The sequence below is a fragment of the Coregonus clupeaformis genome, chromosome 16 (genome assembly GCF_020615455.1).
Source record: "Coregonus clupeaformis isolate EN_2021a chromosome 16, ASM2061545v1, whole genome shotgun sequence".
NCBI lineage: Eukaryota > Metazoa > Chordata > Actinopteri > Salmoniformes > Salmonidae > Coregonus > Coregonus clupeaformis.
The window spans coordinates 13,910,495-13,982,583 of NC_059207.1; the positions used below are offsets into that span (position 1 = coordinate 13,910,495).

At 43.7% G+C, this 72,089-nt stretch overlaps 1 protein-coding gene across 2 annotated transcripts; it reads right to left on the minus strand.

The window, feature by feature from the left end:
- Nucleotides 1-6,551: 6,551 nt before the first annotated feature.
- Nucleotides 6,552-35,712, minus strand: LOC121585228 (hyaluronan and proteoglycan link protein 1). 2 transcript variants are annotated; one of them, XM_041901672.1, is made up of 4 exons: nt 35,386-35,712; nt 18,155-18,505; nt 7,857-8,159; nt 6,552-7,650 (listed from the first exon to the last, which is right to left on the minus strand). In XM_041901672.1, the coding sequence occupies exons 1-4, from the start codon at nt 35,483-35,485 to the stop codon at nt 7,361-7,363; spliced, it is 1,044 nt and encodes a 347-aa protein (XP_041757606.1). In that variant the 5' UTR covers nt 35,486-35,712; the 3' UTR covers nt 6,552-7,360. The 2 variants fall into 2 exon arrangements, with proteins under 2 accessions (XP_041757606.1, XP_041757605.1); XM_041901671.1 differs by having other exon boundaries at nt 18,134-18,505.
- Between the last annotated feature and the right edge of the window lie 36,377 nt (nt 35,713-72,089).

Below are 72,089 nucleotides of genomic sequence, written 5' to 3' on the forward strand. Positions count from 1 at the left end.
GAGAAGTATATAAACAGCTGGTAGGTCTCCTATAGAGAAGTACTGTATTAACAGCTGGTAGGTCTCCTATAGAGAAGTACTGTATTAACAGCTCGTATGTCTCCTATAGAGAAGTACTGTATTAACAGCTGGTATGTCTCCTATAGAGAAGTACTGTATTAACAGTTGGTAGGTCTTCTTTAGAGAAGTACTGTATTAACAGCTGGCAGGTCTCCTATAGAGAAGTACTGTATTAACAGCTGGTAGGTCTCCTATAGAAAAGTACTGTATTAACATCTGGTAGGTCTCCTATAGAGAAGTACTGTATTAACAGCTCGTATGTCTCCTATAGAGAAGTACTGTATTAACAGCCAGTAGGTCTCCTATAGAGAAGTAATGTATTAACAGTTGGTAGGTCTTCTATAGAGAAGTACTGTATTAACAGCTGGCAGGTCTCCTATAGAGAAGTACTGTATTAACAGCTGGCAGGTCTCCTATAGATAAGTATTAACAGCTGGTAGGTCTCCTATAGAGAAGAATTAACAGCTGGCAGGTCTCCTATAGATAAGTATTAACAGCTGGTAGCTCTCCTATAGAGAAGAATTAACAGCTGGCAGGTCTCCTATAGATAAGTATTAACAGCTGGTAGGTCTCCTATAGACAAGTATTAACAGCTGGTAGCTCTCCTATAGAGAAGTATTAACAGCTGGCAGGTCTCCTATAGACAAGTATTAACAGCTGATAGGTCTCCTATAGACAGGTATTAACAGCTGGTAGGTCTCCTATAGACAAGTATTAACAGCTGGCAGGTCTCCTATAGACAAGTATTAATAGCTGGCAGGTCTCCTATTGACAAGTATTAACAGCTGGTAGGTCTCCTATATACAAGTATTAACAGCTGGTAGGTCTCCTAAAGACAAGTATTAACAGCTGGTAGGTCTCCTATAGACAAGTATTAACAGCTGGTAGGTCTCCTATAGACAAGTATTAACAGCTGGCAGGTCTCCTATAGACAAGTATTAATAGCTGGCAGGTCTCCTATTGACAAGTATTAACAGCTGGTAGGTCTCCTATAGACAAGTATTAACAGCTGGTAGGTCTCCTATAGACAAGTATTAACAGCTGGTAGGTCTCCTATAGACAAGTATTAACAGCTGGTAGGTCTCCTATAGACAAGTATTAATAGCTGGCAGGTCTCCTATAGACATGTATTAACTGCTGGCATGTCTCCTATAGACATGTATTAACAGCTGGTAGGTCTCCTATAGAGAAGTATTAACAGGATGTAGGTCTCCTATAGAGAAGTATATAAACAGCTGGTAGGTCTCCTATAGAGAAGTACTGTATTAACAGCTGGTAGGTCTCCTATAGAGAAGTACTGTATTAACAGCTCGTATGTCTCCTATAGAGAAGTACTGTATTAACAGCTGGTATGTCTCCTATAGAGAAGTACTGTATTAACAGTTGGTAGGTCTTCTTTAGAGAAGTACTGTATTAACAGCTGGCAGGTCTCCTATAGAGAAGTACTGTATTAACAGCTGGTAGGTCTCCTATAGAGAAGTACTGTATTAACATCTGGTAGGTCTCCTATAGAGAAGTACTGTATTAACAGCTCGTATGTCTCCTATAGAGAAGTACTGTATTAACAGCCAGTAGGTCTCCTATAGAGAAGTAATGTATTAACAGTTGGTAGGTCTTCTATAGAGAAGTACTGTATTAACAGCTGGCAGGTCTCCTATAGAGAAGTACTGTATTAACAGCTGGCAGGTCTCCTATAGATAAGTATTAACAGCTGGTAGGTCTCCTATAGACAAGTATTAACAGCTGGCAGGTCTCCTATAGACAAGTATTAACAGCTGGCAGGTCTCCTATAGACAGGTTTTAACAGCTGGTAGGTCTCCTATAGACAAGTATAAACAGCTGGCAGGTCTCCTATAGACAAGTATTAACAGCTGGCAGGTCTCCTATAGACAAGTATTAACAGCTGGTAGGTCTCCTATAGACAAGTATTAATAGCTGGCAGGTCTCCTATAGAAAAGTATTAACTGCTGGCAGGTCTCCTATAGACATGTATTAACAGCTGGTAGGTCTCCTATAGAGTATTAACAGCTGGTAGGTCTCCTATAGACAAGTATTAACAGCTGGTAGGTCTCCTATAGACAAGTATTACCAGCTGGCAGGTCTCCTATAGACAAGTATTAACAGCTGGCAGGTCTCCTATAGACAAGTATTAACAGCTGGTAGGTCTCCTATAGAGAAGTATGAACAGCTGGCAGGTCTCCTATAGACAAGAATTAACAGCTGGCAGGTCTCCTATAGACAAGTATTAACAGCTGGCAGGTCTCCTATAGACAAGTATTAACAGCTGGTAGGTCTCCTATAGAGAAGTACTGTATTAACAGCTGGTAGGTCTCCTATAAAGAAGTCATGTATTAACAGCTGTTAGGTCTCCTATAGAGAAGTATTGTATTAACAGCTGGTATGTCTCGTATAAAGAAGTACTGTATTAATAGCTGTTGGTCTCCTATAGAGAAGTATTAACAGCTGGTAGGCCTCCTATAGAGAAGTACTGTATTAACAGCTGGTAGGTCTCCTATAGAGAAGTACTGTATTAACAGCTGGTAGGTCTCCTATAGAGAATTACTGTATTAACAGCTGGTAGGTCTCCTATAGAGATGTACTGTATTAACAGTTGGCAGGTCTCCTATAGAGAAGTATATAAACAGCTGGTAGGTCTCCTATAGAGAAGTACTGCATTAACAGCTGGTAGGTCTCCTATAGAGAAGTACTGTATTAACAGCTGGTAGGTCTCCTATAGAGAATTACTGTATTAACAGCTGGTAGGTCTCCTATAGAGATGTACTGTATTAACAGTTGGTAGGTCTTCTATAGAGAAGTACTGTATTAACAGTTGGCAGGTCTCCTATAGAGAAGTACTGTATTTTTCAGCTGGCAGGTCTCCTATAGAGAAGTATATAAACAGACAAGGAAGCTAAAGGGGAAATACATGTATTTTCTATAAATCAAATCAAATTGTATTTGTCACATGCTTCGTAACAAACAGGTGTAGACTAACAGTGAAATGCTTACTTACGGTCCCTTCCCAACAATGCAGAGAGAAAAAAGGATAAATAATAGAAAAATAAAAACACAATGAGTAACAGTAACTTGGCTATATACACGGGGTACCAGAACCGAGTCGATGTGAGTCAACATGATAGATAATAAACAGTAACAGCAGCGTATGTGACGAGTCAAAAGAGCAAAAAAGGGTCCATGCAGATTGTCCAGGTAGCTATTGGTTGACTATTTAACAGTCTTATGGCTTGTGGGTAGAAGCTGTTCAGGGTCCTGTTGGTTCCAGACTTGGTGCATCGTTACCTCTTGCCGTGTGGTAGCAGAGAGGACAGTCTATGACTTGGGTGGGTGGAGTCTTTGACAATTTTTAGGGCCTTCCTCTGACACCGCCTGGTATAGAGGTCCTGGATGGCAGGGAGCTTGGCCCCAGTGATGTACTGGGCCATGCGCACTACCCTCTGTACCGCCTTGCGGTCGAATGCCAAGCAGTTGCCATACCAAACAGTGAAGCAGCCAGTCAAGATGCTCTCAATGGTGCAGTTGTATAACTTTTTCAAGATCTGAGGGCCCAAGCCAAATCTTTTCAGCCTCCTGAGTGGGAAGAGGCGTTGTCGTGCCCTCTTTACGACTGTGTTGTTGTGTGTGGACCATGATAATTCCTTAGTGATGTGGACATAGAGGAACTTGAAGCTCTCGACCTGCTCCACTACAGCCCCGTTGATGTGGATGGGGTCGTGCTTGGCCCTCCGTATCCTGTAGTTCATGATCAGCTCATTTGTCTTGCTGACGTTGAGGGAGAGGTTGTTGTCCTGGCACCACACTGCCATGTCTCTGACCTCCTCCCTATAGGCTGTCTCATCTTCTTTGGTGATCAGGCCTATCAACGTTGTGTCATCAGCAAACTTAATGACGGAGTTGGAGTCGTGCGCGGCCACGCAGTCCTGGGTGAACAGGGGGTACAGGAGGGGACTAAGCATGCACCCCTGAGGGGACCCCGCATTGAGGGTCAGCATGGCGGATGTGTTGTTGCCTACCCTCACCACCTGGGGGCGACTCGTCAGGGTCCTTAGTTTAGTGATGAGCTTGGAGGGCACCATGGTGTTGAACGCTGAGCTGTAGTCAATGAACACCATTCTCACGTAAGTGTTCCTTTGTCCAGAAAGAGCAGTGTGGAGTGCAATTGAGATTGCGTCATCTGTGGATCTGTTGGGGTGGTACGCGAATTGGAGTGGGTCCAGGTTGTCTGGGATGATGGTGTTGATGTGAGCCATCACCAGCATTTTGAAAGCATTTCATTGCTACAGATGTGAGTGCTACGGGGCGATAGTCATTTAGACAGGTTACCTATAGGCCTGGTCTTGAATGTCTTATGGATCACACAAACCTCCTCCACACTTTATAGACTATCATTAAATCAATACCAGGGTTGCACATTTTCATATCACAAAATATTGATTTGAAACTGGTTTCTGAATGAGTCTTTGCAAGTGGAATCTTTTTTATATCGATCCCTACATCTGTATCCTAGTTTTTGGTACACATGCAGTATTAAAGCCTTATATAGGCAATTTACTTTCAACAAAAAACTCCATTGTACACTGAAAATGGAGACAGGAGAGAGTGCCCTTCATTTGCCAACTCCTATGCTCCTGCCAGCAGCTTTCTACTGCACCAAGGGCAACCTCCGAAATTTATAGAAAGTAGAAACATAATCCATTTATGTTGGTCCAGATCAAACAATAACAGAAATACACAGAACTACCCTTAAATGGAGGGGAGAAAGTCACAGAGTCAAAAGTTTTTTACCAAGTTTTTATTTTCAGTTCGGTCTTTTGTTCAAAAAGGTAAATGGCATTAGAATACAAAAAATATCTCCACCGAAGGTTGTGCGCATACAAAGGTGAAAAACACCAATTATGTGTATCATGCTTTAGAAAAGTCAGTCTATTTAAGAGTATTTTATGTAACTGCAGTTACTAAACCAGGTTCAACCAAATAACCACATGCTACCTGTGTCAATGCCATCTAGGAGAGAGAGAGAAAGGTAAGCCTAAATACAACACAAAAAGAAAAGAAAGTTGACCTCCATCATTTGTATGTTCAGTTTTACTGGCCAACATTGGCTCCAATAGGCTAGTGGTTGTGGCTATAGTCAACACAGCTCTCAATTGTCAACCTCCTACATGTCCAATGGGCCCATTTTAGTGTTCTAATGCTGAGAGAACACTGTAAAACATTTAACATATAGAGACATATAGAAGTCAAGTGGTATTTCTAGTCGCTCTCTTTTTTACCACTTTATATTTGCAATGCATATAAAATAACTCTGGTTACTGCCCTTGGACCATGATAATATTGTTATCATGCCAGAATAAACTTCACAGGAGGCTAATCTCAAGTGTTAGTTAAAATTGGTTGCAAATACTTTGTGATTTTTTGCTCTTTGAGTCTGGACTGGACCAACCTCTTCAAGTCAGGATTTAAGTCAGACCCTGTGTTTCATTGATTTGCGTGTGAAGACAAAAACTGCTCAACATTGTTTTTCCAAAATGATCCAATTGGAAATTCTTAAAGCGGATCTTGGGGGGCCTGGATGGATCAACCAAATCGGTCACCTGGCTTTAGGCACAGTTGCGCACTAGCAACGGGGGCTTAAAGGAAGTCGGATGCCCTGAGAAGTGCAATGTAAGCCCTGTGTTTTCAGCTCATAACTTAAGTGATGCCGTACAATCAAATCTATAGTACGTTGAGATTTTTCCTTCACTGACATTTAGCTGAAATTATACCTAGGAATTGTTGCGATTTCAATCTGAGAATTTTGTCCAATATGATACGGTACACTAAGTAAGGTTTTGGTGAGGGGCAAGTGTGGGGAGTACATATTAAGATTATCTCAAAAGAGTTACAAAAAAAACCAATTCAAAACAATTTGACCAAGCAATATGCCACACACTGACATAAAAAGAACATTAGAAAAAGGCAATGCAAACACTTTGTAAAAAATAACAAAAAGGGTTATATTAGTTACAATAATTGCTCAGAATGACTTTTGATTATCTATTGATCTAAACTATCTATGAAGAGGGGTGACAGTCCGGGACACATACATTCATGGTATGCCTTAAACAGACATTTTAAAAGATCGGATCACAGTTCATAAAGTTGAAAAGCACCCCAAAGGATTCTTAGTAAGAGGGGGAAGGAAGTATTTAGATGTAGAGGAGAGAAAGGTATTATTAAAGTATCACTTGCAAAAACAAGGTTTTTTTCAGAGAGAAGGGTCTATAAGTTAGTAGATAAACTTTTCTGAAACTTTCTGAAACTTTGGAACAATATCATATACTCTTAGAAAACAAGGTGCTATCTAGAACCTAACACGGTTCTTCGGCTGCCCCATAGGAAAACACTTTGAAGAACCCTTTTTGGGTTCCATGTAAAACCCTTTCCCCAGAGAGTCCTATATGGAACCCAAAAGAGTTCTACCTGGAACCAAAAAGGGTTCTACCTGGAACCAAAAAGGGTTCTCCTATGGGGACAGCCAAATAACCCTTTTGGAACCCTTTTTTCTATGGGTGTAGTTCACCGTTTCAGGACATACAGGAAAGTTAGCTAGCTAACTTGAATGTGCTTTGTGAAATGTCAGATGGAGATTCACTTGAAATGGGGATTAAAACGTGATTTTGTTGTTGTTGTTGTTATTTGTCTGTCGTAGTTTGTTGTAGCATTACTGTGCAAGTGTTACTGAAAACAGAACTGCCATAGTCAAACAGTGGTTATTATGTTAATGCCATTTAGCCCATAAATTGCTTGATATGCATGTTAGTTAGACGTGATGCATTTTGTCACAGACAATTTTTTAAAACTTAAAAACCATTCCCTCGTCAAATGGAGCATAAACACTCGAATAATTATTTCTTCACACACTCAATCTGTGGAGGACAAAACAAACGAGGATGATGTAACTCATCCAGTCCTTGTCTCTGTCACAATTTCAACCATAGTGCTGTGTTATTATATGACCAACATATTACATGACTGAAAATGTTAAGGAATATCTCTTGTTTCAGCTTACAAAATACATTTTGATAATTGCAGTATGAAAATGAGTTTTTACAATAATCATGGTTGGTAAGAATAAAAAAAAAAGGTTATCACAGTTTTGGTAAGGTAATGAGCTCATGCTAGTTCATGCAAATTAATTCCCGGCATGCATTGGTGTAATTGTTGTTGTTGTTGTCGTTGTTGTTTTTCTTTGGTGGTTATGTTGATTTTGTGCTCAGGGCTAAGTCCTGGCATTCCCTCTTCACTGCTGGCCCTTGAAGCAGTAGACACCAAAGAGCTTTTGCTTCTTGTCGGGGAATCCCACGAAGCGCACGGCCGCCTCTGTCGGGCTGCAGTTCCTGCGGGGTCTGGAGATGGGGTAGCGGACGCTGCCGTCAGCCAGCCAGCCAGAGTCGCAGCGGTCATAACTGTTCAGCTTCCAGGCAGCGTACATCTGGGCCACATTGGCGATCTCAGCCCCGTCATCCTGGCATGCCTGAACAGCCTCTGCGAACGTCAGCTTGTCAGGTTGCACCAGCCAGTAGAAACGACCTGGGGTCAGAGAGGAGAAGACGGCCAAAAGTCAACAGAAGATTTGGGTTGGGTTGGGGGCCTTCTGCCTCACTTTACAAAAAGGTCAATTAGAAATGTTGATGAACTCTGGCCTACTGTAATGTATGTCCATCTATTTCTGCTACTTGAATAATTGTGTCTTAATGACACATAACACACTGCACACGAAGGAGACACCAACTCACCCTTGAGGCCAGAGGTGAAGCAGAAGACATCGTAGTGGCTCTTGGACTTTTCACGCTGGCCGTAGTTCCTCAGGCCCGCCCCGGCATTGGCACCTCCACAGGGCCCTCTGGGTTTGGTGATGGGGTACTGCACGGACCCGTCGTTCAGCCAGCCAGCATTGCACCAGTCCATGCCACTCCTCCAGGCCTTATAGAGCTGGTCGAAGGAGGCCACCACAGAGTCCTGGTCCAGGCAAGCCTGCTCGGCATCGTGGAAGTTGAGGTTGTATCGGCCCAGCCGTGGGGAGTAAGGGAACACCACACCTGGGAATGAGAAAGGAGCTGGGGTTAATGTTAGACAGTAGTGCATTTGGCTCTTACGCTGAATGGAGCTCCCACTCAGGAAAATGCCAACGTAACTCACTATTCTATTTAAGTGAAAATGCCAGAGAAGCCAGTGTTTGGAGGATATATTGGCAAGGGTGTTGTTTCGTCGAGGGCCCGGCAAACCGTGCCAATATATCCTCCAAACAACTGACTTTGAGGGCATTATCACGTTTATATAACGGGTTAACAACATATTCAAATAATGATTGACATATTTTCATTAAAAACGTTATTTTGTTTAATTTATTTGTTCGTTCTATCGGTTCGGTTGCCAGAGATGCGACCCAGTCATTAAGTATTTTTGTTCTAAATCTATGGACGAGACCCAGTCGTTTGTTCTAAATGTTCCGTTGCCATGATGGCTGGCAACGTTCTTATGCCTTGCTTGCTAGCTAGCCAACTTCGGCTAACACAGTCACGTCAAACAGTGCACCCAGAATAACAGCAAAGTAGCTGCATTTGCGTTTGTTTAAGCTGTTTTCTAGTACTTTTTTGGGGGATGCATCCATAACAATGAACTAATGATGCACGATTTCGCCTGGCATAGAACATTTGCTTTCTTGCCAGGCCACTGTTCAGAGGAGCTAGCCAACTACACAGCTAACACAATCATTTCAAACTGAAGCTGGAATGACAGCAAACTAGTTGTGTTTCGTGTTTTTTTATTGACATTCTTTGTACATATCCATGTAAATAATTTTGATTCATGATTTCAACTGGCTTGTCCCAACTCCTGACATGTTCATTACTATAGGACAGCTGGAGATCGAATTTCAATATTGAAACAATGTTGCAAATTTCGGAGAGACAGGTTAATACAAATCTCCGCTGTTGAAAACCAAATGTTAGTCCAAAAGAAATGGGAGATAACGTCTAAATACTTTTTATAGTGGAGATTAAGTTTATGAATTGCCTAGCTGGGCTGATGAGACAGAGGATTGCGCAGTCAGATAGAACAGTGAATAGGCATTTCAACGTCATAGCTTTAGCCGGGCAGTAACTTGTGGAATAGACACCGGTTGGGATGCGGTTTTAACCAATCAGCATTCAGGAGTAGACCCACCCATTGTATAATGTAAGATGAATTGTTCTCTTTTAACAAGTCAGAAAATTGTTTTTATCCTTTTTATGACATGTGCTATTTTGAATGTATCCTTACATTAATGTTTATTTTATGTCTTTAATGTAATCACCACAGTGGATAGAAACCCATTGCATAGTTACGCATGTTATATACAGTGAGGGAAAAAAGTATTTGATCCCCGGGTGATTTTGTACGTTTGCCCACTGACAAAGAAATGATCAGTCTATAATTTTAATGGTAGGTTTATTTGAACAGTGAGAGACAGAATAACAACAAAAAAATCCAGAAAAACTCATGTCAAAAATGTTATAAATTGATTTGCATTTTAATGAGGGAAATAAGTATTTGACCCCCTCTCAATCAGAAAGATTTCTGGCTCCCAGGTGTCTTTTTATACAGGTAACGAGCTGAGATTAGGAGCACACTGTTAAAGGGAGTGCTCCTAATCTAAGTATGTTACCTGTGTCAACGACACCTGTCCACAGAAGCAATCAGTCAATCAGATTCCAAACTCTCCACCATGGCCAAGACCAAAGAGCTCTCCAAGGATGTCAGGGACAAGATTGTAGATTTACACAAGGCTGGAAAGGGCTACAAGACCATCGCCAAGCAGCTTGGTGAGAAGGTGACAACAGTTGGTGCGATTATTCGCAAATGGAAGAAACATAAAAGAACTGTCAATCTCCCTCGGCCTGGGGCTCCATGCAAGATCTCACCTCGTGGAGTTGCAATGATCATGAGAACGGTGAGGAATCAGCCCAGAACTACATGGGAGGATCTTGTCCATGATCTCAAGGCAGCTGGGACCATAGTCACCAAGAAAACAATTGGTAACACACTACGCCGTGAAGGACTGAAATCCTGCAGCGCCCGCAAGGTCCCCATGCTCAAGAAAGCACATTTACATGCCCGTCTGAAGTTTGCCAATGAACATCTGAATGATTCAGAGGAGAACTGGGTGAAAGTGTTGTGGTCAGATGAGACCAAAATCGAGCTCTTTGGCATCAACTCAACTCGCCGTGTTTGGAGGAGGAGGAATGCTGCCCCACACCATCCCCACTGTCAAACATGGAGGTGGAAACATTATGCTTTGGGGGTGTTTTTCTGCTAAGGGGACAGGACAACTTCACCGCATCAAAGGGACGATGGACGGGGCCATGTATCGTCAAATCTTGGGTGAGAACCTCCTTCCCTCAGCCAGGGCATTGAAAATGGGTTGTGGATGGGTATTCCAGCAGGACAATGACCCAAAACACACGGCCAAGGCAACAAAGGAGTGGCTCAAGAATAAGCACATTAAGGTCCTGGAGTGACCTAGCCAGTCTCCAAACCTTAATCCAATAGAAAATCTGTGGAGGAAGCTGAAGGTTTGAGTTGCCAAACGTCAGCCTCGAAACCTTAATGACTTGGAGAAGATCTGCAAAGAGGAGTGGGACAAAATCCCTCCTGAGATGTGTGCAAACCTGGTGGCCAACTACAAGAAACATCTGACCTCTGTGATTACCAACAAGGGTTTTGCCACCAAGTACTAAGTCATGTTTTGCAGAGGGGTCAAATACTTATTTCCCTCATTAAAATGCAAATAAATGTATAACATTTTACATTTTACATTTTCGACATTTAGCAGACGCTCTTATCCAGAGCGACTTACAAATTGGTGCATTCACCTTATGATAGCCAGTGGGACAACCACTTTACAATATTTTTTATTTTATTTTTCGCTTTGGGGTGGGGTAAGGGGGGGGGGTAGAATGATTACTTTATCATATCCCAGGTATTCCTTAAAAGGGTGGGGTTTCAAGTGTCTCCGGAAGGTGGTGAGTGACTCCGCTGTCCTGGCGTCGTGAAGGAGCTTGTTCCACTATTGGGGTGCCAGAGCAGCAAACAGTTTTGACTGGGCTGAGCGGGAACTGTGCTTCCGCAGAGGTAGGGGGGCCAGCAGGCCAGAGGTGGATGAACGCAATGCCCTCGTTTGGGTGTAGGGACTGATCAGAGCCTGAAGGTACGGAGGTGCCGTTCCCCTCACAGCTCCGTAGGCAAGCACCATGGTCTTGTAGCAGATGCGAGCTTCAACTGGAAGCCAGTGGAGTGTGCGGAGGAGCGGGGTGACTTGAGAGAACATGGGAAGTTTGAACACCAGACGGGCTGCGGCGTTCTGGATGAGTTGTAGGGGTTTAATGGCACAGGCAGGGAGCCCAGACAACAGCGAGTTGCAGTAATCCAGACGGGAGATGACAAGTGCCTGGATTAGGACCTGTGCCACTTCCTGTGTAAGGCAGGGTCGTACTCTGCGAATGTTGTAGAGCATGAACCTACAGGATCGCGTCACCGCCTTGATGTTAGCGGAGAACGACAGGGTGTTGTCCAGGATCACGCCAAGGCTCTTTGCACTCTGGGAGGAGGACACAATGGAGTTGTCAACCGTGATGGCGAGATCATGGAACGGGCAGTCCTTCCCCGGGAGGAAGAGCAGCTCCGTCTTGCTGAGGTTCAGCTTGAGGTGGTGATCCGTCATCCACACTGATATGTCTGCCAGACATGCAGAGATGCGATTCGCCACCTGGTTATCAGAAGGGGGAAAGGAGAAGATGAATTGTGCGTCGTCTGCGTAGCAATGATAGGAGAGGCCATGTGAGGATATGACAGAACCAAGTGACTTGGTGTATAGCGAGAATAGGAGAGGGCCTAGAACTGAGCCCTGGGGGACACCAGTGGTGAGAGCACGTGGTGCGGAGACAGATTCTCGCCACGCCACCTGGTAGGAGCGACCTGTCAGGTAGAACGCAATCCAAGAGTGAGCCGCACTGGAGATGCCCAACTCGGAGAGGGTGGAGAGGAGGATCTGGTGGTTCACAGTATCAAAGGCAGCAGATAGGTCTAGAAGGACGAGAGCAGAGGAGAGAGAGTTAGCTTTAGCAGGGAGGAGAGCCTCCGTGACACAGAGAAGAGCAGTCTCAGTTGAATGACCAGTCTTGAAACCTGACTGGTTTGGATCAAGAAGGTCATTCTAAAAGAGATAGCAAGACTCAAGAGTTTTTTAGAGAAAAGAAAGAAGGGATACTGGTCTGTAGTTGTTGACATCGGAGGGATCGAGTGTAGGTTTTTTGAGAAGGGGTGCAACTCTTGCTCTCTTGAAGACGGAAGGGACATAGCCAGCGGTCAAGGATGAGTTGATGAGCGAGGTGAGGTAAGGGAGAAGGTCTCCGGAAATGGTCTGGAGAAGAGAAGAGGAGATAGGGTCAAGCGGGCAGGTTGTTGGGCGGCCGGCCGTCACAAGTCGCAAGATTTCATCTGGAGAGAGAGGGGAGAAAGAAGTCAAAGCATAGGATGTTGTCAACCTTCTTTTCAAAATGGTTGATGAAGTCATCCACAGAGAGGGGGGAGGATTCAGCAGGGAGGAGAAAGTGGCAAAGAGCTTCCTAGGGTTAGAGGCAGATGCTTGGAATTTAGAGTGGTAGAAAGTGGCTTTAGCAGCAGAAACAGAGGCAGAAAATGTAGAGAGGAGGGAGTGAAAAGATGCCAGGTCCGCAGGGAGTCTAGTTTTCCTCCATTTCCTGTTCTGTGAGCTCGCAATGATTCGTCAAGCCACGGAGCAGGAGGGGAGGACCGAGCCGGCCGGGAGGATAGGAGACATAGAGAGTCAAATGATGCAGAAAGGGAGGAGAGGAGGGTTGAGGAGGCAGAATCAGGAGATTGGAGGGAGAAGAATTGAGCAGAGGGAAGAGATGATAGGATGGAAGAGGAGAGAGTAGCGGGATAGAGAGAGCGAAGGTTGCGACGGCGCATTACCATCTGAGTAGTGGCAGAGTGAGTAGTGTTGGAGGAGAGCGAAAGAGAAAATGATACAAAGTAGTGGTCGGAGACTTGGAGGGGAGTTGCAGTGAGATTAGTAGAAGAACAGCATCTAGTAAAGATGAGGTCAAGCGTATTGCCTGCCTTGTGAGTAGGGGGGGACGGTGAGAGGGTGCGGTCAAAAGAGGAGAGGAGTGGAAAGAAGGAGGCAGAGAGAAATTAGTCAAAGGTAGACGTAGGGAGGTTCAAGTCACCCAAAACTGTGAGGGGTGAGCCATCCTCAGGAAAGGAACTTATCAAGGCGTCAAGCTCATTGATGAACTCTCGAAGGGAACCTGGAGGGCGATAAATGATAAGGATGTTAAGCTTGAATGGGCTAGTGACTGTGACAGCATGGAATTCAAATAAGGAGATAGACAGATGGGTCAGGGGAGAAAGAGAGAATGTCCACTAGGGAGAGATGAGGATTCCTGTGCCACCACCCCGCTGACCAGATGCTCTCGGGGTATGCGAGAACACATGGTCAGACGAGGAGAGAGCAGTAGGAGTAGCAGTGTTTTCTGTGGTAATCCATGTTTCTGTCAGCGCCAAGAAGTCGAGGGACTGGAGGGTAGCATAGGCTGAGATGAACTCTGCCTTGTTGGCCGCAAAACGGCAGTTCCAGAGGCTGCCGGAGACCTGGAACTCCACGTGGGTCATGCGTGCAGGGACCACCAGGTTAGAGTGGCAGCAGCCACGCGGTGTGAGAAGGTTGTATAGCCTGTGCGGAGAGGAGAGAACAGGGATAGACATACAGTGAGGGAAAAAAATATTTGATCCCCTGCTGATTTTGTACGTTTGCCCACTGACAAAGACATGATCAGTCTATCATTTTAATGGTAGGTTTATTTGAACAGTGAGAGACAGAATAACAACAAAAAAATCCAGAAAAACGCATGTCAAAAATGTTATAAATTGATTTGCTTTTTAATGAGGGAAATAAGTATTTGACCCCTCTGCAAAACATGACTTAGTACTTGGTGGCAAAACCCTTGTTGGCAATCACAGAGGTCAGACATTTCTTGTAGTTGGCCACCAGGTTTGCACACATCTCAGGAAGGATTTTGTCCCACTCCTCTTTGCAGATCTTCTCCAAGTCATTAAGGTTTCGAGGCTGACGTTTGGCAACTCGAACCTTCAGCTTCCTCCACAGATTTTCTATGGGATTAAGGTCTGGAGACTGGCTAGGCCACTCCAGGACCTTAATGTGCTTCTTCTTGAGCCACTCTTTTGTGGCCTTGGCCGTGTGTTTTGGGTCATTGTCAGGCTGGAATACCCATCCATGACCCATTTTCAATGCCCTGGCTGAGGGAAGGAGGTTCTCACCCAAGATTTGACGGTACATGGCCCCATCCATCGTCCCTTTGATGCGGTGAAGTTGTCCTGTCCCCTTAGCAGAAAAACACCCCCAAAGCATTATGTTTTCACCTCCATGTTTGACAGTGGGGATGGTGTTCTTGGGGTCATAGGCAGCATTCCTCCTCCTCCAAATACGGTGAGTTGAGTTGATGCCAAAGAGCTCAATTTTGGTCTCATCTGACCACAACACTTTCACCCAGTTCTCCTCTGAATCATTCAGATATTCATTGGCAAACTTCAGACGGGCATGTATATGTGCTTTCTTGAGCAGGGGGACCTTGCGGGTGCTGCAGGATTTCAGTCCTTCATGGCGTAGTGTGTTACCAATTGTTTTCTTGGTGACTATGGTCTCAGCTGCCTTGAGATCATTGACAAGATCCTCCCGTGTAGTTCTGGGCTGATTCCTCACCGTTCTCATGATCATTGCAACTCCACGAGGTGAGATCTTGCATGGTGCCCCAGGCCGAGGGAGATTGACATTTATTTTGTGCTTCTTCCATTTGCGAATAATCGCACCAACTGTTGTCACCTTCTCACCAAGCTGCTTGGCAATGGTCTTGTAGCCCATTCCAGCCGTGTAGGTCTACAATCTTGTCCCTGACATCCTTGGAGAGCTCTTTGGTCTTGTACATGGTGGAGAGTTTGGAATCTGATTGATTGATTGCTTCTGTGGACAGGTGTCTTTTATACAGGTAACAAGCTGAGATTAGGAGCACTCCCTTTAAGAGTGTGCTCCTAATCTCAGTTCGTTATCTGTATAAAAGACACCTGGGAACCAGAAATCTTTCTGATTGAGAGGGGGTCAAATACTTATTTCCCTCATTAAAATGCAAAACAATTTATAACCTCCTTTTTGACATGCGTTTTTCTGGATTTTGTTGTTGTTATTCTGTCTCTCACTGTTCAAATAAACCTACCATTAAAATCATAGACTGATCACTTCTTTGTCAGTGGGCAAACGTAAAAAATCAGCAGGGGATCAAATACCCTTTCCCCTCACTGTACATACAGTAGATAGAAATATACTGTAAATGAAAGCATACAGATACACATAAAACATACTGTAGGTGACGTATATTACTCTAAACTGAATACAGACCATTCTTCCTTTCAACCAGTGGCACTGTGTTTGTAATTCCAGTTTCAGAATGCGTATGGAAGAGAGAATTTTGGATTTCTGTTTTACACACTCGTCCTACTGTCGGTTTACAGACCCAGACATCCAGTGGGATGAAGAATGTGTGTGGTCCTGGGTCTAGACCGGACCAGTGATGAGGGAATGGGGGTTTCTGACATATGATCTGATAGTATAAGTTAGTGAGTGTAAGCCATTACTCTTCTTGGTCTTGCGGCTCCTGGTGAGTGTTAAAAGAGCAGCCATCTCCAGAGAGACAGAGAAATTCCAGACTTCGCTAACTGCCTAATTTTGTGGCTGTCTGCCACTCAGCAGGGAAGGGAGATTCATCTCACGCAAGGTAGGTGTGATCTCTGCTGTTTTTACCAAACAAGATGTTCATGTTTTAATTAGCCTGCAACTGCCAAGCTACAGATGCAGGACCTTAATTTGATCACCCTGTTGCTGGAGATATTTCCTGCAATGCAGGAAATCTAAAACATGTAGTGTATTTGAGGTTTAAAAGGGCCTCTGAAGTTTGTGATTTCTACTTTGAAATGTCAGACCTGATTTTTCATTACGAAAAATGTATCAACCCCTACAAAAATGTCCATTAATTAAAATCCACATCATAATTCACATTTCCTGTTGCTGCAGGATTATTTTCCTGCTGTAGCAAACTGGCTCAAATTAAGATGTATGTAAGTATGTTAGACCAGAACAACTTGTACATTCCATTATATTGATCAACTGTGTCCCGCAAATGGAACTTCTGGTGTCAATCATTGGGTGGTTCAGTTATGTCATTAACAGCTGTAAAACAGCACCTTGAGTGGGATGGTTCTGTAATGGAATTAATTCCCTTGACTCAGACTTTGCTGGTCTATTGTCCTGTTCAGTATTTTATGTGTCCAGCCTCCACCCAAATGTGAAAACCCTGAGGGGAAGGTGGCTATCATCAGGCTCTGGTGATTGTTGACATGTTCTTGGAGAGCACAGAATTGGACCTCAACAGCACTTCTTCAGCCTTCATGAATGTACTTTGTGTCAGAGACGTAAGAGGAAGCGAGACATTCCACTCCCAAATTTTTTCTGGTTCATGTACAGTCAATGAACTAAGTAGACCAGACCCAGATGCTATTGCATTGATGCCTATGGGAGAGCCACCCCTTAATTTCTTTCAATCGTAAATGGCCTGAGTAAGACATTTGCATTCAACCCCCGTCTTTGCTTTGTGTCACTGCTACTGTAGCTAACAGAGAGGATGGTATTTGACCACTGCCTGTTTATCCCAAGACAAATCAGCAGCTTGTCTCTTTACCCTTTGGGAATGGTTAAGAAACGACTAGGAGCCGATAAAGCAGGAACCATTACATTTACATTTGAGTCATTTAGCAGACGCTCTTATCCAGAGCGACTTACAGTTAGTGCATACATTTTTCATACTGTAAGACAGTAGATTAGCCTGGCATTGCTATATCAGCATCTGTAGTTGCATCTGTTAGAAAACCCTGCATCCCATGGTAGCCTAAGTACGAGAGTGCTGGACTGTCAGATGTGTACAGCCGACACTAAGATAACATTTGATTTGATAACCGGTACTTTGAGGAAAATCACAACCAGCATTGAGGTTTTTTATTGGACTATTTTGTTCCAATGTTAACAATGGCTAGTTGTACCAGCATGTTTTCATTATGGCTAGCGAACTAGTTTATTTCTGTTAAAGATCCCTTTTCTTACCCAAGAGTCAAATCTGCTCAGGCGTTCTTGGCGGTCTTGGCCCAGATAGGAACGAGGACCATGTAATAGTATTGGATGCATTTAGGCTGACTCAGTTTAACCGATAGATGATTTGCCATGTGGTTGTATTTGTTCCACATGTTAAAAGGAAGAACAGGACTTATTTCATCATTATACAAATGGTATGAGTAAGGAGGATGTCTGGATAGATGTGGAGTGGTATTAGTTCAGACGGAAAATGTGTTTTAGTTTACTGCAGTGTAAGACTGCGTGAATGTACTCAGCACAAAATTGGAATAAATGAACAAAAGATGTCTTTCGTCTTTTGTCTCTCTACAAAGAAATCAATAATGTGGTGGTGAGGTGTTGAATATAAGGGAACAGCCAGTCCGTGAAATATATTTATTGGCTCTGGTCTTGAAACCATTAATTTCCACCAGAGAGTAGTTCATGGGTAGGACTAGGGCGGCAGGGAGCCTAGCGCTTAAGAGTGTTGGGCCAGTAACCAAAAGGTCGTTGGTTCAAATCCCAGAGCCGACTAGGTTGGGGGGGAAATCTGTCGATGTGCCCTTGAACAAGGCACTTAACCTTATAAGAGCGTCTGCTAAATGACCCCTGCAGGTCAGGCCACTTGGTCTGGAAAAACTCCTCTCTATTTACAAGGTAAAGTATAACATCAACAAAAAGACAAGATAAAATGGAGGGGGGTGATGAGGAAGTGCAGGATGATGAGATGACGGCCATCGCAGAGCTGGTGGCAGAAGTAAAGATAGAAGGATTTACCATCGCTGTAGCCTACACTACCTAGCACCTCCAAGGTAACCTCATGGATGACATCATCAATGCCATCAATGACCTCACAACGGAACTTTCCCATGTCGTCTAGGGACACATCGCTGAGGACCAGTGAGGCGTCGTCATCGTTGGCCTCCAGCAGGTGGACGCGGCCCTGGAAGCTGCCGTAGCTCTTTTTGTGGAATCCCATGGACACCAAGATATCCTCCTCCAGAGACTCGTCCGCAGACAGCTTGGTCCATTTGATTCTCATGCCCACGCTGCCGAAGGATATCCCATGCTGGCGGTGGAGCCGGCATGGTAGAGTGACGTTGGAGCCATGGCTGGCAAGCACCCGGTTCTGATCACCAAGTTCAGTCTCTGTGAAAGACAAGAGAAGGGGTAGAGTGAGTTAAGTTAAGTTAAGATTCAATAAGGCATCAGAACAACAGGGTAGAATACTGAACAATGTTGTATTAATTACTGGTGTCAGTTCAGAATGGACCGCTTCACAGAAGCAGACTGACACGTCTGGTAATGTTTTGGGTGAGTAATGGGTTTGTGCATACGTTTTAATGATTGACGTGCGAGGACATTCCAGTGTACCAGAATAAAGATAGTCCACAAGAATTGCATGTGGTTGGTTGGCAAGCAATCAAATATTAAAGGATCTCTGAAAAATGGCCCTCTCAACATTGCCTATAAACACGCTATAATTTTCCACTTTTTAAAACCCATAATGACTGTGGCTTGGAGTTTGTGGCATGGCTCTGTCACCCTTGCAACAATTTGCAGAGCAATTTGCCATGTTCCTGGCACTAGTGGTTGGGTGGGGGAAGGGGGGCAGTTTACATGGACTTTACTGTATAAGCTTATCTGTATAGTGTCTTGTGGTAGGGGTGTACCAGTGCAGGAGTGAAACTGACTGCCACCAAAGATTCCTTAGCACTCTCTGGGTCTTACAGTAGGTAACATATTGCTTGTTACACAATTGGGTCACACTATATACTGTAGACGTATTATTTAAATAATTTATGGTGTCTGTGTGTTATGAAACACATTCACATTCACACACACACACACACACACACACACACACACACACACACACACACACACACACACACACACACACACACACACACACACACACACACACACACACACTCCTTTCTGTAGGGGCCAGTAAGCTCCATCATCAAAGTGGGCCTCCAGTCCTGATTAGATTCTGCTTTGGGGCACCAGCCAGTCTCCCGCCTCTGGAGCGAATCATCAGCATCTGGCTTTCACCAAACTGTATACCACCGCCAGCTCTGGCAGTTATTCCGCATTAACCCCCGAGATTAAATGTTTATCTTTCATCCGGCCCAGCTGACTTGTGTAAAAAATAAGTTGGCCATCCCGCCAGGGCAGGAAACAAAGTCCTTCATTCATCACTTTACAAAAAAAAGGTGACAACTATTCGGTTTGCAAACAGACAAGTTTTCCCTCACGTTATGGCCGTCATCATTCCCTCCCTCACCTCCCTCCCTCCCTCCCTCACCTCCCTCCCTCCCTCCCTTCTTCCCGGCCTCCCTCCTAACCAGGCCAAATCATGGGCATTAAAATGGGGTGGTCCCCCCCCTTTGCTGTTATAACAGCCTCCACTCTTCTTGGAAGGCTTTCCACTAGATGTTGGAACATTGCTGCAGGGACTTGCTTCCATTCAGCCACAAGAGCATTAGTGAGGTCGGGCACTGATGTTGTTCTTCCACAACAATCCCGACAAACCATTTCTGTATGGACCTTGCTTTGTGCATGGGGGCATTGTCATGTTGAAACAGGAAAGGTCCTTCCCCAAACTGTTGCCACAAAGTTGGAAGCACAGAATGGTCTAGAATGTCATTGTATGCTGTAGCGTTAAGATTTCCCTTCACTGTAACAATGGGGCCTAGCCCAAACCATGAAAAACAGCCCCAGAACATTATTCCTCCTCCACCACTTTACAGTTGGCACTATGCATTTGGGCAGGTAGCGTTCTCCTGGCATACGCCAAACCCAGATTTGTCCCTCGGACTGCCAGACGGTGAAGTGTTATTCATCACTCCAGAGAACATGTTTCCACTGCTCCTGAGTCCAATGGCAGCGAGCTTTACACCACTCCAGCTGTCGCTTGGCATTGTGCATAGTGATCTTAGGCTTGTGTGCGGCTGCTCGGCCATGGAAACCCATTTCATGAAGCTCCCGACTAACAGTTATTGTGCTGACATCGCTTCCAGAGGCAGTTTGGAACTTAGTAGTGAGTGTTGCAACTGAGGACAAACTATTTTTACACGTTACGCGCTTCAGCACTCGGTGGTCCGTTCTGTGAGCTTGTGTGGCCTACCACTTCGCAGCTGAGCAGTTGTTGCTCCTAGACGTTTCCACTTCACAATAACAGCAATTACAGTTGACTGGGGCAGCTCTAGCAGGTGGCATCCTATGACGGTGCCATGTTGAAAGTCACTGAGCTCTTCAGTACGGGCCATTCTACTGCCAATGTTTGTCTAAGGAGATTGCATGGCTGTGTGCTCGATTTTATACACCTGTCAGCAACGGATGTGGCTGAAATAGCCAAACCCACTCATTTGAAGGGGTGTCCACCTACTTTTGGCCATGTAGTGTACATGATTTAGTAAATTAAAGTGTATAAATAACACAATGCCGACATACTGTAATTTAATAAACTATAGAAACGTGTAAAATAAGCATCTACTGTACTGTTATACCCACTTTATATGTATACATTGTATTCTAGTCATGCCTCATCCTATATAACTATTGCTGTACACACCTTTTCTATTCTATTCATATACTGTCTATATAAACTATTCACATACATATACATTTACAGTGCCTTCGGAAAGTATTCAGACCCCTTTACTTTTCCCCACATTTTGTTAAGTTAAAGCCTTATTCTAAAATGCATTAAACAAATAGAAGTTCTCAGCAATCTACAGACAATACCCCATAATGACAAAGCAAAAACAGGCTTTAAGACATTTTTGCAAATGTATTAAAAACAAAAAACTGAAATAGAGCTCCGAGACAGGATTGTGTTGAGGCACAGATCTATGGAAAAAATTCTGCAGCATTGAAGGTCCCCAAGAACACAGTGGCCTCCATCATTCTTAAATGGAAGAAGTTTGGAACCACCAAGACTCTTCATAGAGCTGGATGCCCTGCCAAACTGAGCAATCAGAGGGAGAAGGGCCTTGGTCAGGGAGGTGACCAAGAACCCGAGGATCACTCTGAAAGAGCTCTAGAGATCCTCTGTGGAGATGGGAGAACCTTCCAGAAGGACAACCATCTCTGCAGCACTCCACCAATCAGGCCTTTATGGTAGAGTGGCCAGACGGAAGCCACTCTTCAGTAAAAGGCACATGACAGCCCGCTTGGAGTTTGCCAAAAGGCACCAAAAGACTCTCAGACCATGAGAAACAAGATTCTCTGGTCTGATGAAACCAAGATTGAAATCTTTGGCCTGAATGCCAAGCGTCACTTCTGGATGAAACCTGGCACCATCCCTACGGTGAAGCATGGTGTTGGCAACATCATGCTGTGGGGATGTTTTTCAGCGGCAGGGACTGTGAAAAATTTATAAAAACCTGCTTTTGTTTTGTCACTATGGGGTATTGTGTGGAGATTGATGAGGGGGAAAAAACAAGGCTGTAACGTAACAAAATGTGGAAAAAGTCAAGGGGTCCGAATACTTTCTGAAGGCACTGTATATTCCGGACTCTGACATTCAGGGGCATCATTCACCCCAAAAGTCTGAGGGGGCACAAAGTACGCAAGGATGGCTAGACCCCCCGACCATAAAGGTGTCAGCATGCTTCAGTTCGGCTACCGCCTAGCCGAACTCATCTAGTGTGCTTGCATACTCCCTTAAAAGACCTTCGCTTGAATAAAATAAAAATAAAAGGCAAAAGTACTGTTTGTCCATTTTGAGACGCTGTAAGGATAGAGGGAACAATTAATGGAGCCAAATACAGGCAAATCAATGATGAGAACCTGATTCAGAGTGCAAATGACCTTAAACTGGGGTGAAGATTTATGTTCCAACAGGACAATGACCCCAAAATAATCTGAATTAATCAAAGACATATCTGTCATTCATTTTTACGTTTTTTGTCGAGGAGATCTTAGTCACGCAATTTTACATCTAACTAAGATGTTTGGTGAAGTATTTCTCAATAAAAAAATGTGCATGAAAACGAATTGTCTCTAGGTGAATGACAACAACTACTTTATTGAAGAATCACTACTGTTGACCAATCACCGATTTAGGCTTGTCTCCAGAAAATGTTGTGTGCCCGAACAGCCTAAAAAACCCTCACCGAAGTCATAAACGAACAAAAACGTCACAAAATGTCATCATAATATATTGTGATGTCACGAGAGGCTACACAGCTTTCAGCGGGATTGCTCAAGTAGTGCAAGGAGACCAGGTTCAACCAAAACAAGGATTTTATTAAAGGTCTTGGGAAACTAACGAAAGTATAACACAATTCTGTTCTCTGGTGGCTCTTTAAGGGTTAACAGTTCAGGGATGTCTCTTCCACATCCAAAATCATAACTCTCCTCGCTCAAATAACTTTTCCCCAGTCTTACTGTATTCCACGTTGCAGCTAGTGGCCAACCCAGCAAAACGTCCTTCCAAATGTCCCACACGTATTTCCACAGGTGCATATATCCAAAGGTGAGTATTTCCCAAAGGTAAGTATCTCCAAATCCTTATATTCCTCATGGAAGTGGACGTGCAGCACTCTTGTCCTCCAGAGAGCCCAGGTTGGAGACTGTGTCTCTTCACTTCCCAAACCTTCAGCTCATCAGCTCCTCATTTGTTTCAGCTGCGTGGGAAGATTGGCCATAGAGGGGTGGAGTTCCCCGACCATACCAGCAGATGGAGCCATAGCTGTCTGGGTTTGCAGCCACCTCAGGGGGATGTAACGTCCCTCCAGGACACAGCCTCTCGTGACATCACACATCCCCCTCCTCGGGACCGACGTCCTCGTCGGGTAAAGGCAGCGAAGAAGGCATCACGCCGGGAGAGGGCGTCCGCATTGCCGTGGTGCTTGCCAGACTGCTCTCTCTTCAACTCCTCCAACTCTAGGACCAGGGACTCCGCCTCCTGTTGTCTCTCCTTGAGTTTCTTACTGAACGCATCAGCCTTGGTTTTAGCAGAGTTTAGCTTCTGTTGAGCAGCTTTCAGTTCCTTCTCTCTCTCTGCCTCCGCATTCTTCATCTTGTTCTCCAACACCTTGTACTTCTCCTCTGCCTTCTTCTGGACCTCCTTACTACTGCGCAGGGTCTCCTCACACTCCTCGATGGTCCTGCGCAGCCTCTCCAGCTCCTCCTGTTGCTTAGGGAAGGAGCTCTGTTGGAGTTTAGCCTGGAGGATATCTAACTCTTCTGTCTTCATGTCTAACTGTTGCTTTAACAAACGATACCTCTCAGCGGTCCCCTTCAGACCAGACAGTTCTTTGTCCAGATTCTGTAGCTCCGTCTCTGTGTCGGTCTGGGCACCTGCCATCCCTATCAGAGCCCGGGCGGGAGTGAGTAACTCGGAGGATTGCACCGGAGCCTTCCCAGGATGAGTCTTGCCTCTCCGTTTCCGAGGTACTCGGGTTATCCTCTCCTGAGACTCTCTCCAGAGTGGGTAAAAGGCTGGGCAGTCTCGTCCAATTAGGACAGGGACGGGGGAGGGAATCAACCACCCCGCCGTCGTGTGTATGGTTCCCCGTGTGCTGGTCATTGTAAGTTCAGTAATGGGGTATTCTCTGGTGTCCCCATGGACACAGGAAACTGGGAGGACTTTCCCGGGGGTCAGACACGTTGGGCCCACCAAATCCTTACGCACCAGGGTGGCCCGGCTACCAGAATCCAGTAAGGCCTCCACATCATGGTGATTCACAGTTACCGGGCAGGTGGGGGGTCGATCTGGGCCGCCATCTACGACTCCCAAGAGCGAGGCAAAACGGTGTGTGGGTGCTGAGCTGGAGGACTCCGCAGTGGGCATAGGTTCATCGGCTGGTTTCCCACACTGCCAGGAGATATGTCCCATCTCCCCACACCGGTAACACTGTCGAGTTTCCCCCTCCTGGTGTACTCTTCTTGGACCCGCCTGGTTTCTGGCTCCCCCTGGAGCCGGGATAAGTCCTGACGTGGCTGGGTTCGAGACCTTGGGGGTCCTTTGGACGGGTTCTTCCCATTTGTGGTGGGGCCGCACTCCTGGGGTCTTTTCGGGAAGCATTCAGCATCTCCGCTGTGGCCTGATACTTTTCCACAGCTTCCACGGTCAGATCAGCCGTGGTCAAGGCCTGTTGACTGATGAACCGTTTTGCCTCATAAGGCAGGGCGCGTAGGTAACGATCCACCACAACGGCCTCCACCACCGCCGCTGCTGTATTCCTCTGCGGATCCAGCCATTTCCTTGCGATTCGGACAAGTTCATGCATCTGCGCCCGAGGAGGTTGGTCTGGTTGGAAGGTCCAACTGTGAAAGCGCTGGGCCATACCAAACCTTGTGAGTCCATATCTGCTGAGGATCTCAGACTTCAGGGCATCATAGTCAGTAACCTGGTCAGGGGCCCAGGTCCCGGACAGCATTCAGCGCTTCCCCGGTTAGGAAGGGGGCTAACAGACCAACCCACTGTTGCTTGGGCCAGGCTTCCCTAGTGGCCGTGGCCTCAAATGCATGCAGGTATGCCTCAATGTCATCGGTAGCTCCCATCTTAGATATAAAGTCACTTGCCTTTATTGGGCGGGTATTTTGGACCACCCTCTGTCTCTGCAACTGCAATTCCTCTGCCTTCAGAAGGTTGGCTTTCTTTTGCTCCTCCAAGAGAGCCATGTTTGCTTGCATCTGGGCTTGCTGGCCAGCAACAAGGGCTTTCAATATGTCCTCCATTTCAGTCGGCGGGGAGCCTACGGCCAACTTGGAAAAACTGGGTGATCAAACCTTCGGTATCCTCCTCTGACATGCACTATTAACGCTTGAGCGTGCCTGTATTCTCCACCATCTGTGATGTCACGAGAGGCTACACAGCTTTCAGCGGGATTGCTCAAGTAGTGCAAGGAGACCAGGTTCAACCAAAACAAGGATTTTATTAAAGGTCTTGGGAAACTAACGAAAGTATAACACAATTCTGTTCTCTGGTGGCTCTTTAAGGGTTAACAGTTCAGGGATGTCTCTTCCACATCCAAAATCATAACTCTCCCTCGCTCAAATAACTTTTCCCCAGTCTTACTGTATTCCACGTTGCAGCTAGTGGCCAACCCAGCAAAACGTCCTTCCAAATGTCCCACACGTATTTCCACAGGTGCATATATCCAAAGGTGAGTATTTCCCAAAGGTAAGTATCTCCAAATCCTTATATTCCTCATGGAAGTGGACGTGCAGCACTCTTGTCCTCCAGAGAGCCCAGGTTGGAGACTGTGTCTCTTCACTTCCCAAACCTTCAGCTCATCAGCTCCTCATTTGTTTCAGCTGCGTGGGAAGATTGGCCATAGAGGGGTGGAGTTCCCGACCATACCAGCAGATGGAGCCATAGCTGTCTGGGTTTGCAGCCACCTCAGGGGGATGTAACGTCCCTCCAGGACACAGCCTCTCGTGACATCACAATATGCACAAACTCTTCTAAACTGTTTCGGCTGGAAAGCATGCAGATGAAATATGCTTCTCTGCGTCTCTGCTCAAATCTGGGTAAAAGATTGAATGGAATGTGAGTCTAAGTCTGTAAATTTAGTTATTGCTTGCTATTCTAAATACTACCAACCACTACCAGCCAGCAGGCCTGCCGGCTAAGATAGTTAGACAAGCTAGCTACTCTAACCTGATTGATAGCCTGAAATGTTTCCTAGCTGCGGTGCCTTCAGAAAGTATGCATACCTTTTGACTTATTCCACATTTTGTTGTGTTACAGCCTGAATTCAAAATATATTAAATAGATTTGTTGTTACACATCTGAACACAATACCCTATTATGACAAAGTGAAAACATGTTTTTAGACATTTTTGCAAATGTATTGAAAATGAAATACATAAATATCTAATTTACATAAGTATTCACGCCCCTGAGTCAATATTTTGTCGAAGCACCTTTGGCGGCGATTACAGCTTTGAATCATCTTGGGTATGTCTGTATCAGCTTTGCACATCTGGATTTGGGGATTTTCTCCCATTCTTCCTTGCAGATTGTCTCAAGCTTTGTTCAATTAGATGGGGAGATTTTCAATGGGATTCAAGTCTGGGCTTTAGCTGGGCCACTCAAGGACTTTCACATTCTTGTTCTAAAGCCATTCCAGCGTTGCTTTGGCTGTACGCTTGGGGTCATTGTCCTGTTGGAACATAAATCTTCACCCCAGTTTAAGGTCATTTGCACTCTGAATCAGGTTCTCATCATTGATTTGCCTGTATTTGGCTCCATTAATTGTTCCCTCTATCCTTACCAGTCTCCCAGTCCCTGCTGCTCAAAAGCATCCCATAGCATGATGTTGCCACCACCATGATGTTGCCACCACCGGTACTGATGGTGTTAGACGGTGATGAGCTGTGCCTGGTTTTCTCCAGACATAGTGCTTTGCATTCAGGCCAAGGAGTTACATTTTTCTCAGGAGTGCCTTCTGTCTGGCCTCTCTCCCATAAAGCCCAGATTGGTGAAGTGTTGTAGAGACTGTTGTTGTTCTGGCAGGTTCTCCCATCTCAGCCAAGGAACTCTGTAGTTTTGTCAGAGTGGTGATTGGGTTCTTGGTCCCTGACCAAGTTCCTTTTTGCTCGGTTGCTCAGTTTGGTCGGACGGCCAGCTCTAGGCAGAGTCTGGGTAGTTCCATATTTTTTCAATTTCGCAATGATGGAGACCACTGTGCTCTTCGAAACGTTCAACACTCTAGAAATTGTGTTATACCCTTCCCCAGATATACACTAAGTACACCAAACATTAGGAACACCTTCCTAATATTGAGTTGCACCCCCCCCCCCATCCCCCTTTTGCCCTCAAAACAGCCTCAATTTGTCGGGGCATAGACTCTACAAGGTATTGAAAGCGTTCCACAGGGATGCTGGCCCATGTTGACTCCAATACTTCCCACAGTTGTGTCAAGTTGGCTGGATGTCTTTTGGGTGGTGGACCATTTTTGATATACACAGAAAACTGTTGAGCGTGAAAAACCGAGCAGAGTTGCAGTTCTTGACACAAACCCGTGTGCCTGGCACCCACTACCATACCTCGTTCAAAGGCACTTCCATTTTTTTCTATTGCCAATTCATCCTCTGAATGGCACACACAAAATCCATGTCTCAATTGTCTCAAGACTTAAAAATCCTTCTTTAACCTTTCTCCTCCCCTTTATCTACACTGATTGAATTGGATTTAACAAGTGACATCAATAAGGGATCATAGCTTTCACCTGGATTCACCTGGTCAATCTATGTCATGGTGTCCTGAATGTTTTGTACACTCGGTGTATATACTGCATATATTTTTTAAACAGGACAAATCTATGGGCATCATGCCTCTGCTGACATTGCTCGTTCTGATATTGCTCCAGTGGAGGCTGCTGAGGGGAGGACAGCTCATAATAATGGCTGGAATGGAGCGAATGGAATGTGTTTGATGTATTTGCTACCATTCCACATTCTGCTCCAGCCATTACCACGAGCCCATCCTCCCCAATTAAGGTGCCATCAACCTCCTGTGTATTGCTTGTTCTGATAGGTCTTCATTTCTTGTCTTCTATTTGGATTAACTTTCTTATTATGTGTGTATTGTTATTGTATTGCTAGATATTGCTGCATTGTTGGAGCTAGAAACATAAGCACTTCACTGCACCTGCGATAACATCTGCAAAACTGTGTACACGACCAAAAAACGTTGATTTGATGCAAAGCAGACTTTTCACATCCCCATCCCTTAGAGCAGAATATGCCTGGAGAAATAATCAGCAGCATTTGGTAAAAAAACAAGTCCCCTTTTGAGTCATAGATCAAATGATGTCAGTACTAACTGGTGTCCCCAGTGGCATCCTAGCCAGTATCCCTTCCTCCCTCTCCTTCTGTGCCTGACTGTCTCCTGGTGCCTCTTTAATTTGCTCTAAATCTCTCTACATCTGTCTCTTTCTCTATTTCTCTTCCTCTTTTGTATCTCTCTCGGGTTCTGTTCCGCATCTGTCTGGCGGAGGCTCACTCAGAGAGTCGTATAACCGCAGGCTCCTTGAGCCACACCAAAGCCATGACTGGAAAACGGTTCCGCTGGCTCTTCAACGGGAAAAATACTTCTCTACATGGATGCAGGAATTACTACCAGGCTCTCCAGGTTAACTGCCTCCCGGTCCAATCATCTCTCCCCCCACCCCTGTTTCTCACCCCAACCTCTCTAAATCCCAGAATCCAATTCTCACATGCGCACAGAGCACATAGTCGACGCGTGGCTGGATTGACTAGCATGTCCTATACATTATCAGTCGCAAGCTATCTTGCAGACAGATTTAATGAACAGAGGTGGTGCTGCCTGACACATTTGATCTCCCCCTATAGCCCTAACTCCAACCGCTCTTTCCTTCGCTCTTTCCTCATTACCCACCAAACTCACGCCAAAGGGTACCAACTAATGAAAACAATGGGGTATGGAGTGTTTTGTTTTTAAAAGCCCAGTATTTAACATATATTTGGATGAGCTCCTCCTCTGTCACTGGGTTATGACTCACGGCTTCTCTCTGCCTCATACATTTTGGACTTGGGAAGCCGTTGACTGAAGTTTGATTGGAAAGTGAAAGCCCAAATGACACAATCGCTCCTCATCAAAATCACTAGGTGTGCATGACGCCAGCATCCCTGTGGAACACTTTTGACACCTTGTAGAGTCCATGCCCGACGAATTGAGGCTGTTCTGAGGGCAAAAGGGGGCGCAACTCAATATCAGGAAGATGTTCCTAATATTTTGTCCACTCTGTGTATATCAAACCTTAGCTTATTTATACAAGGTTATTTCTATGGGGTTGGCAGGTAGCCTAGCAGTTAAGAGCATTGGGCCAGTAACCGAAACGTTGCTTGTTCGAATCCTCGAGCCGACTAGGTGAAAATCTTTCAATATACACTTGTGCAAGGCACTTAACCTTTATTGCTCCTTTAAGTCGCTTGTGATATTGGTCTGCTAAATGACTAAAATGTAAATGTAACGTATACAAACCGTTCATTAAACCATTACCAACCATTTACCCCCCACATATTTTGTTAGGCTGAAGTGGATGGGGAAGTTAATGAAGTGAATGGGGCATTTCCACATCAAAGGTATACGGATTATTCCACCATTTTTCTTTTTTTTTATCCTGATCTTTCTTATATCACTCAGATATAGGACAGACACTTCAAAACATACCTCCCTTTGATTTATTTTTGGAATATCAGTTTTTCCATGTATGAATCTGTTATTCAAATCAAATGAAATTGTATTTATCACATGCGCCGAATACAACTGGTGTAGACTTTACAGTGAAATGCTTGCTTACAAACTTTTCCATGTTGAGTAAAAATAAATAAATAATAATTGTAACTAACACAAGAGGAATAAAATAAAATACACACGAATGGAGCTACAGTTGAAGTCGGAAGTTTACATACACCTTAGCCAAATACATTTAAACTCAGTTTTTCACAATTCCTGACATTTAATCCTAGTAAAAAATCCCTGTCTTAGGTAAGTTAGGATCACCACTTTATTTTAAGAATGTGAAATGTCATAATAATAGTAGAGATAATTATTTCTTTCAGCTTTTATTTCTTTCATCACATTCCCAGTGGGTCAGAAGTGTACATACACTCAATTAGAATTTGATAGCATTGCCTTTAAATTGTTTAACTTGGGTCAAATGTTTCGGGTAGCCTTCCACAAGCTTCCCACAATAAGTTGGGTGAATTTTGGCCCATTCCTCCTGAAAGAGCTGGTGTAACTGAGTCAGGCTTTTTCAGTTCTGCCCACAAATGTTCTATAGGATTGAGGTCAGGGCTTTGAGATGGTCACTCCAATACGTTGACTTTGTTGTCCTTAAGCCATTTTGCCACAACTTTGGAAGTATGCTTGGGGTCATTGTCCATTTGGAAGACCCATTTGCGACCAAGCTTTACCTTCATGACTAATGTCTTGAGATGTTGCTTCAATATATCCACATAATTTTCCTTCCTTATGATGCCATCTATTTTGTGAAGTGCACCAGTCCCTCCTACAGCAAAGCACCCCAACAGCATGATGCTGCCACCCCCGTGCTTCACGGTTGGGATGGTGTTCTTCGGCTTGCAAGTTTCCCCCTTTTTCCTCCAAACATAACGATGGTCATTATGGCCAAACAGTTCTATTTTTGTTTCATCAGACCAGAGGACATTTCTCCAAAAAGTACGATCTTTGTCCCCATGTGCAGTTGCAAACTGCAGTCTGGCTTTTTTATGGCGGTTTTGGAGCAGTGGCTTCTTCCTTGCTGAGCGGCCTTTCAGGTTATGTCGATATAGGACTCGTTTTACTGTGGATATAGATACATTTGTACCTGTTTCCTCCAGCATCTTCACATGGTCCTTTGCTGTTGTTCTGGGATTGATTTGCACTTTTCGCACCAAAGTACGTTCATGTCTAGGAGACAGAACGCATCTCCTTCCTGAGCGGTATGACAGCTGCGTGGTCCCATGGTGTTTATACATGCATACTATTGTTTGTACAGATGAACGTGGTACCTTCAGGCGTTTGGAAATTGCTCCCAAGGATGAACCAGACTTGTGGAGGTCAACATTTTTTTTTCTGAGGTCTTGGCTGATTTCTTTTGATTTTCCCATGATATCAAGCAAAGAGGCACTGAGTTTGAAGGTAGGCCTTGAAATACATCCACAGGTACACATCCACTTGACTCAAATGATGTCAATTAGCCTATCAGAAGCTTCTAAAGCCATGACATCATTTTCTGGAATTTTCCAAGCTGTTTAAAGGCACAGTCAACTTAGTGTATGTAAACTTCTGACCCACTGGAATTGTGATACAGTGAATTATAAGTGAAATAATCTGTCTGTAAACAATTGTTGGAAAAATTACATGTGTCATGCACGAAGTAGATGTCCTAACCGACTTGCCAAAACTATAGTTTGTTAACAAGAAATGTGTGGAGTGGTTGAACAAATAGTTTTAATGACTCCAACCTAAGTGCATGTAAACTTCTGACTTCAACTGTATATACAGGGAGTACCAATACCAGATCAATGTGAAGAGGTACGAGGTGCTCTCTTTTTTCATTCCCCCCCCCAATTTCGTGATATCCAGTTGGTAGTTTCAGTCTTGTCCCATCGCTGCAACTCCCGTACGGACACGGGAGAGGCGAAGGTCGAGAGCCATGCGTCCTACAAAACACGAACCTGCCAAGATGCACTGCTTCTTGACACACTGCTCGCTTAACCCGGAAGCCAGCCGCACCAATGTGTAGGAGGAAACACAGTACAACTGGCAACCGTGTCAGCGTGCATACGCCCGGCCCGCCACAGGAGTCGTTAGAGCGCGATGGGACAAGGCTGGCCAAACCCTCCCCTGACCCAGACGACGCTGGGCAAATTGTGCGTAGCCACATGGGTCTCCCGGTCGCGACACAGCCCGGGATCGAATCCGGATCTATGGTGACGCCTCAAGCACTGCAGTTCCTTAGACCGCTGCGCCACTCGGGAGGCTTCTTTTTCATATAGTCCACGATCAGCTCCTTGGTCTTACTGACATTGAGGGAGAGGTTGTTGTCCTGGCACCACACTGCTAAGTCTCTGACCTCCTCCCTGTAGGCTGACTCATCGCCATCAGTGATCAGGCCTATCAACGTTGTGTTATCAGCAAACTTGATGTTGGTGTTGGAGTTGTGCCACACTGTTGTGGGTGAACAGGGAGTACAGGAGGGGACTAAGCACACACCTCTGAGGGGCTCCGTGTGAGGGTCAGCGTAGCGAAGGTGTTGTTACCTAACCTCACCACCTGGGGCCGGCCTGTCAGGAAGTCCAGGATCCAGTTGCAGAGGGAAGGGTTCAGTCCCAGGGTCCATAGCTTGGTGATGAGCTTGGAGGGGACTATGGTGTTGAACACTGAGCTGTAGTCTATGAACAGTATTCTCACATAGTTATTTCCCCTCTTGTCCAGATGGGAGAGGGTAGTGTGAAGTGCAAAATATATTGTGTCATCTGTGGATCTGTTGGGGCGGTATGCAACATTTTTTAAATAAAATAGCTAAATTATCCTTGGTATGACCATCCATATGTTAGCTTAGTAGAAACACAGCCCTGGGCCCTTAGACCTAAGTGTTTTCTTAAGGTTGGGGGTTAAATGAAAAAGAGGAGAGAATAAGTCAATTACCACATGGCAATAAAAAGCATCGTAGTAGCCAAGACCTACTGCCATTTTACCATCATATACAATTCTCTCTCACTCCATAAAAGGTTATAGTACTGAGTGATTTAAAACCGCTGTGTCTTTGAGAAAGTAGCAATGTAGGGTAATAAATTGACAGTAACATCATAATGGTCCAACGTTGCCATGTGACATATATGTTCAGAGTCGACAGGCACTTCATAATGTTATCCTAACCTTGTGTTATTAACTTTGTCTGACTTCTTGGCTGTTGCCATCATCTTCTAAATCAGAACTCTCTTAAAGTAACAGTTCAGTAAAAATCTCACTTTTAAATATTCTCTTAACTCATACCCAAATAATATTATTGACTCATCCTATACTGGTATTTGTGGCCAAAGCATAAATAAAACATTTATTAAAAAACACCTCAAACTTGTATCTCAAACAGACCGTTTCAAAAATGCTTGCTATTTCCTCATAGAGAATGATGTCTTCCTGCCTCATTGGCTGAGCTGGACAATCAGCGGTCTACTCCCAATATTATATGACCGGTATACGTCCACACCATTCTGTTGTTGGGGTACGCCCACACCATTACAACACAGAAAATCTGCTTTTTAACATACTTAATTACCATTTTGGGGAAGGAAATATTTTCACTCATATAATTTAGAAATGTGGAAAAACTGGACAGTTACTTTAAACTTTCACTTCAAACTTCACTTGCTGTACCAACATCACAGCCCCCTCCTGACACAGCCCCAACCCCCTCCCAAACTAGCCCAATCCCCCTCCCAGGCACCAACTATGTCAAAGCCACAGCCTCACCCCCAGCCCAACCCTGCCTGAGTCCAAGGCCAAGCCCCAGTTCCAGCCAAACCCTACCTAAGTCCAAGCCCCAGCCCTGTCCAAGCCCCAGCCCTATCCAAACCCCAGCCCCAGAAAGCCCCAGCCCAATCCCAAGCCCTGTCCCAGCCCCAGCCCTGTCCAATCCCCAGCCCTGTCCAAGCACTAGCCCCAGAAATCCCCAGAGTTAACAGACCATTACCTCAGTGGGAAAAGGAGAGTCATTTGGCCAGAGTTCAGCTCTATACGTTTTGCTGTGGCTGTTAATCTTAACTCTGTTCCTGTCAAAATGCATGTACTGTACCGCTTAGGATTTCCACAGGCTCAGAGGCCTGGGTGAGTCAGTTGAGCAGGCAACGCCCCTGGCATAAGTGTACATTAAAGCTTATTTTCCATAGGGTTAGAATAAAGATCTACTGTATAGAGTTGGGCTGGGTGCCGCCAGAGCCAAGGTTCTGACATCATGGGGCTACACACACATACACATACACACACACACACATTTCTGACATCATTAGGCCACAGGAGTCTAACAAACTTTTGCACAGACAGGACAGCATGCCATCTACAGACTCTGAGAAAGTGCATTTTTCCTGTTGGCGGGATTTCTCTGTCTGCCATGATAGAGCTAGCACATGCTGGAACTCAAATCCCCTAAAGGACTGAAGAAATTACATTTGATATTACTCTTCACTTTGTAAACTGAGACTCTGGTTTGAGCTAGAACAATGTGTTTCTTAGTGGCAGTGGTGAAAAGTACTTAGGTAAAAATACTTGAAAGTACTACTTAAGTAGTTTTTTGGGGTATCTGTACTTTACTTTACTTTTTAACTTTTACTTTGACTTCACTACATTCCTAAAGAAAAGTATGTACTTTTAACTCCATACATTTTCCCTGACACCCAAAAGTACACTTTGAATGCTTAACAGGACAGGAAAATGTTCTAATTCACACACTTATCAAGAGAACATCTCTGGTCATCCCTACTGTCTCTGATCTGGCGGACTCACTAAACACTTGCTTCATTTGTAAATGATGTCTGAGTGTTGGAGCGTGCCCCTGGCTATCCGTAATTTAAAAAAAAACTAGAAAATGGTACAGTATGGTTTGCTTAAGATAGGGAATTTGAAATTATTTATACTTTTACTTCTACTTTTGATATTTAAGTATATTTTAGCAATTACATTTACTTTTGATACTTAAGTATATTTAAAACCAAATACTTTTAGAATTTTACTCAGGTAGGATTGTACTGGGCAACTTTCACTTTTAGTTGAGTAATTTTCTATTAAGGTATCTTAAGCAGTTGGGTACTTTTTCCACCACTGCTTAGTGGTATTTGACTATTGCAGTAAGATATCCCACAGTATTTCATTTAGGATACAGGTGCTATTTTAAATAATACTAAAGGATGTAGCTTGAGCAGGTGCAGTCTGAAAAGTGTTCTTCTCACTCCCTCCTAATAGAAGGAAAACAAACAAACAAGTGGTCTGATTGAACCTTATTAGACATAATAAGCAATTAGCTACAGTTTATCTGTACACAATTTTGACCAATTCTGACCTATAACTCAATTTGAGCTTCAATGGAAACAATGACTCATTTTCAGAGTAAAAAGAAGGGTTTGGTCTATATTTTAATTCTAAAAATAATAGTTTGGTCCAAATATATAGAGTAAAACCAGTAGATTGTGATGTGTGGACAGCGAGCCCTTGTGGGTGACAGGCTGATTAATTCTCAGGCGGTGGCCAGCAGTAAGCAGTTAATAAGTCAGTGGTGAGTTAGACTGTGTATGGCACCCCAGAGAGGGTTCCATTACCAACCACTACAATTACCCTGCTGTTATAAGTCTATGGTACCACTTTACTGTGGCCTCAAAGCACACGTACACAGACATTACAGACACACCCCTATACGCACACACACACACACACACACACACACACACACACACACACACACACACACACACACACACACACACACACACACACACACACACACACACACACACACACACACACATTTCCATCTTACCTGCTGTGTAGGCTGGTGGAGAAGCAGGGCTGTTGGTCTCACTGTACACACTGCTGGCCAGGGTCAGGGAAAGAAAAACGCTGCAAAGCTGGATGATCATTTTCTCGTTCTTTTTTTTTCACACCAAGGGGCCTCTTCACTGGAAATGCAAAAAAAAAAGGCAAAAAGAAAAGGCACACTAATTAGCAAGGTAACGAAGGAATCAGAATCAAGAGTTCTTGGTTTGTTTTCTGTCTTTCTTTCTTTCTTATTTTCTTTCTTTCTTTCTTTCTTTCTTTTATGAGGTGTGCCAGTCACCCTGGAGCAGCAGCCACCGGTAGTGCTACTGGAGAGTTTGGGTTCCTCAGATATGAGGTCCCTTTTATTGCATCCCAGCATGGCTGAGACCACTCCCCCTCCCCTCCCGCTCTACACAGCTCTGTATAGGCTTCCCTCAGCCACGTCATTTATGAACAGCTCTCCTCAACCTCCCCACAACGTTATGTTCCTCCACGCAGGCCTCCCAGAGGAGCAGAAAAGGTACACTGTATTGGCCTCAAAGTGTTCCCTTTGTTGATGTGACACCTCCAGGACTTAGTCCACTGAACAAAGAAACACCTCCAGAACTTAAGTCCACTGAACAAAGAAACACCTCCAGGACTTAAGTCCACTGACCAAAGAAACACCTCCATGACTTAAGTCCACTGAACAAAGAAACACCTTCACAAAGAATTATATACAGTGTCCATTCAGATTCAAAGCACAAAAATACTGTATCTTCGTACACAATTTTTTATTACTTTCTGCTTTTTGGTGATACTTTGGTTCCTGTGCCCTCAATGGTAATGTTTCTATGTTCAGCAGCAGCTCAGCTATTAGAGTAATTTTCCTGTGGCTGTTAGTCCTGTTGTAACGTTTACCTCCGCAACTGAATGCCGACCACCTTTCCGGTTGAGGGGGGAACGCACCATCTTAAATAGAGGCTGCACCTGCCTGGGGTGTGTGGTGGGGTGTGTGGTGGGGTGTGTGGGGACCTCCATGTGATGGAGTCGAACCCACAACCTGAGCCACACGGGACCTAAATTGGTGGTAGTGGTGGGATTCAGTTGAGATTTACCTAAAATGCAAGGGAATTCAATGTATGGTGCATGAGTTGCAATATCGCATAGATTAATGCCTGATGCTTATTCTTTCAACAGACTCTGGTGCTGTGGTCGTTTAAGTTTCAGCAATCCCAAAGTATTTACAGGTAGAATGTTTGGCAGTTTGTACAGTATGAGAACTTCAATCCTGCTCTGGGCTAGAAAGTAGCTATAACATATGACTCTGTAATCACTGGGGGATTTTACCACAACATAGTGTTCTCCTCTTATGAAAAAGCTAGCTAGCTAGCACAGCTATGATTGAGATACTTTTCACCCACAGTGAAGGAAACACTTACAGACAAATCTCAGGGGCAAACATAGATCCAGGAAACACAGCCACCATTCTGCAGCCAAACGTACCATTGAACCAGTTTATCTTGGATGTGAGCAGATTTCAGCAGTATTGATTTACTAGATTAATGCTGCAAAAAATGTTCTATTGGAAAAATTGTGTAACTATATTTGGACATACAATCAACGTTTAAGGACGTACTGTAACTGATTACTTCTGTTCCCAAAACACTGGCGTTCTCGGTTACTTTGGCATTTCATGAATTTAAATAAGATCAGTGCTTTCTGTTGTAATGATTTGGACACTCATCACCTCTCAAGTTCCATCTTTTCCATACATATTATTTTTTTTTGCATCAACTTTGAGCTTCATGTGAGTGTCCAAGCCAAAGATCACTGACCATGAAACAGATCCCTCCCTAACAGTGCAATGAAAACCAATTTATTGTGTAGAAGTTCAGCCCTGGCGAATTGACCTAACACAGACCTGATGAAAGACTGTTTAAAAGCCGCCCTTTTAAGAGATAAACTCACAGCTAGGGCAACATGACAACAGCACCAGTAATGTAAATGTCCTGCAGTGTCTATGTGACGTGACATGACCCAAATGATGTAATCAGCAGAGAATATGTATGGGACTGCAGAGGAGAAAACTATACGTGAAGAACCACAAACGGGATAACGCATTAATTTGGCTGGATGAATAATGCTGAATGCCCCTGATTTAATAGCACTGCTTAGCAATGGGAAAGAGTCCAACGGAAACACAATTCAACCAGCCCTAGTCCAAGTTGCAATAAAGGCTGCAATGGAAAGTAGTCATCAGCACTTTGACAAATGGGGTAGCTATATACAGTGCATAGGCAGAGTCATTTGTGTTGTTGAGTACTGGGTATGTGTGCATGTGAATGTGTAGGTATGTATGTGTGTGTGCGACGTGTGTGTGTGTTTATGACTATCTGCAATAACTCAGTGTGCGTGCATACGTAAGTATTTCTTAGTGTGTCCATGAGCTTGTCCATCTGTGTACTTGTGGGAGTGTTTGTGTGGGAGAGTACAGGCTGAGCTGTATGGATTATTATGGAATGTCCCAGCCAAAGACCCTTCGCCTAGTGTCAGGGATTCCCAGCTTGCTTGCTGAGGTCTATGCTTCCTGCACTTGGCAGGGTGGTATGGTTCCCGTTAACATAGAGCAGCTCCCTGGGCTCCTTCCATCTGGGACCGCGGGACAATGGTCGTATCAGACCCCTGGTGGCCCTTTATATAAACCTCCACACAGAACTGAGGAGAGCAGGTCAAGGCTGAACTAGGAGAGGGTGTCCATGTTAGCCACATTAGCCACCGCCAAACATGTGTTTCTAATCATCTTCAAAGACACAACATGTGATTGGGGACAGGAATATTGCTGGTTAATGACGCTCAGACAACGTGCTGTTTTTGGCAACATGAGGACGTGACGGGGGCAAAGAGGGGAGGATGAGCTTGGTGGGTTCGGAGAGGGCTGGACTCCACACAGATGGTGTATCATGGTTTCAGCCTCGCTTCAGGTCAGGGACCAACAAAAAAAACACTGTGTTTTGTTACGCCATGTTATTATGGACGTACTTTGTCATCTGATCCGTATTAATGATGGCTCGACTCACGGTAGAGTTGCCTTGGCACTCCGTCCCCATTCATGTGCCATCTGTGCGCAATGCCTGGCGTCCAGGGTGGAAATAGCAGGAGTGTCCTTTGCCCATGCCAGCTCCTTGTCACTGCACATCATATAAAAACGCAACAAATGCTAAAGATTCGTTTGGCTCATCTGTTTGATTTCAGATGGAAACAAAGACGTGCAATGTTACATTAGAGTCATAAAAGCACCACTCCATGAACAAAGAAGTTGCCACCGTGAAGCAACCATCATGTGAGGAACAAAGGCAAATGGATGGAGCGCAAGTACCCAGAACCCCCTCCAAGAACAGCACGGATCAGTCTACACAGCTTGTAATTAAGCAATAAGGCCTGAGGGGTGTGGTATATGGCCATTATACCATGGCTAAGGGCTGTTCTTATGCACAACGCAACGCAGAGGTGCCTTATTATAAACTGGTTACCAACGTAATTAGAGCAGTAAAAATAAAGGTTTTGTCATATCAGCGGTATACGGTCTGATATACCATGGCTGTAGGCCAATCAGCATTCAGCGCTTGAACCACCCAGTTTATAATATACAGTACACATCACACACAAGGCATAAAACACACCTATAAGATCCCAGTGTAAAGTCCCTTTCTTTTTCCCTGCCTTTTCCAACCGCTTCGCTCTCTCTTGCTCTCTCTCTTTCTCTCTGTCTGAAATCCTGTCTCTTTCCCTTGGCCACTGTGAGTTCTCTTTGGTGGGCATGGAAATATATGGCTCCACTTTGGCCACAGATGTCGACCATTCTGGCCAAGGACCGTGGGAGTGTCACCATAATTGATAAGAGCCCAACATGAGTTATTACACCTCGTATGACTGATTAGGATAGTAAATCATGATGTTCACTGCAGGGAGCTATTGGCAAGAGCCATTTACAGTCTGTGGTGTTTTGTTGTTGCCAGAGTTGATCTTAACGGCGTTGGATAAACATAATGGGAAAAATCTGATCAAAATCTGATCTTTACATTTTCTTGTAACCCTTTGATTGTTTAAAGAGCCAAACTTAAATGATTACACTGCTTAAGACTACTACATATAACAGTAAATCAGGTCATCATTGGATGGAGACTCAACACTGGGTGATCAGCTATTGACAAGGTTCACTCTGTCTGTGGCTCTTTCTTTTGTTATTCTATTTGATTAAACAAATATTGGCTAAATATGTGGGGGTTGCAATGGAAGAGATCGGCCTTCACATATTATTGAGATGTTATTTGTTGCAAAGACTTGGTTATTTGTGGTGGTGCCTAAACTGGCAGTCAAGGGTGCAGTGAACTTTCTTTCATGCCAGCTACTTGCTGGCTGTAACCCCACAGCTGGTGTAGAATAGAGACATTGAGAGTGCAACTGTGATGGAAACAGGAAGTTTCGGTACAATTTAATAATTGCAGACAAATAATTTGTTTGTTCGACAGGGTGGGAAACCATTCAGTATATTAGGCTACAGATGAAATAAGTTATGATGAACTTCACAGGGTGGTGAGAGTGCACTGTGATCTTAATGCTCCTTTCCAATAAATATGGCGGGTCTTATTCCGGGGACATGATGATTGATGCTTGACTGCCATTTGACAAATAAAAATATTCTCGCTCTTATCCATAATAATCTCATCATGTAGACTAGCCTACCCACACAGCCTACCTGCACTGTATCTGGGAGCTGTTGGCTAAAGCGCACGTTCCAAGACCAGAGTAGGCACATTTGCTATTTAACGCAACAGCTTTTGGGACAAAACTATCGGTAGAGTTAAAAATGCAATGGAAACATATTTAACTTTTTATTTTTATTCGGTGCATGAATACCTAACCAAAAAAGTACATTTTGTGTGCACTATGTCATCATGCATTGAACTTTATCCCCAACTTTAGTCAATTTGGTGGAAACACACCATTGGTGGGAAAATGCGCATATTTTCATTATGCAGATTCTAGAATATTCGCATGTAAATCTGTTGCCAATTGGATGGAAACCTAGCTACTGATGTGTTGTAAAACAAATTACCAATGGTCTGAATGCATAGCGGGGAATAATTAGGGTTGCCATATAGGGTCAGCCATGTTGGATTGGGACACAGGGCGAGGCTCTGAAGTGGGCATACCCTCCCCATCATTTCCAGTCAGGCTCTGGTAGAACCAGTATGGGGAGGAGGAAGTGGTGGTCTGTAGCCTGTACATAAGAGTTGGCAGGCTTCCCAACGTGTGTCAGGATGGAGACAGACATGTCTATGTTCCTTAATAGTCCGGGGAATTCACTGGTGAGGGACAATTAAACACTATGTTTTTCTCTTCATCCGTTTCAGTTGCTTTTGTAAGCGAGGGCTAAGCATCGGACAATTATGTCTCATTATGAGTTCTGAATGTATGGCATCTGAAAGGAAAACATTGAAACCCAAAACAATTATTTCTCATAAAATATCTCTGAAGATAAAGAAAGTGTGCACTCCATAGAACCCAGATGTGATTACAGTACAGCGTCAGTCTCAGAGTTGTGTTTAAGTTCACTGGCTGTCTTCACTGAGCACACTTGTGTAGTTAAAGCACATTTGCTTATGGTTTCCTTGAGCGGTACAGCATTGTACAGTACAGTCATCATTAACGAGAAACCGAGCTACATTATTAACTGTTGTTATATTCCTGTATGTAATCATACCTTTAACATGCCAGCCGCACAAACGTGTCACCAATCAGTTGTGGTGGTCTAGCCTATACAGTGGCCCTTAAGTCTCACTCTCATGCCCTCAACACCCCCCTTCACCCTAAACCATATTGTGACGTCTGCTGAAATATCACACCCTATTGCAGAAGTACAGTGGGGAAAAAAAGTATTTAGTCAGCCACCAATTGTGCAAGTTCTCCCACTTAAAAAGATGAGAGAGGCCTGTAATTTTCATCATAGGTACACGTCAACTATGACAGACAAAATGAGAAAAACAAATCCAGAAAACCACATTGTAGGATTTTTAATGAATTTATTTGCACATTATGGTGGAAAATAAGTATTTGGTCAATAACAAAAGTTTCTCAATACTTTGTTATATACCCTTTGTTGGCAATGACACAGGTCAAACGTTTTCTGTAAGTCTTCACAAGGTTTTCACACACTGTTGCTGGTATTTTGGCCCATTCCTCCATGCAGATCTCCTATAGAGCAGTGATGTTTTGGGGCTGTCACTGGGCAACACGGACTTTCAACTCCCTCCAAAGATTTTTTATGGGGTTGAGATCTGGAGACTGGCTAGGCCACTCCAGGACCTTGAAATGCTTCTTACGAAGCCACTCCTTCGTTGCCCGGGCGGTGTGTTTGGGATCATTGTCATGCTGAAAGACCCAGCCACGTTTTATCTTCAATGCCCTTGCTGATGGAAGGAGGTTTTCACTCAAAATCTCACGATACATGGCCCCATTCATTCTTTCCTTTACACGGATCAGTCGTCCTGGTCCTTTTGCAGAAAAACAGCCCCAAAGCATGATGTTTCCACCCCCATGCTTCACAGTAGGTATGGTGTTCTTTGGATGCAACTCAGCATTCTTTGTCCTCCAAACACGACGAGTTGAGTTTTACCAAAAAGTTCTATTTTGGTTTCATCTGACCATATGACATTCTCCCAATCCTCTTCTGGATCATCCAAATGCACTCTAGCAAACTTCAGATGGGCCTGGACATGTACTGGCTTAAGCAGGGGGACATGTCTGGCACTGCAGGATTTGAGTCCCTGGCGGCGTAGTGTGTTACTGATGGTAGGCTTTGTTACTTTGGTCCCAGCTCTCTGCAGGTCATTCACTAGGTCCCCCTGTGTGGTTCTGGGATTTTTGCTCACCGTTCTTGTGATCATTTTGACCCCACAGGGTGAGATCTTGCGTCAGATCGAGGGAGATTATCAGTGGTCTTGTATGTCTTCCATTTCCTAATAATTGCTCCCACAGTTGATTTCTTCAAACCAAGCTGCTTACCTATTGCAGATTCAGTCTTCCCAGCCTGGTGCAGGTCTATAATTTTGTTTCTGGTGTCCTTTGACAGCTCTTTGGTCTTGGCCATAGTGGAGTTTGGAGTGTGACTGTTTGAGGTTGTGGACAGGTGTCTTTTATACTGATAACATGTTCAAACAGGTGCCATTAATACAGGTAACGAGTGGAGGACAGAGGAGCCTCTTAAAGAAGAAGTTACAGGTCTGTGAGAGCCAGAAATCTTGCTTGTTTGTAGGTGACCAAATACTTATTTTCCACCATAATTTGCAAATAAATTCATTTAAAACCCTACAATGTGATTTTCTGGATTTTTTTTCTCAATTTGTCTGTCATAGTTGACGTGTACCTATGATGAAAATTACAGGCCTCTCTCATCTTTTTAAGTGGGAGAACTTGCAAAATTGGTAGCTGACTAAATACTTTTTTCCCCCACTGTATAGGAAAAGGTCCACTGCTCAAGGGACAAGTCCCATATACAGCATTTGTTCTTCCCTGAATAATTTAAGCATGATGAAACGAGGCCTCTCTAAGGTCCAGGTTCAGATGCTGAGGTGGCGCCGATATAAATATAATGAATAGAACGGGCATCCCCATTCAAGTCAATGATGGCATAATGGGTTTTCCTACTAATTATTTGCCTTCTTTAGAAATGTCATCGTGTTTTCAAACCACAGTAATGCACTTTAGACCAAATCTTCATCAGCGCCCAATGAGGATGCATTGAGTAGAATGCTCAGTTGGGCATCAGTCCTAAAACGAACGTTCAAAACAATATTGTGATGCAACGTGCAACCCATCAATAGAGGGTTACAGTTCCATCACATATCACCTAGCAACCACACTAGGCACCATGTTGGAAGACCAGAGTCAGTCTGGTGGAAGTCCTCCAATCGTCCACATGGCTGACTGCGTTTTGCTACCACCGGAAACATTGGGAAGATTGCCTATTATTTTCTTTTTCTAAGGACCCAGAAAATGGAGGCAGTGGGAGAACCGATTCAAGTAAGTAAATATATTTTGAAAATGAGTTTAAAAAACATGTATTATTAGCTAACTAGTTTGCTACAGGAACTTAATGTGCAGGCTAACTCAAATGAGCTGCTAATGTAATGTTAGCTTGCTAGCTAGCTAACTTTACATACTGTATAGCTAGATAATTGAATTAAATATCATCAGAGCGCTAACTTCATATTAGCTAGTTGGCTATCTTGATGTATTTATCATTGTAAATTAAAAACACAAACTCAAAATGCATGTGTAACTAGGTAGCTAGCTAGCTAATAGCCATGGAAGAGGGTGGAAGGATTAGTAACTCCAGCTGTCAGAGAAGGGAGAGAGGAGTGCTGGTGCCTTTGTGGGAGGACATTATGAAAATCTTCTCTAGTTCCAGTCCCTAGTGAGAAAAACTATGAGGACAGAGAGATATAGCAACATAATATTCAGCGCTGTCTAGTTTGAGTAATGATGAAGCCTGTTTCTTTGTGATGTTTTCTGTCCTCATCAGGGCCTAAAACAAACGTTTTTGTATACCAGCCACTGTGGCAGGTAGATAAAAAAATATGTTTTACCAGTCCAAATGTTTTTTGTGTGTCATAATTACACAAAGAAACACAAAAAAACTGATGAGCATGTTTAGTAATGTTTCTAAAACAAGAAATGTATTACTGGTAAGAAGTAATGTGGTATGTTGCTCGATGTAATTTAATATTCTGTGACTCAGTATTTTAACAAAAATATCAGACAACAATGTTTAGCTGCCCCTTTAAGGTTACCTTGGCAACAGGACCACTTTAGTTATCACATGTGCCTGTGAGGATGTTACTAGTAGAGGCCAATGCTGTCTCTTTTTGCTAGCAGTGGGAGAAAACTCAAACATTGAAAAGCCACCTAGCTTGTGAACAAAACAATGTAAATAGCCAAGAAAGAAGAGGAGAAAGTCTCACTTTAGTAGACTAGTAAATTAAATCAACTTTTACAGTGGGGAAAAAAAGTATTTAGTCAGCCACCAATTGTGCAAGTTCTCCCACTTAAAAAGATGAGAGAGGCCTGTAATTTTCATCATAGGTACACGTCAACTATGACAGACAAATTGAGAAGAAAAAAAATCCAGAAAATCACATTGTATGATTTTTAATGAATTTATTTGCAAATTATGGTGGAAAATAAGTATTTGGTCACCTACAAACAAGCAAGATTTTTGGCTCTCACAGACCTGTAACTTCTTATTTAAGAGGCTCCTCTGTCCTCCACTCGTTACCTGTATTAATGGCACCTGTTTGAACTTGCTATCAGTATAAAAGACACCTGTCCACAACCTCAAACAGTCACACTCCAAACTCCACTATGGCCAAGACCAAAGAGCTGTCAAAGGACACCAGAAACAGAATTGTAGACCTGCACCAGGCTGGGAAGACTGAATCTGCAATAGGTAAGCAGCTTGGTTTGAAGAAATCAACTGTGGGAGCAATTATTAGGAAATGGAAGACATACAAGACCACTGATAACCTCCCTCGATCTGGGGCTCCACGCAAGATCTCACCCCGTGGGGTCAAAATGATCACAAGAACGGTGAGCAAAAATCCCAGAACCACACGGGGGACCTAGTGAATGACCGGCAGAGAGCTGGGACCAAAGTAACAAAGCCTACCATCAGTAACACACTACGCCGCCAGGGACTCAAATCCTGCAGTGGCAGACGTGTCCCCCTGCTTAAGCCAGTACATGTCCAGGCCCGTCTGAAGTTTGCTAGAGTGCATTTGGATGATCCAGAAGAGGATTGGGAGAATGTCATATGGTCAGATGAAACCAAAATATAACTTTTTGGTAAAAACTCAACTCGTCGTGTTTGGAGGACAAAGAATGCTGAGTTCCATCCAAAGAACACCATACCTACTGTGAAGCATGGGGGTGGAAACATCATGCTTTGGGGCTGTTTTTCTGCAAAGGGACCAGGACGACTGATCCGTGTAAAGGAAAGAATGAATGGGGCCATGTTTTGTGAGATTTTGAGTGAAAACCTCCTTCCATCAGCAAGGGCATTGATGATTAAACGTGGCTGGGTCTTTCAGCATGACAATGATCCCAAATACACCGCCTGGGCAACGAAGGAGTGGCTTCGTAAGAAGCATTTCAAGGTCCTGGAGTGGCCTAGCCAGTCTCCAGATCTCAACCCCATAGAAAATCTTTGGAGGGAGTTGAAAGTCCGTGTTGCCCAGCGACAGCCCCAAAACATCACTGCTCTATAGGAGATCTGCATGAAAGAATGGGCCAAAATACCAGCAACAGTGTGTGAAAACCTTGTGAAGAGTTACAGAAAACGTTTGACCTGTGTCATTGCCAACAAAGGGTATATAACAAAGTATTGAGAAACTTTTGTTATTGACCAAATACTTATTTTCCACCATAATTTGCAAATAAATTCATTAAAAATCCTACAATGTGATTTTCTGGATTTTTTTTCTCATTTTGTCTGTCATAGTTGACGTGTACCTATGATGAAAATTACAGGCCTCTCTCATTTTTTAAGTGGGAGAACTTGCACAATTGGTGGCTGACTAAATACTTTTTTTCCCCACTGTATGCCTGTGCCCATTGCTTCTAAAAACAAATCCTTCAGCACTCACAGTGCTCACAGCCCCCCAGACAGGCAGTGTTGCAGCGTGAGGTGAGATAGCTATAACATTACGATTCAGATTTCTTTGTGCAGTACCAGATATGAAACAAAATGGCAAAAATACTTTGAAAACAGCTACTGCAGCATTTATTTTGCTATAAATAACAGCTCGCAATACTTGACTATTTTTATTAAACGCTCATACTGTAGAGCCCGGAGTGGCTGGTGAATTAGACATTCTTACCCGACAATGCCAAAATCTACCCGCGTTTGGCAGGTGGCAGGTGTTCATTTTAGGCCCTGGTCATCAGATACAGAGAGCTGTGAAACCCTGTATGCAGATGAAGAGGTCCCAATGAATGTCCCAAGAGAATAAGGGTACATCCTTGTATACCATGGGTTATACGTGTACCTATTTAGCAAATGTTTTAAACAAAAATACAGTTTACAGGTTAGGAAGCATGAGGTTTTTACTTACCAAAGAAACAACAGAATGTGGTCAAAGACAGTAACATATTTCTTAACTTATTTATGGATATCTTCGGAACTACCCACAATGCACTATTTCTCAACGTCATATGGAGAACCGGTGCTACCTAGCTAGTTCCAGACATAGACATTAAAACCAGGTTCCAGATGGCTAACATTAGCTACTAGCCTTGCTAAATGTAATTACATTCCAAACCGAGTTTTGGCGCTGGTGAGCTACTACAGTGTGGAGAACAAGTATTTGATACACTGCCGATTTTGCAGGTTTTCCTACTTACAAAGCATGTAGAGGTCTGTAACTTTTATCATAGGTACACTTCAACTGTGAGAGACGGAATCTAAAACAAAAATCCAGAAAATGACATTGTATGATTTTTAAGTAATTCATTTGCAAATTATTTTGCAAAACCCCCTGGTTTTCCAGGGGGTTGCCCAGCGACAGCCCCAAAACATCACTGCTCTAGAGGAGATCTGCATGGAGGAATGGGCCAAAATACCAGCAACAGTGTGTGAAAACCTTGTGAAGACTTACAGAAAACGTTTGACCTGTGTCATTGCCAACAAAGGGTATATAACAAAGTATTGAGAAACTTTTGTTATTGACCAAATACTTATTTTCCACCATAATTTGCTAATAAATTAATAAAAAATCCTACAATGTGATTTTCTGGATTTTTTTTCTCAATTTGTCTGTCATAGTTGACGTGTACCTATGATGAAAATTAAAGGCCTCTCTCATCTTTTTAAGTGGGAGAACTTGCACAATTGGTGGCTGACTAAATACTTATTTTCCCCACTGTACAACAAGCATTGGTGAGTCATCATTTTATATATCTGCCCTAGTTACTTTGGATTTGATATTATGTTCCTTTGTCTTCTCATATGTCACATTTTATACTGCTCACCTCACCTCATGACCAGGCAGTTATTGTGAAAAAGCTGTCAATACCAATAATTTATTATCATAATAATATAATAATATGCCATTTAGCAGACGCTTTTATCCAGACCGACTTACAGTTAGTGAGTGCATACATTTTCATACTGGCCCCCCGCGGGAAACGAACCCACAACCCTGGCGTTGCAAGCGCCATGCTCTACCAACAGAGCTACAGGGGAAATCTATGTCAATGGAGATGACATGGAGGATGAGGACTACATCCCAGCTGAGGATAAGGTAGATGATGTGATCATTGGGTGAGGAGTGGTGTGGATATTTTGAACTGTGAATACAACTTTGTTTGCCCTACAGGGTCTGTAAAAATGTCTGATGTTATGATAATGTCTGACATATTTTATTCACTCTCAGGGAGCCTGAGGCTTCAGCCAGTCTGGACAAGGAAAATAAGTTGATTGTGTTCCAGTCCCAACTGATGAAGCTTTTCCAAGTCTGTGTTGGGTGTGGTGCGGAGAGTCCAGGGACTATGTCAACAGCCAGAGGAACAGCGCTCAACATCACACATATCTCCAGGTATTGCAACCATTTGTGGGAATGGTACAGCCAGCCTGTGATCGGGAGGGTGCCAGCAGGCAATCTGCTCCTTTCTGCTGCCATTTTGGTGTCAGGTTGTATGCCAACCAAAGTCCTCCGAATGCTCGGCATGATGGAAGTGGCCACCATTCACCGCAGCACATTCTTCCGTCAACAGCATAACCACCTTAAGCCAGCAGTTCTCAAGACATGGGATATTGAGCAGAGTGGCACCATCGAAACCCTCAAGGAAATGGGTGGAGATCTGGTCTTGGAAGGAGATGGAAAGAGTATTAGTCCCGGTCCTTCTGCGAAGTTTGGGACATTCACTTGGGACATTCACTGTTGAACAGAATCAACAAGAAATTGTTCAGATAAGACATTTACAGTGCATTCGGAAAGTATTCAGACCCCTTGACCTTTTCCACATTTTGTTATGTTACAGCCTCATTCTCAAAATGGATTAACTTGTTTTTTTCCTCAAATCTAAACACAATACCCAACAATTACGATGCAAAAACAGGTTTTTAGAAATGTTAGCAAATGTATTACAAATAAAAATAGGAAATATTACATTTACATATGTATTCAGACCCTTTACTCTGTACTTTGTTGAAGCACCCTTGGCAGACATTACAGCCTCGAGTCTTCTTGGGTATGACGCTACAAGCTTGGCACACCTGTATTTGGGGTGTTTCTCCCATCCTTCTCTGAAGATCCTCTCGAGCTCTGTCAGGTTAGATGGGGAGCGTTGCTATTTTCAGGTCTCTCCAGAGATGTTAGATCGGGTTCAAGTCCAGGCTCTGGCTGGGCCACTCAAGGACATTCAGAGACTTGTCCCGAAGCCATTCCTGCATTGTCTTGGCTGTATGCTTAGAGTCGTTGTCCTGTTGGAAGGTGAACCATCGCCCAGGTCTGAGTTCCTGAGCGCTCTGGAGAAGATTTCATCAAGGGTCTCTATGTACTTTGCTCCGTTCATCTTTCCCTCGATCCTGACTATTCTCCCAGTCGCTGCCACTGAAAACATGCCCACAGCATGATGCTGCTACCACAATGCTTCACCGTAGGGATGGTACCAGGTTTCCTCCAGACGTGACGCTTGGCATTCAGGCCAAAGAGTTCAATCTTGGTTTCATCAGACAAGAGAATCTTGTTTTTCATGGTCTGAGAGTCCTATAGGTGCATTTTGGCAAACTCCAAGCGGGCTGTCATGTGCCTTTTACTGAGGAGTGGCTTCCGTCTGGCCACTCTACCATAAAGGCCTGATTGGTGGAGTGCTGCAGAGATGGTTGTCCTTCTGGAAGGTTCTACTTCTGGAAGGTTCTACCATCTCCACAGAGGAACTCTGGAGCTCTGTCAGAGTGACCATCAGGTTCTTGGTCACCTCCCTGACCAAGGCCCTTCTCCCCCGATTGCTCAGTTTGGCTGGGCGGCCAGCTCTAGGAAGAGTCTTGGTGGTTCCAAACATCTTACATTTAAGAATGATGGAGGCCACTGTGTTCTTGGGGATGTTCAATGCTGTAGAAATATTTTGGTACCCTTCCCCAGATCTGTGCCTCCACACAATCCTGTCTCGGAGCTCTATGGACAATTCCTTTGACCTCATGGCTTGGTGTTTGCTCTGACATTTACTGTCAACTGTGGGACCTTATATAGACAGGTGTGTGCCTATCCAAATCACGTCCAATCAATTGAATTTACCACAGGTGGACTCCAATTAAGTTGTAGAAACATCTCAAGGATGATCAATGGAAACAGGATGCACCTGAGCTCAATTCCGAGTCTCATAGCAAAGGGTCTGAATACCTATGTAAATAAGGTTTTTCAGTTTTTTACTATTAATACATTTGCAAAAAATTCTAAAACCGTTTTTTGTTTTGTTTCTTAGAGCAATGAGCGCTACGTGGTGTGAGCTGGAGGGGTTGAAGAGGTCTAAACAGTTGGTTGACAGTGCTGAGCTGGTGGTTGGAACCCTCATCTCTGACCGAAACTGGCAGATCGCTAAATGGATCCGGGAGTACATGCCAGATACAAAGCACCACTCTAATATTTGGCATTTAGCTAAATGTAAGAAATACTTCGCTTTGTGTCATTATATTACTGGGTATGGTTATTCAACTCATCCATGTGTACATTTTGTATTACCTGTTTTCTACTGTAATTAGCTCTACGCAAGAAAATTGACGCACTGGCACTCAAGCGAGGTTGTGCTGATGTTGGGCTGTGGCAGAACTACTGGTCATGTGACTCCTAAATAAAGCAGGGAAATGATTGTGCCAAAATGGAAAGTTGCACTGTACGACATACAAAAACAACACACCAACCTACCGATGCCACTCTGCCTTCATGTCCTCATACACCACTGCAAACAGAGGAACGGACAAAGGAGTGGCTGGAACCAAGTAAGTGTCCATATCCTACATGTAGTACATTTTGTTTTTACAGAACAGCCACTCTTAGAATATAATGGTTAATTCTGTTTTTAATTTTAATTCCAGACTCTGGCACCTCAGTGGTGTTGGAGAAGATTCTAAATGGTGCCTTGATCCTGAAGGACATCTCGCAACTATACTCTGACTACCAGACATCAGGGCTAGAGGCGTACCACTCTCTGATGCTGCGCTTCTTGCTGAAGCACACCGCCCAAGGTTGGTAAAGCCATTTGAAAGTAAGAGTGTAGTCAAGTTTAACAAAGCCCTTTTTCCATTGTGTGTCTGTCAATTGTCACCAACACATCAAATGTATCTTGTGCTTCTTTTTAAAATATTTTTGTATTTTAGATCATACCTTTCAGCCTTGCATTATAATGAGAACAGTGGACGGATGCAGGTTGTGAGAAAAGATGACCTGGTTAGGTACTCCCTCTCCTTCTCAAAGGCCAAGAAGTGTGGATACACAATTAGGCCAGTGAAGACCAAACCCACTTACGGTAAGATTTCTTCATATTTTATCAAGTCAAATTATATTAAAACTTTTTATTTATTTAAAGTATTTATTCCTCTCTCTTTGTCTAGGAATCTGATACCACATCAGCCTTCTAATGTCACGCTGCCAGGTGATTTCTGTTTGCTAGGGTAGAGCTGTACCTGTCATTAGTTTTTTTTTTACACAGAGTTGTTCCCTTGTACCCTCTACCCTTGTTTACTTCCCATTACTGAGCTGAGATAATTGGATAAGTGTAAGCAGCACTTTGAGCCGGTAGCAAGCCTAACTCCACACCTACAGTACACACCCGCCCGCGGTCTATGTTCATCGGATGTTGGGCTCCTTGACACTCCTCAGACCAAGCGCTGCACGTCTCTGTTGCTGCCGCCAAGCTTTCAGAGTGGAACTCAATCATCCATAAAGAAATGTATAAAAATATATACAATTATTTATTGTATTTCAAAATGTTATTATTATTGTTATTGTATATTAACTATCATTATTATGGGGACTGTGACCACAAAGTGGAATGTGACAACAACAACAAAAAGACCCATGACAAAGGTGGTGTACCAGTATTGGTATAACATATACTTGTATAATTGTTAATAAAAAGGTAAAAAACGTGTTTGAATTATTTGAAGCCTGTGTAGGGCATGTTCTCCTTGTTTGGTAACCTATTTCTTATCCCATTGACTGCACACGCTGTAATTGGCACACGGCTGTACCGCCCCAGATAGACCCAAATCCAGCTGATGAACTGCCAATAGGCAACGTGTCTGAACTTTCTAAAAAGAAAGGGACAAAGTTTATTACTATTGGTAGGGTGAGTGGTGTAACATTATTTGATTTCATTATTGCATTAAATTAGTGAGGATTCTATTTATAGGATAACTAACTCGTGTTGACTATGGACTCTGTCAGCATCCTGGGCGTAGTCTTGCCGGTAGATATTGTGCGCAGCACATTAATATCCAGGCAAACTGTGGGGAAGCCAGAATGTTGCATTATATAACCCATTCCTTCCTCTATCAACTTGGACATTGTCGGCTTATATTCCTGACAGCACACAGACTACATGGCTGTCGACATGGGAATACACCTGCTGCACAAGCACATACAACAAGTTATTTGTACATGGTTCAGACCTAGTTATGAAGGGAGTGACATTATATGGTGTATTTTCAGTAGGAAACTAGCTAGCCATATTACCAATCAACATTCCCTACGTGGAGCCGCATCCTGCACTACAGGTTCAGCCCCAGTGCGCTCTCAGTGCTTTGCTTCGGGCTCAAATTGAAATGGGAAAGTGATCCCTGCCTCAGCTGCCTGCTCTAACGTTAACACCACCTCGTCTTCATCAGATTCTCCAAAAAGGTCAGGCCCAGTAGAAACAGAGTTCCTGCTATGCTCAGAGTCGCTGCTTTTGTCTGACATTTTGATATTTCATATCTGGCAGAAGTTTCCTCTGCAAGGCTAGTTAGCTGGCTAAAATAGCTAGCTAATTATTTCACATCGGAAGTGCCTCGCTCCCTGGCTCTCCCTTTGTTTGGTAGCTAACTCAGCCTACAGTCCTTACCATGATGGGCGGCAGCTGTCAATATTTAAGTCTCCGCGCTCTCTTTGCTTTTTTTTATCTGCTGGAGGGTTTTTTAGTTATGTTCTGTGGGTTACTGCCTGTGCTCGCTGGTCTTCATTGTTGTAACGTTGGCTGGCTAAGCTAGTTTGCTGGCTAACTGCATATAACATTCTTTGATAACTGGTTAGATATGGTTATGTATTTCAAAAACGTTGGTTTACTTTAATGCAGCTGTAAGCTAGGTGTTGATAGCAACTGGCTGACTCAGGAAGTGCTAACGTAATGTTATCAGGCTGGTAGGGCTAACTTTAGCTAACATTAGCAGGCTAGTGTAGTAGGGCCAACGTTAGCAGGCTAGTTGGCTAGCAACCTTGCAAGCTGATTTGTAATATATTCATAAAGTATTTGCTTGTAAGTTGGCTGAAAATTTTATTGAAACCAGAAGTCATGAGTACAAATTACTTGGTTTAATTTACATTATAGGGAATAGGCTGGCTTGCCTGGTCCTCCATATTACGTCACACCCCGCAAATGTTTTTTCCGCATTCTTTGGAATTCTGATCAGTTTTATGTAATAATTCAACAAATTGAAAAGTGAGGTGTAACTTTGCATTGGGACTTTTAATACGTATTCTAATTCAAATCCATATGTCACATGTGGTTACATTTATGCTGCCTACCCTTTAACAGTCACACACAATGACAAACCTATAAAAACTGGAGCAGGCCAACCCTGCTGGGTGTGCAGGCTTCTGTTCCAGCCCATCATTAACACACCTGATACAATTTATTAAACCTAATTAGAGAATAATCAAGGGTGCTATTGCTGGGATGGAATAGAAGTCTGCTCACCCAGTAGATCAGGGATCAGTGGAGCGAGGGTGGCCACCTCTGATATTGACTTTTTTTTGTTCACCTGAAATAATGCTTTAGTAATAATAGCCTACTTGTTACTAAGACATATGAGTTAACTGACTTGTACAGTTAAAGATTATATGAAGTGTGATTCTTTGAAGTGAAGTGTTTAAACTTGTTTAAATGTTTTACTTAAACGTATTATTCAAGATGAACTACTGTCAATGTTGATTAATCACAGATCACAATCCTGCAATAAAGAGGGGAAGGGAATCTGTCTCTAATTTGTCTGTATTTCTGTGTTTTATTCGCAAATGAAAATTGTTCAGTTGTTAGCTCTCCAATTCGTTTTATTTGATTGTCACTCTTTCTTAGGATATCAGCCATGTGAACACATTTTGCAGCTGATGATAATTGCATGCAACGCCAATTCCAAATTACATTTTATATATTCATACAAGTGTACATAAATGACTGTGAAACTGTGTTTCTGTTTAATCAGCAGTTATTGCTACACCCTTCATTGGGTTTAAGGGGGCACTTTTGTCATGACAGATTGACCAAGGCACAGCAATGTCAACCATTTTGAATAACTGAGGGAGGTTCTTCTTTCATGTCTGGAAAAGGACGAAGTAGTAGAAGTAGAAGTTGATGCTGCTGCAGCATTGCTCATCTTCACAGGAGGAATCCAGTCGTCATGGGTGTCTTGATAGAGGTCAGCTGGTGAAGCTACAGTACATGAACAAATGAGAAGCACACCTTATGTTAGAATATCGCTTCTTCAGGTCACCTATAACACCAGAGCTCTTGAATGTTTCGTTGTGTTTAATTCATTCAGGTGTTTAAGTGCCATATAAAGATTACATCTATTGTTGGGCTGGAACAACCAATCACCAACACAACAGGTTGTCCTATCCCATTGAGGCCTTTGTCCTATGCTGTAATGTCCATACATTTCCCCTCCTCTTATGAATAAAGTTATCAAATTATCATTGGGTCTGTGCCACTGGAGTTTCTTTTGGACAATAATGTCCTCCTCTAGGCTAGATCAACATCATATTGTATAATTTGTGTCTCCCCTTTTCGTAGACCTAGATTAGATGGTTGCATTCAAGACAAGGTCATTGTTATTGATCTGTTTGTCAGTGTCAGCAGAGTAGGCCTAGGCTACCCTGTGATTTGTCATATTAAAAAAGATTTTGTTAATGTCTCCAGTCATATAAAGTGTAATAGAATTGCATGAAATGTGTTTATCAAAGGCCACATTTTCTGATACAGCCTATAGGCCTATGCCACTACACGATAAGCCATGCATAGTGATTAGATTGAGTTATATTAATAGCCTAATAAATTATGACTATCCAATCTACTCATCACATTAGGAATAGTAGGCTTACATTAGTCAGCAAATGTGATGATAGATGGATGCAATGCTTTATTATAAAGGTGCATTTTTATGGTGAAAAATAGGATCCCCAAAACTTGAAACTCACACACCGCCTCTGAGAGAGACGCATGCTAATAGCTAGAATACAAGCTATTTACAAAGCTAGCTAATGTTGGCTAATTTAGTGTTGTCAACACCTGGTTAGCATAACAGTTTAACTAAACTCGAAATCGATCAGACTTACCAGTGATTAAATGATTGGAGCAGACCCTGTAGTGACAGCTGTCTGGGTTCAGGTCTTGACGGGCCAAAAGGTTTCTTCACTTTACTGACAGTTATTGAGTCTTATCTCCTTGGTGTTTCCTGATTTCGGGTAATCTGTAAAAATATATTTTTTCCCAGTTGTCTTTCCTGCCTTGTTAGAGCAGCCAAATACTGGACAGAAATTGACCATGGTGATGATCAACTAGTTGTAGGCACTGTTATCATGCAGCTTGGGGTAGCCTCTCAGCTGTTGTCGGAAGAATTGATGCGGTGGGTGGTCTTCCAACATGGCCACCAGGAGGCGTTGTATGTCACCTGGCAACCCTCTATTAGATAGAACGTTGCAGCCCCGACCACCTGTGGGGAAAGCAACCTGTGGTTACCCCATTAGCTCACAGCAAAAACGTACAATGGGGGTCAATGGGAAATAATGTTTGTTTTCCCCAATTTGTTGGCGTGGTCGAGGGGAATTCCTTCTTATGACGCGAATATCGACTCGGATTATAGTCCCAGTCGGTATTAGATAGAACGTTGCGGTCCTGCCCACCTGTGGGGAAAACAACCTGTGGTTACCTAGGTTTACCCCATTGGCTCACAGCAAAAACGTAACCTTTTTCAAACTTAATTTTCTTGTTGTCTGCTTCTTTTAGTCAATTACAAAACTACATTTAAGAAAAGTACAACATGTCTAAAGATTACTTTTCAACATTGCCTGCTCCCGAGCGTTCTCACTACTTAGAAACATTTAACATTCTAGGGCTTCCCTCATGCCCCTTTTCATTTTAAGCAGATGTTTTCTTTTCTGTCTCATCCTCACCCTCTGAATGACGATTATTGTAAGGAATTATTTCCAAATAATACGAAAAATGGAAAATTAACAAATATACAAAAAGATCAGTGTGAAGGCCAAATTACAGATAACCTTTTGAGGCTATTTAATCCTTTCAGTCTGATGGCATACCGGTAGAGGTATATCTAGCCTTTTTGTTATGTACTCAAAGCTCCATTATTAGCTGGTTTTAACTACTCCTATAGAAATGGTAGTCTGTCAGGGACTCAGCAGGAAGGTCTGATTTCACTATTATTAAAACAAAACCCAGATGGCAAATATAAAGATCCAGTCTACCTAAAAAACTGGAGGCCTCAAATACTTCAACGTATTGATGCAAAAATACTAGCGAAATGCATAGCACTCAGAATTAAAAAGGTTTTACCAGGTATTGTTCATCCTGATCAGACAGGTTTTTTACATGGACGATACATTGGAGATAATATAACAACTACTAGAAATAATAGAACAACATGAAACATCTGAGAAGCCAGGCCTGGTATTTATAGCAGATTTTGAAAAGGCGTTTGATAAAATAAGACTGGGTTTTATTTATAAATGCCTGGATATTTAAAATTTCGGTGAGTCTCTTATAAAATGGGTAAAAGTAATGTATAGCAACCCCAGGTGTAAAATAGCAAATAGCGGCTACTTCTCAGAGAGTTTTGAATTGTCAAGAGGAGTTAGAGAAGGGTGTCTGCTGTCACCATATCTATTCGTTATGGCCATCGAAATGCTAGCTATTAAAATCAGGTCAAATAACAACATTAGAGGATTAGAAAGCCAAGGCTTAAAAACAAAGTTGTCCATGTATTCCGATGACTGAAGTTTTATATTAAATCCGCAAGCTACACTACAGGTCAAAAGTTTGGACACACGTATTCATTCAAGGGTTTTTCTTTATTTTTACAGTTTTTTACATTGTAGAATAATAGTGAAGACATCAAAACTATGAAATGACACATATGGAATCATGTAGTAACCAAAAAAAAATAAATATCATAATATATTTTATATTTGAGATTATTCAAATAGTCACCCTTTGCCTTGATGACAGCTTTGCACACTCTTGGCATTCTCTCAACCATCATTCCATCAATTCTGACCAGTTTCACAATCCCTGCCGATGAAAAACATCCCCACAGCATGATGCTGCCACCACCATGCTTCACTGTCGGGATGGTGTTCTCGGGGTGATGAGAGGTGTTGGGTATGCGCCAGACATAGCGTTTTATGCGCCAGACATAGCGTTTTCCTTGATGGCCAAAAAGCTACATTTTAGTCTCATCTGACCAGAGTACCTTTATCCATATGTTTGGGTCTCCCACATGCCTTTTGGTGAACACCAAACTTGTTTGCTTATTTTTTTCTTTAAGCAATGGCTTTTTTCTGGCCACTCTTCCGTAAAGCCCAGCTCTTTGGAGTGTACAGCTTAAAGTGGTCATATGGACAGATACTCCAATCTCCGCTGTGGTGCTTTGCAGCTCCTTCAGGGTTATCTTTGGTCTCTTTGTTGCCTCTCTGATTAATGCCCTCCTTGCCTGGTCCGTGAGTTTTGATGGGCGGCCCTCTCTTGGCAGGTTTGTTGTGGTGTCATATTCTTTCCATTTTTTTATAATGGATTTAATGGTGCTCCGTGGGATGTTCAACGTTTCGGATATTTTTGTATAACCCAACCCTGATCTCTACTTCTCCACAACTTTGTCCCTGACCTGTTTGGAGAGCTCCTTGGTCTTCATGATGCCGCTTGCTTAGTGGTGTTGCACACTCTGGGGCCTTTCAGAACAGGTGTATATATACTGAGATCATGTGACAGATCATGTGACACTTAGATTGCACACAGGTGGACTTTATTTAACTAATTATGTGATTTCCGAAGGTAATTGGTAGCACCAGATCTTATTTAGGGGCTTCATAGCAAAGGGGGTGAATACATATGCACGCACCACTTTTCCATTCTTAATTTTTTATACTTTTTTGAAACAAGTTATTATTTTCATTTCACTTCACCAATTTTGACTATTTTGTGTATGTCCATTACATGAAATCCAAATAAATAAAAAAAATTACAGGTTGTAATGCAACAAAATAGGAAAAATGCCAAGGGGGATGAATACTTTTGCAAGGCACTGTATTTCCCTCAGATTACACAGACCCACATTTGAAAACAAACCCAATTTGGATAAACTCCCATATCTATTGGGTGGAATACCACAGTGTGCCATTTTATTGTTTATTTCACTTTTGTTTATTATCTATTTCACTTGCTTTGGCAATGTGAACATATGTTTCCCATGCCAATAAAGCCCTTACATTTAATTTAATTTAATTTAATTGAGAGAGAGAGAGAGAGAGAGAGAGAGAGAGAGAGAGAGAGAGAGAGAGAGAGAGAGAGAGAGAGAGAGAGAGCGAGAGCGAGAGAAAGAGGGTGAGAAGGGTGTCATGTCTGTGATACCTTTCTCCATGCGTCCATATGGTGATGTTAATCTTCCCACATTGAATGCAATTTATTCACTTAGGCCTGTGACACTCATATTTTCCTATTGAGATAAGCGTCAACACTGTGATGCTTGTATTTTCCCATTGACTGCAATTTAATGTCATAAAATTAAATTGGTTGAAGCTTATCTTTTCCCATTGACTGCTATGTAGTGACATAAACATCAACCCTGTGACACTCATCTTTTCCCATTGACTGCAATGTATTGACGTAAATGTCAGCCCTGTGACACTCACCTTTTCCCATTGAATAAAATGTATTGACATAAACGTCAACCCTGTGACACTCATATTTTCCCACTGACTGCAATGTATTGAGAAAAACATAAACCCTGTGACATTTTGCTTTTTGCAAAAGCGTGCCAGGATGACATTTTCAGGATGATAATATTGTGAGTGTACCAATGAGTTTACCAGTCAGTTAGAGGTTCCAAGTCCGTTCTATTAATTATATTTCTATGGTTGCGCCATGAAGAAACATGGCTTTAGGGAGACGTCTAACCGATAACATATTAAGATCCCTAATGACCGTGGAGAAACACGCCTCCCTTCCCCATATTGAACTCCGGCACTAAGTCACAGATCCAACCCAACCCAAAGGACATTATTATGACAATGGTGGTGAATCATTAGGTCTGCAGTCTGGTTCATGGTTTGGTCTGTGAAAGGACAGGAGAAGATGGAAGGCAGGGGGCTTGGAGTGCTGGAGGCACAGTGTCATTACAGTGCCATTATGATACAGATGAGCTTCTGTCCTCATCCTGCAAGCCCTTGGATGATGGGTTGGATGACAGTTTTTCCTCGTATTTTTGATAAGGATTCTGTGGTCCTATTGAAACAAATTGATTAGTCTGGGAGTGCTTTCACAGAGCTTTGCTGAGACTGGATTCCAGATGTAGCTGAAGTCAGCTTCAATGGATGGGAAAAAGATTAAGCTGAAGACTTGGAATTTGAAAGGGGTGTGTCTTGGAGTAGTGGGTAGGGAGGTGGATTCATGACTATCACTGTGCTTCTAGACGATTCAATGAATGACCAAAGAGTTCGGACAGGACAGCCACATGTTTTTGATTCATAATAGATTTAAGCGTCGTAAAAAGTAACACTATCTTTTGGAGTCCAGGGTCCCTTGCCAAGGACATGGGTGTGGCTAGGCAGAGCCACCTGGCATTGCGAACAAAATACAAACTTCAAATGTCTTCTGCGCGCCATGTCAGTTGTTTAATGTTTGTTTTCATTTGAGTTTAATCAACATCATATGTTATTGTCAGTGAAGAGCTTATACAACATGGATGTACTCTAGCTCTCTAGTTCCAATCGTTAAAGAGGGCTTTTAGGTATCCACTTGCAGATTGAAAACACATGGCCAGTGAACAGTGCTGGAGCTTAATCAGAACTGTGTGCATTGATAAAAGGAAGCCGTAAAGGGACTGGAGGGATCACACTAGATTATATACTGGGAGCCAGAACATGCTGACAGTGACCCTAGCGATCTCCTTTAGATTAATTTAAGAATTACCCCGTCATAGAACAGCTGGAGAGGACCAGAGAACAGATGTAGAACAGTGTGTGGCTAAGATGAATCACATGACTAATCTAATAGAAAGAAAAAGAGCTGTCAGATGAAAGGGTAACTGTGGAAAGTAAGTTCTTACCACGTTTGTTATTATGAGAGAGGAAAGGAAAACAAGGATATGAAATGCAGTGGTAACAAAGCCTGGGTTTAGTAAAGATTTGTCAGTCATTTCCCCCACAGCTGTTGATCTTCTTTCACATCACATTTAATTAGGTCTCTGTACAGCACAGGGAGCCACACACAAAGCAGAACTGATCAGTAGAGTCACCCCTGGTCTAGGTTGTCTCTGCTCATAGCAACATCACTCAACATCTCTCAGTGCCATTTGACCATGACCAAACCAATACCAATGCAGACCAACAAGCAAAATAGCCTCCATGCACAGCTTTGAAGATGAGTGAGGAAGGGAGACCAATAGTTGCTAACAATTTGTCATTTCAGCTGGGAGGTTCAAAGCAATGTCCACATTTTTTCTCATTGATTATCTCACATAAGATCTTCTCCATCATTCATCAGCTCTTCCTACATTAAAAGGGTTGCCACTCACAGACCCAGATTAGTCATTTTCAATGGAGATTCTTCATTGAGTATGCTTTTTAGTCCAAGAGCAGGCATAATCTGGCTCCAGCAAACCTGCCCTATATGTCACTATTTTGCAACCTTAAAGATCTGCTTCTGCCCAAATAATGTCACAGACCCTTGTGTCCTATTCTGGGACAAAAGACTATCCTCAACAATCACCCAACATTTACACTGGGACAGCTCTAAAAATGGGATTGGCCAAAGTGAGCGCAAGCTAGGGTTTGGGAAAGAGTGCGGGTAGCTATCGAGTCATCAGGGGACAAACAGTTCTGAAGGTTGTGTATTTTAGTTTTATATCTATGTTCAAGGGGCTCTGAAAAGCCATGTCTCTCGTTGGAGCTAAGAGAAATAAAAACAAGGCATTGCAAGAAAAGTTGCTACTTGTTGTGTGTGTAATCTCTCACGTAATTGGTCAGCTGCTCGATGAAGTTCTGGGTTCATACATGTTAAGAGAAGAGCTCAAGAAATACTAGAACCAGGACCGGAACCGGAACGAGCAGCTTCATTGGCTCATGTTATTCATTGGTATTGTGTTTATACCTAGGCTTTAGCTCAGTGGGCTGATGCGCTTTTCGGGTGCATAGAAGATTTAAACCCAATTAGTTAAATGTACAATTCTGGCAAAGGAATTGTTTCGTAATCACTTTGCTGGGAAATTGTGATTAGTGTGATTGTTCAGAGGGCATAGTCTAAACCATTTTGGGCCAAGATATATACTAATTTCTGCTAATAGATGGTTAATTTGCCTAAGAAAATAAGCATTGGTAACAACATCGGTCTTCTTAGCATTAAAAGGCAGTTACTTCACTCAATCATACTCACTCATCTGCATCATGCTGGCTGATGAGTAGGGCTCCAACAAACAATTACTGTAAGTACCTTACTGTAATAGATTTCCAATTAAAATGAGCAAAAAAAGCTTTTTAGCAAAAAACGATTTCTCAAGTAAGAATTTTGCAGGGACTGTCTGGGAGTGGTCTTGGGTGGGGAAGGGAAAACTAAAAACTAGCTGTTATTGGCAGAGAGGTTTGGAACTCTCTTTGTTATTGGTCTATCAACCAATTTACTGCATGGTGATGTCGAAAAAGTATGCACTCACTACTGTAAGTCGCTCTGGAGAAGAGCATCTGCTAAATGACTAAAATGTAAAATGTACAAATATAATGTCACCATGGAAAGCCAAAACTCCTGCCCATGCAAGCCTGCTGATTAGAAGGTCCTTTGTAGATTGTATTATCAACCAGGAAATAACACTGATTTAAAAAAATCTCACTTTTACAGTGTTAGTTTCATCAGCTGTTGTACAATATGATATTAAACACAGGAACAACAGAATTTTGACTGCACTGGGCCTTCAACATAGGCCCATTGTTAATGCAAATATTAAAGTGTCAATCCCCAAAATTGTTATGCAACATGTTACTGACTGAGTGTAACCAATGCGTGGTTAACTACTCTGCTGTGACACCAGATCTGTCTTAACCACATCCTAAACAAACATCCTCTTTTGACAGAGGACCCTTTGTGTACCTCGAACAATCCATGCAAACAAGGGCAGAGAGCATAGTATCCCTTTCCTTATTTACACCTTGCTCCTTTCCTGGTCCCCCTGAACGGACCCCTGTTTGAAGTGGAATGTCCTTACATGAGTCTTGTGGCGGCCATTACAAACCCAATCAATCCCTCAACATCAGTGCCCCAGTAATTACAGCCATGCTACCAGAACCCTCCCACTTCCCATCCCCCTCCCCATCAGATGTGGCTTCACATCCACATGCAGAGCTCCAGGGCAACATGGAGGCACTCTGCTCTCCTCCTCCCAACACAATCTGCCTCCTTTCTCCCTTTTCAAAGACTAGGACCAAACACACAAAAGGAAATGGCCACTAATTCACGAAAATCAGTCTATAAAAAATAACAGGGAAGGGGGAGGGGGAGGGGGAAATCGCTGCTTGCTTTAGTTCATTATAGGTTTTATAGCGAAGCAGGGGCGTTTCCCAACATCTGAAGAGCACCCTTTTAAGGGCCAGGGTGGCACATGTTCCAGGCCTTTAGCGGGATGTTTTGCCAAGGCAGGGTGTTATCATCACACTCAGAGGTTAGTCCTGGCGGTTTAGGGTCAGTGACTTAGCAACCCACTGACGTGCATTAGCCCTACATGAGAGCTCAGTCATAGAGTGCCATCAGTCATAGCCTAACTCCTGCCTCTCAGAGACAATGAAACACATACAAGAGAGAAGCCCCTGACAAAATTACTTCCCTTGTGAGTACTTGACCTGCCAACTTCAGACAAACAGAATCGGACAAACCTATGAAGTTCTACATGCATTGGAACAATTTTCTGTAACACATAGAGAATGGAACATGCTACTTATTTCCCCACACCCAAGAAACTTTACTCCCAAAGTGTCTCTTAATAAAATGTAAAAAACATGATTTCCTTTGTATGAAAACACACCTATGTGTCTACCGTGCCAACGAGACAAGGAGACGTTCATTCTTACTTCAGATGCAGGCTCAGAAATACTGGGATGCTACTGGGCTGTGATCACTTACGGTACATTAATATAATGTTCCCCTGATGTTCATGTTTGTCCCACTGAGAGTATTGTACATGTTCCTCCCTCTCTCAAATTCCTTCAAATCCATTCCTTCCATCTCCCTACCTTTCCCTGTTACCCCCCGACCCTTTCAAGCAACCCCTATGGATTTCACACTTTTCCCAAAGGCTGAGTCTTCCATTCAACTGAACAGATATCAATTAAAAAATATTGCAAGAAAGAGAACACAAGTAACAGTTAAAGTGGAAAACTGATCAGAAGATACGGTCTGAGAATACAAAAGTCCTGCCCTCTCCTCTCTTGTCGTAGTGGTAGGCTGTACAGCATGTTCCATGGGTCTCAGCCTGTTTTAAATCAGCCCGTTTGACTGGTTGATTGTGCTGCCAATACAACAGAGCTACAGCTGTTTCTCTCTCCCTGGCTGTGTCCCATTCTGTTCCCATCTAACCAGGGGTCCCTCTACTGCTGCAACATGTGAATGGCTTCCACATGTTCTCACACAAGAGGAGTAGGGGTGGTGGGGGTGAGGGGTGAGGGGAGGAAGGCGGGTGGGGGTCTGTGCAGTGCTCGGCAAGTTCATATTAAAGAGCTTTCATCAGTCTTGTATAATGAACCAGATGCTGCAACAGACGAGCACTGTTGCACTGTCGATGGGGGCAGCTATAGGGATGAGGTTGCTTCATGGAATCCATTACTTACAGTGCCTTCAGAAAGTATTCATACCCCTTGACTTGTTCCACATTTTGTTCTGTTACAGCCTAAATTCAAAATGGAGTACACACAATATGAATGACCCATGATGACAAAGTTACAATTTTTTTTAGAAATTGTAGCAAATGAATTGAATGTGAAATACAGAAATATTTCATTTACATACGTATTCACTCCCCAGAGTCAATACTTTGTAGAAGCACCTTTGGCAGTGATTACAGCTGTCTTTCTGGGTAAGTCTCTGAGAGCGTTCCACATCTGGATTGTGCAACATTTGCCCATTATTCTTTTAAAAATTCTTCAAGCTCTGTCAAACTGATTATTGATAATTGTTAAGAAAACCATTTTCACGTCTTGCCATACATTTTCAAAAAGATTTAAGTCAAAACTATAACTCAGCCACTCAGAAACATACATTGTCTTCTTTGTAAGCAACTCAAGTGTAGATTTGGCCTTGTGTTTTAGGTTATTGTCCTGCTGAAAGGGAATTCGTCTCCCAGTGTCTTGTGGAACTGAGACAGGTTTTCCTCTAGGATTTTGACTGTACTTAGCTCCATTCCGTTTCTTTTTTATCCTGAAAAACTTCCCAGTCCTTAAAAGGGAAGTTCACCCAAAAACACTTCTGGGCCCTTTATAATACTTGCCTGGTCTTTTTTCAGTACCCCAAAAAGTTTTTAGATCCATTGCTTGAGTATTTAGATGTAGGGAATAAGCTGATTCTACCCCCACCTTCCCCATAGAAACCCCATGCAACGTCAAAGTCCATCATAAATACCTCCCAAACACACCGCTCTGGCCTCCCATGACCGCAATAGTCCTTGTAATGACTTTCTCTGCACAATTTTTCTGCTAATTTATTTCAGTAGGCACATTTCTACCAATGTATTTGGTTATTTTCTTATATTGAAATCCAGGAAGGAGATTAATGCACGCCGCAAGTTGGGACCCAGGACTTCCGAGGTGGGCATGGTTGAATGATGTAAACAATCATTTTCTGGTCTCACTCCCTCACAGTATTTGCTGCCCTCGTCAAATTTAATTAGAGTAAAGAATGTCAGCTCGGGAAAGAAGAGGAAATTAGAGGTCTGCCTTATTTTCAGAATGGTACTGTTGTGCCATATCGATTTGAGCCGGAATACATTGAGGCTGAGTTGCTCCATTTGCGGGCTGACCGAGCTAGAGAGAGACAGCAGCAAGCAGATGTTGAGGAAACACAGGCTCTTCCCAGAAATGATGGTGACTGGTGGTGCAGTTGCGGGAGATGCCTACCTCTACCGACAGACAGTGAGTCTCTCGGCTGTCGAGAATGGGACCAGCTTATTCTAATAATGGAGGAGGTAGAACATCAGACTGACGATGCAGCAGAAGATGGCATGTGTGTAAGTAAACACTCCGATTTCTTGTCTCTTCATTCCTGGTGTGTTGGAGACTTTCTTCAGAATGCCCAGAATCAACTGGAAACGATGTGCCACACCTGACGGTCCAAATGGGAAGCTCTCTGAAGCGTAAGTGTTTTGGCTAATATTACTCACAGGATATTTATATTGCTCTCTATGATGAAAATACAGTAAATAGCCTACCTAATGACAGCCTTCCAACTGTATTTTCGAGTATCCTGCCTTCACCCCATAATGTAACTGGCTACTGTAGTCCCCTTCAAGTTTTTCTGACAATGATGACATGCTGGCTAAGTAAACAGTGTCTAGAACGAGTGGATGCGCGCCATAGAAATAGAATGTATGGGACACGCACTTCACAATCTGGGTCTACATAAACAAGAATTTATATTACCGAACAGTGTAAGAAGTATAAAATCAATAGTGGTAGTAGAGAAGAACATGTTCCTTCAATTGCCAGTCTAGATTTTATACCAATAATCTCCTAATTAGCCGGTAAACCCACACACAAGAGGAAGAAAAACAGCCTAACTTGACCACTCACAACCATTGAACAATGAGTTGGCTATACAGTCTTCAAGTATACAAGACCAAGAGAATCATCAATAGTATTGTGGCAGGTAGCCTTTTGGTTAAAGTTTTGGGCCAGTACTCAAAGGTTTGCTGGTTCGAATCCCTGAGCCGACAAGGTGAAAAATCTCTCTATGTGCCCATGAGCAAGGCACTTAATCCTAACTGCTCCTGTTAGTCGCTCTGGATAAGAGCGTCTGCTAAATTACATCAATGTAAATGTATTGTGCCATCATCAATACAGCTTATAAATAAATATGCCTAATGATCCCTGAGCCTGTTATATTTTATGTTGTATAGCCTTGGCCTATTTATTTTCTTGATTGTTGTATATAACATTGTCATGTATTAATTTTTTGTCTCTCTAGAAAATACAGACTGTTCTCTTATCGGATCACCCTGGAGTGGATGCTGTGGGGAGAACATCTAGGTGGAGGCCAATGACGGGCCCTCCCAGCCTTTGTGGTGGCAACAATTACATCTAACTACCCTGACCCCAAGAGCAGCAACATTGGATTCCAGGAAGTTGAGGAGGCTCATAGCGTCTTATACAAATAATATTTTCAAGAAATAACATAAAAAATGTCATAAAACATATAAAACAACAACTGCACAGTTACTATGCCATTCACACTGTCATTCAGCATTAGTTAGATCAGGGATTTACAAACATGTTCATGGAGAGCAACTGTCTTGTAGGATTTCACTCCTACAGGTGAGCTTGATTAGGGTTGGGTTGAATTGAAAACCTATAGGATGGTAGCTCTCTCGGTACAAGGTTTGAGAACCATGGGGTTAGGTAAAACACAGGGAAGATCCCAACTGCATACTTTTTGCCAGATTAATCGAATCCCCTCATTGAATAGAATGGGTGTTCCCATTCAAGACAATGATGGCACAATGGGTGGACTGCCGGCCAATACGAGTGTACCCATAGGAGCAAAGCAGTAACTAAAAGCATAAAGTAAAAGCAGGAGGTGTACCCATAAATCTGTGCTGTGATTTGTTGAATCAACTCAACTGACATTACAAAAAATACATTGAATTGCATGAGCCACATCAGTTAGCATCATTTGAATGAACATTCTACATTACCATGGAAATGATTGCATCACGCAAGGCAAGAGGTACCAATGCACCAAGTCTGCAACCAACAGGACCCTGAACAGCTTTTACCCCAAGCCATACTGTTTTGACTCATCACATACGCTGCTGTTACTGTTTATTATCTGTCACTTTATTACATTTCAATTTTAGTCATTTAGCAGACTCTCTTATCCAGTGCGACTTACAGTTAGTGAGTTAGTGAGTGCATTGATTTTCATACTTTTTTCATACTGGCCCCCCATGGGAAACGAACCCACAACCCTGGCGTTGCAAGTGCCATGCTCTACCAACTGACTACACGGGGCCCTATTCCTAGTTATATGTACATAAAGTGCATTCGGAAAGTATTCAGACCCCTTGACTTTTTCCACATTTTGTTACGTTCCAGCCTTATTCTAAAATGGATGAAATTCATTTTTTTTCCTCATCAATCTACACACAATACCCCATAATGACAAAGCAAAAACAGGTATTTATAAATGTTTGCAAATGTATAAAATATTAACATGGGAATATCACAATATTCAGACCCTTTACTCAGTATTTTGTTGAAGCACCTTTGGCAGTGATTACTGCCTCGAGTCTTCTTGGGTATGACACTACAAGCTTGGCACACCTGTATTTGGGGAGTTTCTCCCATTCTTCTCTGCAGATCCTCTCGAGCTCTGTCAGGTTGGATGGGGAGCTTCGCTGCACAGCTATTTTCAGGTCTCTCCAGAGATGTTTGATTGGGTTCAAGTCCGGGCTCTGGCTGGGCCACTCAAGAACATTCAGAGACTTGTCCCAAAGCCATTCCTGCATTGTCTTGACTGTGTGCTTAGGGTCGTTGTCCTGTTGGAAGGTGAACCTCCGCCCCTGTTTGAGGTCCTGAGAGCTCTGGAGCAGGTTTTCATCAAGGATCTCTCTGTACTTTGCTCCATTCATCTTACCCTCGATCCTGACTAGTCTCCCAGTTCCTGCCACTGAAAAACATCCCCACAGCATGAAGCTTCCACCACCTTGCTTCACCGTAGGAATGGTGCCAGGTTTCCTCCAGATGTGACGCTTGACATTCAGGCCAAAGGGTTCAATGTTGATTTCATCAGACCATAGAATCTTGTTTCTCATGGTCTGAGAGTCCTTTAGGGACCTTCTGACATGTGCCTTTTACTGAGGAGTGGCTTCCGTCTGGCCACTCTACCATAAAGGCCTGATTGGTGGAGTGCTGCAGAGATGGATGTCCTTCTGGAAGGTTCTCCCATCTCCACAGCGGAACTCTGGAGCTCTGTCAGAGTGACCATCGGGTTCTTGGTAACCTCCCTGACCAAGGCCCTTCTCCCCCGATTGCTCAGTTTGGCCGGGCAGCCAGTTCTAGGAAGAGTCTTGGTGGTTCCAAACATCTTCCGATGGAGGCCAATGTGTTCTTGGGGACCTTCAATGCTGCAGAAATGTTTTGGTACCCTTCCCCAGATCTGTGCCTTGACACAATCCTGTCTCAGACCTCTACGGACAATTTCTTCAACCTCATGACTTGGTTTTTGCTCTGACATGCACTGTCAGCTGTGGGACCTTATACAGTGCCTTGCAAAAGTATTCATCCCCCTTGGTGTTTTTCCTATTTTGTTGCATTACAACCTGTACTTTAAATTGATTTTTATTTGGATTTCATGTAATGGATATACACAAAATAGTCCAAATTGGTGAAGTGGAAAAATGATAAAAAATCAATAACGGAAAAGTGGTGCGTGCATATGTATTCACCCCCTTTGCTATGAAGCCCATATATAAGATCTGGTACAACCAATTACTTTCAGAAGTCACATAATTAGTTAAATAAAGTCCACCTGTGTGCAATCTAAGTGTCACATGATCTCAGTATATATACACCTGTTCTGAAAGGCCCCATAGTCTGCAACACCACTAAGCAAGGGGCACCACCAAGCAAGCGGCACCATGAAGACCTACAGTGAGGGAAACAAGTTTTTGATCCCCTGCTGATTTTGTACGTTTGCCCACTGACAAAGAAATGATCAGTCTATAATTTTAATGGTAGGTTTATTTGAACAGTGAGAGACAGAATAACAACAATAAAATCCAGAAAAACGCATGTCAGAAATGTTATAAATTGATTTGCATTTTAATGAGGGAAATAAGTATTTGACCCCTCTGCAAAACATGACTTAGTACTTGGTGGAAAAACCCTTGTTGGTGTCAGGTGCTGATGTGGATGTGGTGTAGGAGTCAGGCGCAGGACACAGAGGCTTAGTCCAACAGACTTTACTTGTCATAAAGTGACAAAATACAAAATACGGGCCTCGAACAAACAGAGGCGAGCGATTACGCAAACTGTGCGTAAAAACACCAAAACAAATAAACAGAGCAGAAACTCGCAGCTCCTACGGACAGGCGGACAATAACACACAACACAAGACTAACCAAACGAGAAACTTATAGGAGACATAATCAACCAAACAGGAAACAGGTGTACACAATCAGACAAAACCAAACAGACATCGAAAACATCAAACGGTGATAGCTAGTACTCCGGGGATCAGGAGAGATGGGTCTAGGATGTCTCTCCTCGGCACCCAGCACCGTTCCTCCGGACCGTACCCCTCCCACTCCACGAGATATTGGAGACCCCCCATCCGACATCTCGAATCCAAGATGGGACCGAACTGTGTACGCCGGAGCCCCCTCGATGTCCAGTGGGGGCGGAGGAGTCTCTCTTATCTCATCGTCCTGGAGTGGACCAGCTACCACCGGCCTGAGAAGAGACACATGGAACGAGGGGTTAATATTCTTATAATCAATAGGCAGTTGTAACCTGTAACACACCTCGTTCAATCTTCTCAGGACTTTAAAAGGCCCCACAAACCGCCGACCCAGTTTCCGGCAGGGCAGGCGGAGGGGTAGGTTTCTGGTAGAGAGCCAGACTCGATCACCAGGTGCGTACACCGGCCCCTCACTGCGGTGGAGATCGGCGCTAGCTTTCTGACGACGGATGGCCCTCTGCAAGTGGATGTGTGCAGCGTTCCACGTCTCCTCCGAGCGCCGCACCCACTCATCCACCGCAGGAGCCTCGATCTGGCTCTGCTGCCACGGTGCCAGAACCGGCTGGTAACCTAACACACATTGGAAAGGGGTTAGATTGGTTGAGGAGTGGCGGAGAGAGTTCTGGGCCATCTCTGCCCAGGGGACATACCTCGCCCACTCCTCCGGCCGGCCCTGGCAATACGATCTAAGAAACCTACCCACATCCTGGTTCACACGTTCCACCTGCCCATTACTCTCCGGGTGGTAACCCGAGGTCAGGCTCACCGAGACCCCCAAACGCTCCATAAACGCCCTCCAGACTCTGGAGGTAAACTGGGGACCTCGATCAGACACTATATCCTCGGGTACCCCGTAGTGCCGGAACACGTGGGTGAATAGTGCTTCGGCGGTCTGTAGGGCAGTAGGAAGACCCGGCATTGGGAGCAGACGACAGGCCTTAGAGAACCGATCCACAACGACCAGTATAGTAGTACTCCCCTGTGAGGGGGGAAGGTCTGTGATGAAATCCACGAGAGGTGAGACCATGGTCGTTGTGGAACGGGCAGGGGTTGTAACTTTCCCCTGGGGAGGTGTCTAGGCGCCTTACACTGGGCGCACACCGAGCAGGAGGAGACATAAACCCTCACATCCCTGGCTAACGTTGGCCACCAGTACTTAGCGCTAAGGCAGTGCACAGTCCGGCCAATACCAGGATGTCCAGAGGAGGGTGATGTGTGAGCCCAATATATCAGTCGATCCCGAACCTCGAGCGGAACGTACGTCCGACCCACCGGGCACTGTGGAGGGCTAGGGTCGGTACGCAACGCCCGCTCGATTTCAGCATGGACCTCCCACACTACCGGTGCCACCAGACAAGACTCCGGCAGTATGGGAGTGGGCTCAACGGACCTCTCCTCCGTGTCATACCGCCGAGACAGTGCGTCTGCCTTACCGTTCTGGGACCCAGGGATGTACGTGATCTTAAATACGAACCGGGCTAAAAACATGTTCCACCGCGCCTGGCGAGGGTTCAATCTCCTAGCTGCCCGGATGTACTCCAGGTTCCGGTGGTCAGTCAAAATGAGAAAAGGGTGTTGAGCCCCCTCAAGCCAATGCCTCCACACCTTTAGGGCCTGTACCACGGCTAACAGCTCCCTGTCCCTTACGTCATAATGTCGCTCCACCGGGCTGAGCTTTTTGGAGTAAAAAGCACAGGGGCGGAGTTTAGGTGGCGTGCCGGACCGTTGCGAAAGTACGGCCCCAATACCGGCCTCTGACGCGTCAACCTCTACCTGAAATGGTAAAGCGGGATCCGGATGCGCCAGCACCGGAGCCGAAGTAAACAGGTCCTTCAGTCTCCCAAAAGCCCTGTCCGCCTCGGCTGACCACTGCAAACACACCAGACCCCCCTTCAACAGAGACGTTATGGGAGCTGCCACCTGTCCAAAACCCCGGATAAACCTCCGGTAGTAATTTGCAAACCCCAAAAACCGCTGCACCTCTTTAACAGTGGTTGGAGTTTGCCAATTACGCACGGCTGACACTCGGTCAACCTCCATCTTCACCCCTGACGCAGACAACTGATAACCCAAAAAGGAGATCGACTCCTGGAAAAACAGACATTTCTCTGCCTTGACATACAGGTCGTGCTCCAACAGCCTCCTCAACACTCGGCGCACCAGGGCTACATGCTCGGCTCGGGTAGAAGAGTACACAAGAATGTCATCAATGTACATGACCACACCCTGCCCCTGCATGTCCCTGAAGATCTCATCTACGAAGGATTGGAAGACTGAAGGAGCGTTCATCAACCCGTATTACATTTACATTTTACATTTTAGTCATTTAGCAGACGCTCTTATCCAGAGCGACTTACAGGAGCAATTAGGGTTAAGTGCCTTGCTCAAGGGCACATTAACGTCATTTAGCAGACGCTCTTAGCCAGAGCGACTCACAAATTGGTGCGTTCACCCTATAGCCAGTGGGATAACCACTTTACAATTGGGGGGGGGGGGTAGAAGGTTCCTTTATCCTATCCCAGGTATTCCTTAAAGAGGTGGGGTTTCAAATGTCTCCGGAAGGTGGTGAGTGACTCCGCTGTCCTGGCGTCGTGAGGGAGCTTGTTCCACCATTGGGGTGCCAGAGCAGCGAACAGTTTTGACTGGGCTGAGCGGGAACTATGCTTCCGCAGAAGAAGGGGAGCCAGCAGGCCAGAG

Bases quoted from the DNA above. Each gene is read 5' to 3' on its own strand.
- LOC121585228 (XM_041901671.1), bottom strand. From the start codon at position 35,485: ATGATCATCCAGCTTTGCAGCGTTTTTCTTTCCCTGACCCTGGCCAGC. The intron at 8,160-18,133 runs GTAAATCCTTCT...TCTCATTCCCAG, and splicing joins TAGTGTAGGCTACAGCGATG to GTGTGGTGTTCCCTTACTCC. The intron at 7,651-7,856 runs GTGAGTTGGTGT...CTCTGACCCCAG, and splicing joins CTTCACCTCTGGCCTCAAGG to GTCGTTTCTACTGGCTGGTG.